We start from the raw sequence: 71848 nt of genomic DNA, 5'->3' as shown, positions 1-71848 counted from the left end.
ATATGTAACATTTATAGAATGAATTAATACCACGTATTTTAATTAATATTTACTACATAGGTATTAAGGAAAATGTGTCAAACGATGCATTTATTTTTTCCTCGTACAAAACAACAAGAACATTGCTGTCGCAACGTATACGTGCATAATTATATCGATAAGTTAGTATCGAGCAGAGGTCAACACTCTTGTGGTGTGCTTCACGCGGCTGGCATACTATAAAAGTGCATTGTACACCTCTTGGAAATCATAGTACGTCATCTGAACATATTTACATACAGGCTGTAACTGCATCGTTATTTATATTTATTGTAAGAAGCTGATATCATAAAATACGAACTTCGTCGCCGACGTGGTTATGTAATTCTACGACAGTATTAACAGTTAAATGAAAGATCGTTAAAGTTTTATAATAAGCGGATACTGAAGTTATGCTTATGTACAATACAAACAAGCAGCCTCTCCCTGTGTGGCGAGTAATCACTAAAGCTTTAGTGCTGGAAATGATTTATTCGATTCATTTCTAAGCTGACGTTCGAATCACTGCACTCTGAATAGGGACGACAAAATATATCTTTATTGCGAGCAAATGCATCAAAGAATCTAGGGTTTATGCAAACAGAAAATGTTGGTTCTGAAAGGAATACTGAATAATGACTAGAAGTCGCTTTAAATGTACCTACACGTGGAGGATCTGTGTAAAAAGCAAGATCATTATATTTATAGCATTTAGAGCAAAAAGCCTTGGTAGCTTTTAGCGTCGTGCAAAAAGTAAAATTTTGGGAAGCGAAAAAATTAACAGCGCTTCTTCATCAATACTTAACTTAAATAAAAACCATCTTAGACACATTTATAACTACTTATCTTTAAATTTTGACAAAAAAAGTTAAGCAGAACCATACGGACGTGTGTTCAGAAATCATATGTATGAGAAGTTTTTGTGTCAAACCTCGTTTTGGATGCAAGACCCAACTAATCGGGTTTGGTTCGCAGAAACGTGATAGAGGTAGGACATAACTTCCATTAAAAATATGATTCTTGAAGACTTGACGAGGACTCGCGATCCTAGTTTGGACAGAATAATACAAGTATTACAGCATTACAACATCCATTAGATAAAATCAAACGGCGAAGTGGACAAAGCGCTGTAATAGCGACATAACTTGGAACTTTAAAGTGGGTAACCTTCGTGTTACTTAAACATTGCAGCATTATATTTACATAAACTTTGAAATAAGTTACACTAAATAATATGACGAGTAAGTAAATAAAATATTGAAATTCACTTCAGTGTTATTTACATAGCGAAAAGATGGAGAGAGGAAGAGAAAATTAGCGAAGATAAGCCATACTTCTGTAGGTACCAATAGTTGGCTATCCGTTCTTTCTAAAGACTATTTAGTAAATGCAACGATTTGCATAAGGAAGATTTGTTAATTGCAATTTAATGTAAGCCTTATGTGTAGAGGATTGCTAGTTAATCGCTAGTCATCTCATGTTTAATATACGAGTAGAGGCGGCGCGGGCGCATTGTCAACAGCCACACCCTTAACTACATAACGCGGTCATTCTAATATGCTACTTTCGCATGGATCTTTCTTGTAACGAATAGAAGAATCAAAGAAAAGTGCATTTAAAAAATATCAAAACTAAAACCCATCTATACTAAAAGCTACATGCACCTAATTATGTAATGATACTAGAAAGAGTTTTTCTATCTAACATCTTTAGACGCCTAAATAATTTTATTGCGTAGCTAACTTTAGTAAAGTGGTAATGTAAAAAGTTTTGCCATTTTCATGCTAGATCTGTGAAATGTGGGAAATGATTGACAGTCCGTAGTGTCCGTAGTATAAGAGGACATAAAAATCCTGAAAGTCATGCAAAAAAAAAATACATTTTCAGCAATCGAAGAATCTTTGAATGATTCTTGGTGGATTTTATAATTCAGTAGTAGTTTACTAATCCCATCTTAACGAGACAAATTAGAGAGGTGTGTCTTTACGAGTTGCTATTATTGGCACCGATTGAAAGTCGTATTTTAATCAGATATTCTATTGCAATTAATATAATAAACATGTAACAGATAAGGTTACATATAATGTTTACGATTATTATTTCAATTAGCGTTAATTTTATTCATCTATAAATAGTAATAGTATTCATTTATTCATATTATAAGGAAATAAATGAGGTGGGGATCCTGTGAGTGACGTCATGCGGGTGTCATCGTATTTCACCAACAGGATATGGCTTTAAGTACTAATCCCTAACAATTAAAGTCGTGCGACTTACTGAGAGTTTTTTGTATGAAGTAAGTACTTTACAATGGTTTTCTTTTATGTTCCCAGTACGGCAAACCACTTTGTAACGTTTCTCAAATGGATGAGACTATTTACACTTGATTGGGATCACCGAACTAGGGGCCATGTACACACAACTGACGCTCAAGGTTACAGAAATATCCGCAAAGGTAAAGAAAACTTAATTTGCTATTTTCCTCCGCACCCTTCTCAAATCTTCTCGATAAGTTAACTTACTCCACACATGACAGTAACATCGTTATGACATTGCGAAAACCAAGCTTCAACACAAATCCATAGCCCTTAATCCACACTTAAGCTCAAACCAGTCCTTATTACGTGTATGTGAAATTGTCGGCCGACCGGCACAATTTCCTCGTGTTGAAATATTCTTGCCAAATACTTTTCCGTTGGTTTACATGGCTCATTTCATTTCGACAGAGAACCAAGCCACGTACGGGCGTAATCAAAGAGATCCGTTTGTGTTTACGTGAGCGAATTCGCAAAGGTTTTATTTGATCGCTTTGCTATATGATTTTACCTGTTAACTGATCTTTATTTAATGGTTGCGGTGTAGGTATTGTAAATGTATGTCTGTGTAATAAATAACGAGTTGCTTTGAACCGGTATTTGCAAAAACAAGTAAGTTATTTAAAAAATATAACATAATTTGGATGCAAGGCAGCTTAGTATTCAAAGCTTAAGCACATAATTTGCTGCAGCTGATCAGGAAAATCAAGAACAAATGCGTTACTAGTAAATTTATGTCCAATAAAGCATTCTCAACATGCGAGGAGTCTGGCAATCAAGTCGAGACAACGCAGGCAATAACAAAACGCAACCAATAGAATAAAAACCCAAGTTACTTATTACGTAGTCACTGCACGCATAACTTTTATATAATACTTACTTTCTTATTCAATATTTTTACATCGTTACCAACTAAAAGTACACGACGATAAGAAAATATATTTTAACAGGTAGACAGTTTTGGCGAGTACCCCGAGTGTCGGTGTTTAAATATTCACTCAGACACCTGACACATCTCGACGTGTTCCCGTGAAACAATACTTACGAGTTACCTAACTTTGTATTCAGTCTCTACTAAGTTATAAATATAGATATATAAGAATAAAAAATAATTTATTATGCGCCCTATCTTGGGAAGTCTATAATTAATATGTGCACATTGTAATTACCAAATCAAAACTACCTGAATTGACGGGACAGGAAAGGACGTAGAAATTCACAAAAACATCATGGCAAAAGCAATTTACGTTGTCAAGTGTAAATTTATTATAAACCACACTGCTATATTTACGACCTATTAGTAATAGTCCTCCAACCAGGGTCCTTAAGGGTGAGAAATTCAATAACAAAGTTCTTCAAAACTCGTCCTTATGAAGGGTCGTAGAAAAATTTCCGTTGTCACCATAGCGAAGCTGTATTTTTTGTAGCACCCGTCAACCCCACTCACTTTGAACACAAAACATTTTAGTGATGGGCTCGACCTCGATCACAATTCATGATATCGACAATTCAGCTCTGTTTGTATGCAAAAAGTTTTTGAGTCATGCCAGTGTTACATTACCTACATAAACAAGTAAATTATCATTGCAGATTCGAGCACATGGTAATATATTGTATTACAAGCAGTTGATTCAAGCAACTCCATTTTACTACTTCTAGTCATGCTTTGTAATATAATAAATAGGTACGAGAGCTGCATAACAAAACATGTTGTGAACAAATACACGCGATAATTAACAGAGATATCTATCTTAATACGGATTATACATAATTACGCCGACAAAGTTTTAATATCTATAAATTGTTATCGGCCATTGAGTCGCGCGATACATAAACAGACATCGAGTCGATAAATCTGTGTCGTAAGTCGTAGATGACATCACTAGCATGTCGGCGGGAGTCAAACTTACAAGTGCAGGGTTGGGTTAGGTCAGGTGACACACTCCACTGCACATGCAGACGACAGAGACGCCACACACTAATACAAATCATGCTTTGTTTAGCTTTGATTTTTTGCTCGTTACGAAACGCTTTCAAGTGGAGTGGCCCTGTACGATGCTTTAATCAAACACCCACTTAAACGTTACACGTGGTAACAGTTTGTTTTGTAACTAATGTAATCGACTTTAATTACTTTTTGATAGGAATTAAATTGAAAATAATCTAGTGATAATTATTTTCTTTGTATAGCAAGATTAATTGAAGTGGACGGAGCTGATAGAGATCCGTCAAAATATCCTGTTGTAACGATTTTGTTAAATTCTTAGAAAGATAATTAGTAATTGTAGGACAAGTTTTCACTACCTACGTTTTAAAAGTTCTAGAATATTTGTCTAAAAAAAAAGTTATCTGGGAGCGATGGCAGGTTAAGTTTAGAAAAAGAAAATACTAAAAAAGTCAAGTGTGAGTCGAGAATCCAAAAATAGAGTTGTTTTGTTCCGTATTTGTTGTATTTACTGAAATAACTTGGAACTTAATCACATCTCTACTCGCCGTGTGGTCTCACATCTTGGCTGGTTACAAAAATATACAAAGCTTTATTGCTGACTAGCTTCAAACAGTTTCCAAAATATTTAATTATACGTTCTTATTTTGGAGAATTGATCTTCACGAAACTGTATAAGTACTTAAATATGCAGAATAGAATATAATAAAATAGATAAGAATATAATAGATTTTAATAAACACAAGAAAGTTAGGTAAAGAAGCTACTTAATTGCAGAATAACTGTAACCATGACAATTTTCTAGTAAATGTAAAAGCATGATAGAATCTGACATGTATCATATTGCAGCAGGTGTGATGATAGCAATCAGTACGAAGCCATATAAATAAGTCGAGATTTTCAAGACTCGACATCTGCGAAATTGTAAACCTAGATTTTAAGTGGAAAGAGGATGTATGCTTCAATTTTACTTACTTACGCTTCGACATTTTTTTATAATTACTTTTTCTAGACACTGTTCATAATATTACCTCTAACCACATCAGCTTTTATTTTCCATTCTGTGTATAAATTAGGAAAAGCTGTAAAGTTTGAGCTCGCATTTTTATAGGCCCTTTGAAGCTTAGTTCGATCAAAAACACCTACATACACAAACATTTAACTTAACGCAATCTTTCGAGTACACTTCAAAATAATATCTCAGACACAATAATAGGACAGCAATTCGCCAAACAAACAGCAAATAAAATAAATTATGTTAATTACAAGCATTCCATGTGGCTACACGAGACGGAAACGTTATTTCTGCGAAGCTCTCCACACAAAGCCTGATAATCTTGACTAATAAACATTTGTCGTAAGAATGCGTTAAGAGTACCCCTACACTAAAGACTAAACAGTCGGCCGACAGTTGACCCATTGGTTAGCAACTTTTTTATTAAAAAAATCTTCATTCCAGTTAAAGTTTTCAGTCGGTCTGATGCCGGCTAAATAACTAATCATTCTATATAAATAAACTAGCTTCTGCCAGCGGTTTCACCTGCATCTTGTGGGAACCTCTGCACGAACCCGGATAAAAAGCCTATAGTCTTTCTCGATAAATGGGCTATCCAACACTGAAAGAATTTTTCAAATCGGACCAGTAGTTCCTGAGGTTAGCGCGTTCAAGCAAAACAAATAAACAAACTCTTCAGCTTTATAATATTAGTATAAATAACTAATATTAATCTTTATTCTGATGTATAAGCGAAAACAATCGACCGACTAAAAGTTTGTAGTGTGCCTAATCTAAGTCCCATCTGGCAAAGTACAGTGTACCTACGAACAGCTCTTTTAAGTAAGTCTCGTTATTAAAATGAAGCGTTCGTGTGTTTAACACAATGCATTATCGTTGAGTACGTAAAACTAATCTATCAACCGCACGTCACTTGTTTCTATAACATTTTTTTTTGTAGCAAAAGCATGAGCAAAACGTTTCGAAATGAGTTAGGGCTGCGTAGCTACGAGCTACGAACTGTAGCTTTGACGCTACGTTGGTAAATACATCTCTAATTGAATTTTAAATTGTGCTTCTATTATTAAAGTGTATAAAAATCTACTCTATGTACTGATTTGTTTCTTCGAGAACTTTGTCTGGAGATCCAGTTACCTATTTTCTATGTACTTCACAAGTAATCTGCACATGTGTCTTACTATTTTTTTTTTACAAAATTGTAAAATTGTCGGTATTTAAAATCAGCGAAGTCTACTACTAAGCAGGATGCATTACGCGGTCGCTTTCTTATTTCATTAATCAATTACCCATCGATCAATTAGCGAAAAGAACCGTCAGTCCTGAAACCCTAGGCGTGAACATGCTACACGAACCCGGGAGGTAGACAATCACCAGGGTAAGGTGACCTCCATCATCCCAAACAATAACACATCGCTCTAATTTAATTTATAAGGGGACGGTTCACATTACAATGGTCGGCAACACATGGTGCGGAGCGCGGGGCGCGGGCGTGAGGGGGTGCGAGCCGTGGGAACGTCGCAAGCGCACATATGGACCGCAGCTTTATCTTACACCATGCATATTACGTGACGTTTATAATAATAAAAACTAACACGATCTATGTCGACCTCGTAATGACTGAACACTTGCACATTTAGATAATAAACTACGCATAACTAGTTAATGTTATATGCCAGCACTGGAGACCTGATAATGTCGTGTTAGTCTCTAATGTACCTATGTACATTTATAATTAAATTGTAATTTGATTAACGACATAAACAAGGTAGATATGATTTATGGTTTTAGCAACTTGCTACGCTTGCATACATTACAGACATTCCAGATTAAACTATGTGTATATCACAGTACATAATGGTTGTTGGTATTAATCAGACGCGAGCCCTCAACGAGACCATTTATTTTAGTTTCGTGAAGCTGTCTGAACGTTTACGCAATAATTAGTCATATGGGGCAAGTCAGACGACATAAGACATATTTCTTAATGTCAATTATGTCACGTAAAGTTGATCAGACAGAGAAGACAGGAGAATTGGGTTCCTGGCACCTGACAGGTCGCGAATGACGCCATACTCCCGTCCCGTCAAGTTCAAGGCAGGGTATTTCAGATGATCAGTAAAACTGGCCGATATCCAAAATTATGTGGAAATTTTTAAACAGACATGGGCTTTCCCTCGTTCGGAGGCCCTTGAACATTTCGTAATATTATGGTAGTGTGAATACTATTACATATGTATATAAAAAGGTAAAATATAAGTATGATATTCATGTAAAAAAGAGTCACCAGTGTCTTTAGAATATTCGTACAAAACACCGAGGTTTAATATACTTAGAGCTTCCATTAGTGAAGGAATTTCTGGAGTCAGTCCAGTAGTTCCAGAAAATACAAGTTACAAACTGCAGCTCATTACATTAATTAAGATAATAATCATAATATGTAAATAACCATAAAGCCCACCCCGGTCTACCTGCTTTAAGCTTTTAATTATTATTTTCAAAAAAAGATAAATGATATATCAGATTAAGGTAAACAGTGCGTAAATAATACTACACTAGCTTCTGCCAGCGACTTCGTCCGCGTTAGAGTCGGACTTTGTGCAAAGAGAGGAAGAAATAATAAACACCAGCCCCTCCAATTATCTAAATCTATGCGTACCTACTGCTTCTTTAAGTAATAAAATGTAAACTATTAATATTTTGTAATTTGAACGAATATTTAAACACAAAAATAACTAATAGGTACCAACCTATTTTATAAAATAACAACAAAAGAAAGTTAAAAATAAATTATTTAAAACCTAAAAGTCGCGCAATAAGGTTGAACGCTCTGAATTCGCATCAATCGCACCAACAGCCAAATATTGTATGAAGCTCGCGCAGCCACCGCGCCGCGAGTCGCGTCGAGCGCGGCGACCGTTGCACAAAAATGATCCTTATAGCGTACGTGATTCAGTATTCGTGCGCGGTGGCTTATTACCGTTTTTCATGTATATCTTTGGAGTTTCTTTACCGATTTAAATCATTTTATTTAAATTAATAGATAATACTGTTAACTATGTTTAATTAGTGTGAGTGAGAGTGTTATAAACGAAATAGTAGACAAATATAATCAGAAAGCTCCGAACTGCTAAGCTACCGAGAGTTTTACGTGTTATTGTGAGTGAACCATAAAAGATAGACATATGCTGCCATGGGATACTTTTTACATAATTTTATGAAGAATATTTCCGTCGTACATGGTTTCTGTGTAGCTGTAACCATTCAAAGTCAAAATCGTTTATTGAAAATAGGCTAGATTCTAGCACTTTTTCACGTCAAAAAATACAAAATGACAGCACCCCCAAAACGCCCCCCTTTCACCACTTCCTAGTGTTATGGCTGGGAAGAAGAAGTGGTGAAGAACAAACTTCCCAGCAACACAGCTGTCTATTACAATTTAATTATAATTAAATTACAATTATACAATTCAGTATTAGTCACAAAAAATATATATATATATAAAACACTTGTTGTCCACTTCAGAGCTGCCGTCTGCGTGTATCTGTGAAATAATCATTAATGTTATAATAAGCCTTTTTAATCAGAATATCCTTAATTTTGATTTTAAAAGAACTGTCCGTTAGTTCTAGCAAATGAACTGGGATTCTATTATAAATGCGTATACAAAGGCCCACAAACGAACCGTGCACTTTATGCAATCGATAGTTAGATGCGGTTAATTTATGTTTATTTCTAGTGTTGAAATTGTGCACGTCACTCTTTTTACTAAATAACTCTATGTTTTGCCTTACATATATTATATTGGCATAAATATATTGAGACGCCACAGTCAGAACACCAATATCTTTAAACCTTTCCCTTAGGGAGACTCTAGTACCTAGTACTTACATTTTGTACTTAGTTTAAGATTTTTTTTTTTTTTAGAAAGTTTTATCCTTTTTGAAGATAGATTTTTTTCTACTCTGTATTTGATATTTACTTTGTAATAATGAACATAAGTTTGAACCTGCACTCTCAGGCACGAGAGGTGTATCTTTTAATCACTAAGCCATTAGGTACAAAGCCAGTAGTACTGAGACAAACATGCGCTTATCGCACAACCCGTCAAGCATCTTGTTTCAAAGTTGTTATTGTATAAATGTATACTGTAAGCAAATTTTTGTCGAGACTGTAATTTAATAATATTGTTTGTGAACATTGTAAGCACTTCTTGGATTATATAGTAACTGGATAAGAATATATTTTTTTGTAAAAAAATCTTTTGTCAAAAATTTTTTTTTAAAAAAAGGGGAGGAATGATGTAGCGGGACCTACACTAATTGTTGACGCATCAATATTGTTCATACTGTACTTGCATTGTGTTCGCCTCCTCAGTTGTCCCGTATATCGCACTACCAACGCACGCTACTAAATATTGTGACCGTACCAAATCCCATGTAACCTAATTGGAGTCAGAAAAATAAAAGTGTATTAATTAGTATTCGGTTTATTTACTTATCTCTGAACACGACACCCCACCATCTAAAGGTATATAGCACGGATAGCACGCTTCTGTAACACGAAGACATTTTCTATGTCGGCAGCATTGCCCCACATAAGAATTCCGTAGGACATAACACTGTGGAAATAACTGAAGTATACTAAACGCGCCGTGGCTACATCGGTGAGAGCTCTTACCTTTCTGACAGCGTACGCAGCAGAGCTTAGTCTATTCGTGAGGCCAGTTATATGCTCACCCCATTGAATTTTGGAGTCTACAGTTATTCCTAGAAAAGTGGTAGCTTGGACCGTTTCAATTTCCTCATTATTTAAAACTACACTGGGGCCGAGATTACATTAAGGCTTCACACGCGACGGAAGCTTAAAAAATGGAGTAACTTCTCCCGTTTTCCCAACATTTACCTTCACTACTCTGCTCCTATTGATCGTAGCGTGATGGAAAGTATTCTATAACCTGCCCAGGAGTATGAAGAATATTTGTGCCAAGTTTCATTAAAATCCGTCCAGTAGTTTTTGTTTCCATAACGAACATACAGACAGACAGACAGACAGACAGACAGACAGACAGACAGACAGACAGACAGACAGACAAAAATTTTACTGATTGCATTTTTGGCATCAGTATCGATCACTAATCACCCTCTAATAGTTATTTTGGAAATATATTCAATGTACAGAATTGACCTCTCTACAGATTTATTATAAGTATAGATTATGTTAATTTTAACATTAAAAACAAAATCAAAGTTTTTTACTTGCATCATTTTTGATTAACATAACATTGACGTACACTCGTTGAATTAAATAATTCCTGTAACTAACTAAGAAAAAATCTAAGTTTAATCATAGACAATTTTATGAAAATAAAACTGATTTATCATACTACTAAGCTTTGCAGTCTGCAATTTGCAATACGTGTATCAAGTTTATCAAACAGGATAAAGCGATATCCTTTCATGAACCTTATACACTAACCGCTAACGTCGGCATAATAACTGTATCTACTAAACATAGCCAAGATCGGACAATGCACTTGCACTTTCAATCTCACGTGTAGATACGCCCATAGATCACATGTGTGGAGTTCATCGGCCTGAACCTATGCCAATGCCAACACTCCTGGCTGCCAATACTCGATCCACTGTTAGAATAACCCAACTTGCTGACAGTTATAAAACTTATGGAATTATTCTTCTATAACACCAATCGTGTCTTTGAGGACGATCCCCACGCCGCGATATCGACCTACTTAATTTTAATTACATTTTATAGTTACCATATTGCAGTGTGACACATTTAAAATCTTCTATAACTGGAGCAACTGATCCCTTTCATTTTTTACCACAGCGCTCTACAGCTTTTATTTATTCTTTTTACAGTGAATTGTCATTCTGTATTCAACAAGTACATTGTGTTATTGCAATTATTGCAAGACGAAAAGGTGTATGAATCAGCATTTTCTGGAATCACTAAACGGTTCCTGAAAATAGCCGTCTCAACAGTTTGCGCAGAATGATGATTTGCTAACGATGCGGAAGGGTCCGGGTTTTGGCGAGCTGCCACCGGGCCGCTGTTCAGCGAATATATCGTGGCATTGGGCCAGCCAGGGTCAGGAGCGGCCGATGCACCCAACACCGTCACGCTGACAAACATTACTGACACCTATTGACGCAGCCCAAAACAAAACACTCCCTGAACACCGATTCGAATCCCTCACGGTAAGAAACACTTTATCACAGAAACCCTTTCGTAATTAAAACTTTAGGGTACTGTCGAGATAATTATCAATTCAAATGCCTTATCCGAAATGAAAAGCGTTTTTATGCAAGATTGGGTCTAAAATATTATCTCAGTCAGCCTCTTGGGGATAAGATAACCGAAAGAGGACTTATCTTTAGGCTCGGGATCGAAAGACGAAACAATATTTAGAAAGCCCTCGCTAAAAAAAGTATAATAAAAACCTTTGGTGCCGTTTACAACGCAGCAGGTAGTAAAGTAACTTATAGTTTCTCCCTCCGAAATTGTTTTGTAAGTGGATGAAAGAGCAATATTGGTGTGGCAATAAATAGAGTTTTTACGACGAAGGAGTTTTGCTGGAGCGCTCGCCAGCGGCCGCCCGTCGCTCGCCCGCCAGCATTAGCGACCAAACACGTGTTCGTGAAAATGTTTATTTAGGCAAACCTCGTAAAACCCGCTGACAGGATGTGCTTTGAACCCTCAAGGTTGTGGAGGTTACTTTAAATAACTACGTTATTACTTCTAAATGTAATATTATGTTCAACCATATTCTAATTAACGTAAAGATTTATTGGCTTTAATATATCGTTAACGAAACCTGTTATTACATACTACCTAACGTTTTTCCTTTATTATTTTTGTGCATTTGATGTAACGAATTACTTCAAACTACGTAATCCACAGGTCTACTGACTTAATTAATTATGTAGACGATTAACAATACGGAAGTTTACACGCTGAAGTACTAATGCAAGTGCAGTGCAAGTGTTCGGTTTGCTCTCGTCACTCGGCGTGTAGTTCGCCGTGAAGCCATATTTCGAGTCGATAGCTTCCTACAGGGCATTACTAAATTTGTCGAAATCGTCCCGAAGAGAGCGCAGCATGCGTTTGTCATGTACGTTTATTTACGCGATGCCCCGCAGCGCTGGCCGGCTTCCAGCGGCTTACGAAAATAGCTGCTTTGTCGATGTCATTGTACTAGAGCAAACGACGCCCTAATGCAACCCGTGCTAGAGTCCAGCGTTGTAGTGCACTCCTCGCACATCCCATTGATACTCCTCCAGTAATACGCTCAGTATCATACATATTTGATATAAAAGACTCTAATAATATTATTCTCTTTTACACGCGACTGCGTAAAAATAATGTTGAGTTTCAGTATTACCGACTAGTGTGTGTAAAACGTCGTTCTATATAGAGTATGTCAGCAGCCACTGGCCACAAAATGAATGAGATTACACACGAATGAAATGGGCCATCATCGCACGTGGTCAATATGGTGCCAACTCAACTAATATTGTTACACAACATTTGGTAATTCGTTATAAGCTTACCACATTTTATCAACTGTAACTTGTGCAAACACATCATGAAGGCTTATTTCTATCTTTTTATGTAAACAGATATGGTCTACCGCCCCGGTGTCGTCAATGCTTTTGTAACACCTGAGCATTGCTGAAACTGGGTTTGCAAGGCAGCAGCTGATTAGAACGATATTTGGCAAAGTCACATTTAAATGTCAACGAAATAAATGTAGCTTAGTGCTATATCAAGTACTAATCTTTAGTAAATACTGTCGCCAGCGGGAATAGATAGGGTGTGTAAATGACCAAAGTAAATATTAGAACTGATAGGAAAAGCTTTACGAAAGATACGGTGATGTAAGAATTTCAATTTCGACGTCGAATCTAAATATCTGATTAAACTGTTTACCAAATTTTTTACATTGAGTTACCCAAATATCAATATCTGGTTATCAATCAAAGTCTAAAGAGCAGGGAAGGTTCCTTTCAAAAAATATTATGCAAGTTATAGCTGACGCAAATTGAAATACAAAGATACTTTTCCTCATCTTTATTAAGAAATATGTATGTGAGCACGTGTAATACCTAACTTTGCATAATACCTAGCATCATGAAAGTAATAACTGCCAATAATAATGCTAATTTAAGATAACCAGTGACCATAAATCCAGTAGGTAGGTAGGTACCGATTTTCTATAAAACTCTTGAGAATTAACGAAGTGTAAAGATAGGTAATAATACTTAGATATAGCAGCCTTCGCCTTTAAAAAACACTTAATGGAGTACCTTCACCTAACTCGACACTTCCACACAAAAATCTAAGTAGAAAAAGTTTTTAGAGTGAGCCAACAAAAAAGGAGAGACGATTCGTCCGTCCAACCCTTTTATTCGGTTTGGACGTTCTCTTTTTACTTTTATTCTTAAAATATAGCATTCACGAACCAATTTCGAAAGGAAACGTGATTCTGTTCAAGGTCAAGTGAATTAGTATTCGTATGGTGTGTTCGCTGTTTGACCGGCTGCAAAAACATGTTAATATAATCGTTGTACACTTTTTTCTAAGCTTTAATTAGAGATGGTTGCCAGCCGGTTTTGTTTTAACTACTATGATAAAGATCGAGGGATGGCGAGATTACTGAGCGTCATTGCTTTCTTGTGGAAGATAACAATTAATCTTCTGGAGCTTGCAGTCTCGGCGGATTTACTGGTTACCTTTGTTGTGAGATTAAATGGTAAGAGAAAAGATAATTAGGTATTTTCTAGTTAAACTTCAAATACCTACGTTGATATTTAAAAAATATAAAAAGGCTGAAACATTGCTTCCCAAAACTGCTGACATAAGATTCGAAGTTCAGTATTTAATTTTTTTTGTTAAATTTTCATAAATAACATCACGCTCATATTTCGCACAGATAATTAGGTAAGCCCTGGTGGACCAGGAAATCTTAGCAATGACTTAAATTTTTGACAATCTCCTATTTGGAGCTATATAGAATTTAGCGTCTACTCGTCAACGTGCATCTACTCGTGAAGATCCATTTGCATTAAAACTAACTTTTACTAATATTAAGCTGTTTCTCTGTGTAGTTTGTCCCCGAACCTCAAAGTGTAGTATCATCCGAAAATCGGCAGCCTCCTCCAGAAACCGATGTCAAACCCGCCGTATTCATGCTGGTATGATAAATTATCCGTCATTGCATCTGATCAATGCATGCAAAAAATAAAATGGATGGAAGTTGCCCGAAACTGAATCATGCACTTGTTACTGGAAAAAAGCTACCTACCATCGTGACTCATAATTTTATCAGAGGGCTGCAATTTGGAGCCTGTTAAAATGGCACAAAAAATACTACGAGCAAAACCAAAGACTCAGCATTCATTTCGACCGTAGGTATAACAAATCAAGTTTAACTTCTACGCTAGATTAACTCAGCAGGCTGTTGGTACTGGCTTTCGATTACATTAGCGAAGTGGACCCGAAATAAATTTTCCGTTTCATTCAGCAGCAAAAATTGTGTTCGCTTCAAAATCTGCCTCATTCTTTCGCAGATGTTGAAAAGTCCCTGACGCTGTTTCTCGCTAATGAGACGAGATAGATAGGCACCTACTTAAAGAGTTGGTAATGTTATTGTTATTGTCGTGCGGCGTGATGTAAAATAGAAGCCGGCTTCTAAGTCATATAACCTCAAAAGCTCGGGGGGTTGAGCCGCCGCGGATAGGGGAGCGCGCAGCCGCTCAATGTTGTGGCGCGTGCGCGCTGCGCCCTGCCAGCGCCGAGCCGGCAACGCTGCACAAAGCGCGAGTGGCCGCGATGTCTCGCACCGACTCTTCACGTTGATGACTCGCCAAACTGAGAAACGCGACCACCGCGGATCCATCTCAGCACTGTGAAAATACGAGCATGTGATAAGATTTAGTGTGAATAGAAAACGTTACGTAGTGTTTCCTTTTGTGATAACTAAGTAGGAGCAACAGCAAAATGTACAAGACAGTGAGGCACGGCGAGAACAGCCTCCAGTACACTATCCTTCCGCAGACCGAGGAAGTGCTGAGCAACAGCGGCCTGAAGGGCAAGGGCCGAGACTACAGCCCTTCCATACATGTGCGACGGTCTCGCAGGAAATCAGATTTAAAATATGCTTTATGGATAATATCCAGTATGGCAGCAACCCTGGTTCTAACTCTTGTTCCACTATATATCATTGATGCAAGGAATCAACAAGGCCAACATGAAATCATTACCCCTGCACCAATGGCATCCGCCGCACGTGATATGGTGAAATCTAGGAAAAAAGAACTCAAGATGTCCCCAGAAATCGTGTTGACCCTCGGTGAAAAATCTGAAACAAGCACCACTTCAACTTCACCTACTACAACCCCTTCCACTGCTGCAACGACAGTCACGAGTGAGAAGGGGACTACTCCTCCATGGACTATGCCAGCGTTACGCTCATGGAAGAGCTCAACGTCCTCTACAGTGATTCCGCCTATCCCAACAGAAGACAATGTGATTCCCCTCATTGGGACTGCCTCTAGTAATAGTCATGAGCCAACTCACGACACATCAGTCAAATGGGAGAAAGATATTATAATCAGAGCTACCGTCACTCCCGAACCAATCACTTTACGTAGTGTACTGAGGTACTACTCACGAACACAAGTCCCTTCGGAGAAATCAGTATTCGCCACGAAAGGATTCGACGACGTTTTGATAACTACTAAGGCTACTACCACAAGAACTCCGGTGACCACAGAGTTCACTACTACTAGTGAAAACTCGAAACTGAGAGATTTGAAGGACACCATGCTGTCGGTAGATGATGACGATGAATTCAAGGAGTCACTCGAAGTGGATGAAGTGTTTTCTTTGCCACCGTTGAAGCCTGATTACGCGGCCCCGGGAACAGATTCAGATGAAGTAACGGTGTCCAAGGCCGGCGACGCGGGATGGTATGGAGCACGCTGGCCATTCGTGGACACGTCATCTTACTTCCAATGGACGGTATGTAAAATGTAACTTGCCTGACTTTGTAATATTTACCGAGCTAGTTACTAAAACGTAACGCAAATGCGTGCTCAATAAGCCTTATCATAACAATTCTACGGTAATATCTGATTTAATGAAAGCGGACATGGAAAATGTAGTAGATTTATGAAATCGGATTATTGCGGGTTGTGTACTTATGTAATGTGATTCTGATAACCTGCAATAAGTAGATAGGTTTTTACGAAGCATAACGCAACGTGGAAATTGATTTACTGTAATCGATCATTTAAGAAAGTAGAGTCTCTGGTCGAGTAGGCAGGGTGTTCTGTAAAAAGGTTTTAGTCAATGATTTATTCGCTCATATAACAACTATGATTTACTTCATGACGTCATGATCATCTGCTCATAAACAAATAAGTAAGTACCTATTACAGAAACGTGTTTTGTTTTCTGAAGTTTTGGCCTACAATGTTTAAGTCTATATTTTTTAGGTATTCTTTTGTGGTAGTAAAAGAGAAAGAAAAAGCCTCGTTAAAAATTAAACAATGCATTTTTCGTCATTTTCGTTAACGGCGAGTAAATTGTATCGCGGCTTCGTCGTAAGATAGGTACGACGATCGAATCAGCGAATCGTCTACATCGAGGGCTTGAACTTATTGATCCTGGTTCACTACACTCTAAATAGGTGGCAAAACCCATCAGTCTATCAAAATTCTACTCCATGTTCGTAAAGACCTTCGTTTCTACTAGTGATTTGATTACTTATTAGCTCACACACTCAGTTCAGTTTGCAAACTTACGTTTGGTGCCTCTTTCACTAATACTAACACATATTATATAGTTGGTGCTGATTTTTAACACATATAATGATGTTTGTACCTACGAAAGAATAATTAGCTCACTTTTCATTGAGAGCCAAGGCAAAAATTACAATTATTTTTGCCTTTGTCGCCATATTGTGAGAGTGAACAGCAGTACATAACTGCTCAACACATGTGTACTTGCCTCTGTGTAAATACAATCCGCATGGCCTAATAAGAATGACATTAATGACAAATAAATTATTACGATATTATTTGAAACAAATGGATGTCATTACAGTTATTGTAGGACCGGGAAAATTGGCAAAACGATTTAGGGAGCTTTGAACTCCGTTGGGGTTTTATTCTTATTTATAGTATCGTAAACGTTAATAATTTGTATACATCTAATCAATAAATTAATTAGTATTTCTTTCTCATAATCAATTACATGAATGTTGTATAGTTACAATGTGCTTTAAACAAAGACTGGTGTCTAATGTAGGTTAAGTAATTCTGCATATCGGAACGCCAAACTTAAATCTTACAGGGATTTATTAACAGCTGTCCAATATGAGACCCAGCTTATTGTAATACATAACAACCCAACCCATTACTATGCACTTATTACTCTATGGTATTGTATTCGGTGAAAGAGCTAATTGTGAATGGCCCGCTCTACATACAGTAAAACTTTCAACGTCGAAAATAGACGTTACTGAATTGTGTTATTGTTCTCTAATGTAACTTAGGTTTGACATTAGTTATGTAACAGTTGATATGAAAGTCTCGTAATGATTACCTATACGGTTCTTTACATCACATGTAGGAAACCGTTACAATAGTGACAGAATATTCAGTCAGAGCGTAATTTTCGTCAATGGTCAGAGCTTTCGTAATTTTATTTATAGATAGGGATCACACTGTGTCTACCTATGTTCATTCATTTTCAAAATAAAACGTTTGAGAGTGAACTTGGGACTTGGGATGTCGATATACCTACGTGAAAATTGAAACTAGTGAAAGGAAATAAGATAGTTTCATCTGGGTGCGGGAAGCATTTTCCTCAGGATGTGAGGAAATCGCGGAAACCGGTGATGGCTGATATCGTCGTGTACGATCTTACACTATGTAGGTAGGCACTATCTAGGCTACCTAACATGTAGACAATGTACCTAGTTACTAAACGCGACATACCGAAGAGATTTACACTTATAATCTGTAAGAAAGCCCGCTAATCTAATGTAGTGCTTGTTGTTTTTTTCCATATTTTGTGATTCGAATTAGCTTCCAATCTGACCCGGCAAAGCTGTATAAATTACCAGTGCTTAGTTAACAACATGAATATTGTGCCCAGGGCTACTCTCCGGGTGACAACTTGCTGTTGCCGTTGCTGGTAGCAGCGCTGTCATCCATTGCGTTAGTTCTGCTGCTGGCACTAGCCGTGCGTCGGCGCAAGCGTTCGCAGATCGCCTCCTCCAAGCTTGGGGTACGTACTCTTACTATCTAACAAGATAAGTATATAACCTTTAGAGGAAAATACAGCTACCTATTTGGTACTTTATGAGATAGGTACCAGAGAATATGTTGTCGTTGTTGAGGTACGTAATCGGCGCACTTGTTCCAGAAGTTAACCGCCGACCTTCAAGCTGATGACAACACCAACCTGCTGACAGCCGAGAACGCCGAAGACGGCGACGGCGACGAGTGAGCGCCTCCCCCCCCCACTCGCTTCCAGCTTGTTACCACCGGCAGGATGCCTCGTGTACAACTCTGGTACATATCCTACACTCGATTACTAAGTCTACTTCTATATGCCAATAATGGATCTAACTTTTATTTAAATAATAATAGAGTATATATTTGTACGTGTAATGGACTATTAGTAAACGCTATTCGCTAAATGCTAGGCGTCAAGTGTGGAGCAACAGCGAGGGCATCGCGGCAACTCACCCATTCATAAACACAAGCCACCATTAGGTCAAGTTGTGGCACCTGTCACAACTATTGAAACTGTTGTAAGCGACTGCTTGACGTGCATGACTAATGACCTATTGTGTTTATATTTAACAGATTTTTAACTAAATTATAATGAATATAAATTGTATAACTTAAATGTTGCACCTAAGAATACTCAATTATGCTTGTGTGTATGACTAATAGACATTTTCTTGGATACGAACAATGATTATATCGGCAACACTGTATTAAGGTGCACGCGTCCTTGTCACCTCAATTGTACATCAGGCATTCCACGCACCTTGTGATGATTTAGCCGCAATAGTGTAGTTTCTCGAAGTCACATTAGAAGACCTGTCTGTGTTCGTCTTCTTACACACCGATCATATTTCAAAATTTCAGTGCCTATTGTTTGTAATATAATGTACGATTCTGTTGGTCTCGTACCGACCGGGAGGTGATTCCATGTTCAGAGATACGATATAATATGTAAGTATATTTTGTAATCGCACTAGATATTCGAATGTAAATTAGGGACGTATGTGTCAAATGCCAAAATTGCTAAAAATATTTTTGTTACAAATAAATAACAACGTAGAAATGTTCGTTACAGGAAAATGGGGAAAACTCAGCTATTTCATTATTCAGTTACTGGCCCAAACATAACATACCTACCTAATACAAAAATAAATTGGTTTTCATGTCAGTCTGCTTACATGGTCATGTCTCTATGGACGACATCTACTCAAATAATCATGAAGCTACTCGGTAGCTTTGTATTGTTATGTTATAACAGATTTTTCCATTTCCCTGCAACTTGTGAAATGTCATTCGGCATCGTAAAGGAACATGAAAATTAGATATTGATAGTGTACTTATGAGCTTGCTAGAACCTAACTATAATGTGGTGGCATTCGGAGCTTCTGTTCATTCATTATTAATAAATGTAGATACGATGTAACGGTCGCGCGGGCACAGGCGACTCAATGTTATCCACGCTATCAGAATGTTTATCGAGCGAGTGCCGCCGACTGCACAGCACAGCTATTGTGGAGCTGCGAGCCGCGCTACTCGCGGTGTCTATGTATATCATATCTCTGAAAGTTGCGATTGTATGACTCGTCAGTATTAACTAAACCTGTGGTACTTATAAATCTACATGATAAGCATACTCATTTATTTTTCGTGTAGCCTGTTAGGATAAGACGGAATTATATCAATCTTGGTGTAACATTATATCTGTGTTTTAACGTCGCTATTTTATTACTATACATTTTCAATTATCTAACTTACATCTCAATTAAGTATTTATATAATTTAAAAACATAGTTATAAGACTGATATATGATTGATTTTTAGGATTAGTATATTTTATTTAAATGACGTGTAATCGGTTACAAAATTATTTTATAACGGCACTATTGTTTTCAATTTATGTGTAACTTTGTGTGCTAAGAATATATAAGCACTATCTACGCGTATTATGTAATTCAATGTTAGGTATGTAATATGGCTGTACAATCATCGTATGTGAGAGGAGAGGGAAGAAGTGTTAGTTAGAAATTAAAATGTGATACCTCCGTAGTATCTTTGAATATTATCGTTTCCCTGTAGAAGGAATTGTTAGTCTCTTGCGGAGATGCGATTTGTATTTACGAAATCGTGTCTAGCGCAAGAAGTCGTGTTAAGACAAAGTTTGGATATTATTAATTACCTCTATATTAAAATGTGAATCGTTGTAATTCATGCTAACATTTTGTATCATGCAAAGTAACACCGCACACTAACGTACCAATAGGATTTATGTTCAATTAGCTTTTGTGTTAGAATTGGTTTTGAATGCCTCGAGCTGTGTGATTATTTTGTATTTGCTGAGAACACACACCATGTACATAAGTAATAAAATAAATTATGTTTTCCCACCCGATTCTAGTGCTTTATTGATCCTTGTTTCGAGAAATTGCGTCGTCGAGAGTTCTGATACACGTGTCTGCTCAATTAGCACTTCATGTGTTTCACAAGAAACTATTGTTTATCAAATCATTCACGGTTTACAATTAAACTATTACAAAAGCGTAAATGTTTGTTATCCATTGTGACTGTGACGTCAATTTTCCGTCCGTTAATAATCAATGATTGCGCCTGATGGTGTCCTAATGTTGCGATACATGGTTGCTACTCGATTGAAAAAGAAAAACGAAGTAAAGAAGCTAACTACACGGTTGACTGAACTCTTAATTAAAAACACAAATTCATATTTATACATATTTTAATTTATTTATCTAACAGTGAAAAACTGTGCAATACGAACCTAATATTTAATATTAAAAACTATAACATACAGTTGAAATTGCCTTTAAAATACTATAAACAAGTTTTACTCGTGAGAGCAATTGACTTATATGTCACAATAATTATATAAAGGGGGTCAGACCCATTATCGTCGTCTTAGAATGAAAACCTCGGAAATGCATTTTTTCTCAATATTTTTTTATTGCATTTCTTGGAAGATAATCGTAAAAAATATGGAATACTAATCCTTATCCTGAAAAATGCATTTTTTCTCAATATTTTTTTATTGCATTTCTTGGAAGATAATCGTAAAAAATATGGAATACTAATCCTTATCCTGAAAAATGCATTTTTTCTCAATATTTTTTTATTGCATTTCTTGGAAGATAATCGTAAAAAATATCGAATAGCAATCCTTATCCTGAAAAGTTATCTCTTGCACTTACGAGGTTTTCACTCTAAGGCGTCGTTATGTACAAGAGAACAGTAACATAAACAACAGATTAAATAAAAAATATACATTGCAATCAAGATCTTTTAACATAATTATGTATACGTATTTAATTATAAATGGCTCTGGTGTTACATACATTAGTTACCCAATATCATAATTAGGGTATCTATAGCTTAGCTAAGAATTTATAGCTATTTCGGCACTATTTCATGCCAGTAAATGTGTGTTCTCTATATACAAATAATAAATTAACATAATCATAACAAGAATATACTCAAATAATTAGTGTTCCCCTTTAACACCTAATTAGTAATTGCTTTTTATTTACATTTAATATTAATCTACCATCATGACACGAATTCTGTCCAAATAAGAAACGTCAATACTTTTCTTTCAGTTCATAAATTAATAAACGAAATAATTTAACTTGTTAAATTATAAAAAAAATTTCGAATTCAACAAGCCATTGATTTTTAAATCATAATTACTTTGTACAATACATATTGCCTTTATAAGGGAAATAAAGATAAACTAAAATTTGTTTCTAATTTAAAATCATATTCAAGTGAATAATTCTCTATGTTAGCTATAGCTATACAGTTGACAAATAATATCGAGGGGAGTATTTTTAATGCTATTGCTTCACCTGCGTTAACTTGACCACACGACGAATAACTCATCTGTTAAACGTTGGCTACATATCTCAACAAGTAATTTGAGGTCGACATATTTATTTCAAGACAGCATAGCAAAGGATTTTGCCACTTGTCAGCACACACTAGTTTGTGGATCTCTTGCGTAATTTGAATCGTATGCGCAGGCCCCTCTTCTCCACTGGGCACTATGGGCAAGTGCCCTGGGCCCCGCGATCGAATGGGGCCACCTAGTTCCTGCCAGATTAGATAGAGAGTCCTTAAAATATCAATAAAAAAAATCACTTTACAGTGAATATTTCTAAGCTATTTAGGCGTTATTTGTAAGCGGAGGTGGAGGACTTTTGCGTCCCAAATGTCAAAAAATGTTGAGCTCGCTACGCTCGCAGCTGCTTCACTTTCTGGTCGCTTTTTTGTTTGAGTACTTTTGTGTTCCAAAACTCAAAAATGTAAATCTAGAAGCACCCTTCTAGATTTAAGACGATTTCAAGGTACCACCGTACCTTTGCAATCAATATAGAGTTAATCTAAGGATTTTATGCTAAGCGAGTTACTTTTGTAGATTATTTTTTACTAGCTGGTGCCCGCGACTTCGTCTGCGCAGGTTTAGTATTTCGAACAATATGTTTACAAATTGTAGCCTATGTGTTATTCTGATGTATAAGCTATATTATTGTAAAGTTTCATTAAAATCCATTCAGTAGTTTTTGCGTGAAAGAGTAACAAACATCCATACATCCATACATACAAACTTTCGCGTTTATAATATTAGTAGGATATATCCTATTTTTTTAAAGTTAGTAACTGAATAAAAATAAATTTAGAACCTTGTTTGTCTATTTTCTTTATATATTATCACTAAATAGTGTTTTCTCAAGGTCACAGGGGCCCCATAATCCTAATGTGCCCAGGGCCTCAAATAGTTTAAAGACGGCCCTGCGTATGCGTAGATAAGCCTGAATATCTTTTGATTATACTAATATCCTAGTAATATCAAAATTGCGAAAGTGCGAAAATGCGATCCCTTCTTTCAAACTACCGTATTTATTTTATTAACTGTTAAAAAATAATCCTCAACAGTAACTACGGGCTGGTATATGTTGACATCTAACACGCAAGATCCCATTTGGCAGTCATCAGTTGTCAGCTTCGAAAAATTTCTGATTGTACGGACGCATGAAGCAACAAATCGGTTAAAGTGGACGTTAAGTTACAGGTGCAGCAAGAACATTATATTATGTACATATTTACAAGCAAATCCGGACCTAAACTAGCTCCATTGTCAGGTTTGCGCCCCTGCCGGCAAGTTCAGCTCAAATTCAACTCATCACAACGCAACTTAGTACATAGTAAGTCTGGTCACAGGATTTAATTGGGTAACGATCTTTTATAGTTGTCAAAAAGTAGCCTTGTGGTAAATGTTTTTTCTCCCCACAATAAAAATATGGATCCAGGGCTGCTTACAAGGACATGGTAGGTTATTGGGGCGGGTGAGCGGGCCGCAGTATTCGCGCGAGTACGTGTCTGCCGCCGACCAATTTCAGTTGCTGCCCGTCCATTAGTACGCTGCGAACGCCGCTAGATGTCGGCGTCGACGCACTCGTCACGGCCTGAAATGTGACCAAATACAAATTAAATTAAATGGCTGATTTGGTTTGTATTTTACTTGTTTTTTTTATGTACACTATGATTGCTTAAAAGTAAGAATTACTGTTATTTAAGTAAGTTTTTTTGACTTAGTATTTTTGCATTTGTTTCACCAGAGACAACAATACTCTGTCTTAAATTTTCTGGTATCAAAAGGAATATAAATATTTTTAAAGCTGACTACAGAAAGAGAGAGAGAGAAAAGGAAAATAGTCAAAAGAAGATAAGTGAATCTTTTAAAAACAAAACAAAGATAGCGGTGAGTAGAAATGGTATAACAGATAAGTAGAGGTTAAAAATTAACGAAGTTGTAAAATAGCATGGAAAAATATTAGGTATACATGTTTGGTATATCATTTGTTTGGGTAAGTAATTAATTTTATTTCAATTCTCTGTACCTACTTACTGCCACCTTACAATCTACTTAGTAATCTAAAGTTCAATTAAGAAGTGCTTATTACTTAAGGAAAGCCAAATTGGTATCAGTGAGGAAAATAAAATGTTAATGTATGTTACAAGTAGAACCCTCTCGTTTCCGATCACACATGCAATCTCTCGTGTAAACAGACCAGTTGCAAACCAACCACAAAATGCATTTTGGATACAATTTGGAGTCAAAGCAAACTGCATTGTAGTTGCAAAACCTCGTATAAAATTTAGATATCGTATAAGGTGAAAATCGTGGCACATTCGATCAAAACTGCACAAAACAGAATGCTACCAAAACTTTTCCCCTTAAAATTAGTACATGCTATTATAGTTCGGCCATTCAGAGAATGCGTTCCTGACACGTCGCGATTGAACTGACGACGTAACTACATTCATTGATTATTGATATAATAATGTTGTTTTAATGCTCCTCAATTGTTAAAACGGTAAACAACCAGCAAAAATATTTTTATCGTAACTGCAACGCCATTGCAAAGTTACGTCGTCAGTTCAATCGCGACGTGTCAGGAACGCATTCTCTGAATGGCCGAACTATAATGGCTCGTATCTGCAACACCATGCAGCCCACATTTTTGACAACTGGTCCAAACTACATTTTGTGATTCAACCGTCTGTACCCAGTATTATATTTTCATGCAAAACTTCATGAACTACATTACTCAGTTCGCGACTGAAGCGTTATTGAAAACCATGCAAACTGTCAAAATTCACCTGTTGAATTTTAATTCCCTGCGCGAGTTTAACCTGTTGTATTGAGTTCACCTAAAATAATGATAAACATTTTATGACACTAACTTATTCTGGATGGTGTAAAAATAAATTAAAATGTGTGAAATGATTAGATTTGGGATTCGTTTAGAAGTTGTACTTACCTGTTGTAGTTTTAATACTGGCGCTGATGTTGTCGACGTTGACACAGTTTGTGCACCTATTAGAACGAGAAATATAAAATTAACATTATGAAAACTACAGATTTACAAATTATACTGGTCGAGGTGTGCTTACCTATATTACTTAAAACTAAAGTCTGTGATGATGGCGTAGCTGCACTCGATGGCACTCTTACCGTGTTACCATCACTTTGCTGAAACAATAGTTAACACTGATATAATATTGATATGCAACAAAGTGTGAACATATAACACTTGAATTATGATGAAACTGAAAGCAAGTATGTTTATCAGTAGAAGGTACCTAATTTAAAGAAAAACTATGATATTCTGTCCATTAACAGTCTGGCCATCATAAAGCCTGGGACACAATGGCAACATATTCGAAGAAAAATGATGCTTGTTATAACTATAACAATTAAATAAAATATTCTGTTTTTGTCCTAATGACCTTTAATATTTAAACTTCATTGCCATTAAGTTATAATTTTTGTTTATCACCAAGGCTAACAACAGTTACAAAAATATTATTATCGTTTTACTATTCATGTTCAGCCTACCTGTAATATAATATTATGCAGCGGCTTAGCAGACGTCAGCAGCAACGGCCGCGACAGCCTCGTGGCGGGCGACAGCACCCGCACTGCGCCGCGCGGCCTGACGCCCGACATGCCCGACACCTGCAGCGTCCGCGCGTCCAGCGACACCATCTGTGGCTGGTATACAACACGGAATTAAGTAACCCTGTACCAGTGTTTGTATAGTGGAAAGGTGCAGAATAAAGACTTGCGATCATTGGGACAGGGTGGCAAATAATTTTGTGAGCGGTAAGCCAGTGATTACTCACTGTATTATGTATTCTGGCAGAATATATTCTGCATGGAAAAGAACCTTGTATACCTTATTGGAAAGTAATTTTGCTGAAATATTATAAAGAAGATTATTAATAAATACGTAACCGATATAGATATATCTTTTTTTTTAACGACGTCAGAAATCATCAAATGGTCAAAAATCATCGCAGCGGAGAGGGAGTGTCAGACTCTTACTGACTAAAAACCGTCGTGTTCCGTCGTAGGCCTTTTTATGTGCCAGGGCCGCGGTATCTCTTTCGAACAACCCGCAGTGATATAGATATATCTGAAAGCGAGGTAAAAATTGTGTCTAATGATAAAATCACTCACCTGGGCGTTTGTCAATAATTTCGCCACTATTGGTTGGCCAGCAGTTGTCTTGTCGCCAGCCGACTGACTCCGCACCACTTGCGCTAACGACTTCGGTGTTTGGTTTGCGAGCTGAACAGTCTGCCCGCTGGCCAACTGCAATGTCTGCCCACTTGACAACTGAACAGTTTGACCACTAGACAACTGCAACGTTTGTCCACTAGGCAACTGAACTGCCTGCCCAGCTAGCTGCACCGTCTGACCACCTAATTGCACCGTTTGTGATCCTAATTGCACAGTCTGACCACTCGGCATTTGAACACTTTGACTTGACAATTGAACATTAGATCCGCTAAGCACAGTTTGCATATTCCCACTCGCTAATTGGACGGTTTGACCACTGGGTAGTTGAACACTTTGCGACGGCAATACACTTTGACTTGCTACTTGAACACTTTGTCCACTGGGTAATTTGACTGTGTGGCCAGTTAACTGTACACTTTGTCCGGTGAGCTGTACACTCTGTCCGCCGATCTGGACGGTTTGTCCGGAGAGCTGGACAGTGGAGGCGGGTATGTGCGTGGGCGGGGCGGGGCGGGGCGGGCGCGGCGGCAGACGCACGGGCGCCGCGAGCTGCACGGTGTGTCCGCTGGGCAGGCGCACGGGCAGCTGCAGCGAGGACAGCTGCAGCGTGTGGCCGGCGCCCAGCTGCACGGCCTGCCCCGCCAGCTGCACGTGCTGCCCCGCGAGCTGCACATGCTGACCCGCTAACTGCACGGTGCGGGTGCCCGCCAGCGGCACAGCTCGCGGCGCTGACGTCACCGCGCTGCTTACTACTGACGTAGCACCCAGCGTGCTCTGCAACACCAAAATAAGTAAAATCATTTATCGTTGAGCGCGTGGGCGCGGATTTTTTGTTTTCAGAAGTTCAAAACAAGTACATGCACTAATAAACTCTTCTGTATGACATAACGAAAAGGTACCACCATTTCTATCAACAAATACATAGTAGTTAAGCTTCCCTGACGTCGCGAGTGAATCGCGCGAATCGAATGGAAGGCACGTACCTGCGCTACAGTTGTAACCGCCGTAGCATTTGGCACTGTGGGCCTCTTCTTAGCCGCGGGTGTACCTATAAAATTTATTCATAATTAATCGTCGTATTAATCTTTACAAAGGTCATATCTTTTAACAATGAATATTCTTGCCTTGTTGCATTAACGCTCGCGGCGATATTAGCGACTTTCCTGATGCTGGAGTGGCCGGACTTAGTACTCTGACAACACCACGCCTCGTCGTCGGTGTTACCTAGTTGACATAAATAAAACTGATATACAAACTTCTTCAAATTATGGTTTTATAATAGTTTATGGCGGCAGTAATATACCTGAGTAGTTGGTGTGGACACTACGGCCGTGACAGTAGTTTGTACCGGACTTGGTCGTATCAAGAGTGACCGCGTTCCTTGTGTCACCTGAAAAACACACATTCATTATTTGGATAAAGATCAGTTGTAGGAAATTAATTAATTTTGTTGCAAAATATAGAGTATACATACAACATGTACGTATATTCTACATAGTATAGTTCTTACCTTATTTTGTAATACTTGAACAGTAGTTGTACTAGTTGGTTGAATCACAGTGGTGGTTTGTAAACTAGGCTGACTTGCAACTGTACTCGTTATTACCTAAAAATAAAAAGTATGTAATTAGTCAGAATATATGTATAGTAAAGATTAGGAATAAAGTGAAATATTTTGATAACTTCATTTACCTGAGATTGTGACCCTTCCACTTTCTGTAACGGCCGTTGTTTTATAAGTGGAGATTTATGTGGAGTTGCTACCACTGAAGGTAAAGATTTCGACAACTGTCCCGATAGATTACCAGCCTGGTTGACAATGATCTGTTTAGTTTGTTGCTGTTGCGTTTGTTTCGGCGACTGAGCAGCTGGCTGCATCTGACTGACTTGTTTAGTACTTGTAGCTTGCTTCACTATATTCGGTTTAATAACTTGGGATATGACCGTCGTTTGCTTAGCTTGAGGAACATTGGCAGGTTTAGGTGGTTGAGGGGCGACTGTCGTTTGTTTAGGGGACTGAGGGAGGGGAGGTTTCGGCGGTTGTATGACTGTGGTCTGCTTCGCTTGGTTCACAGTACTCTGTCTAACAGCCTGAGCGAGTAGATTCGCTTGCTTAGCTGATTGGGCCATTAGTGTAGATTGCTTTGCGGGTTGTTTGACTGTTGGGGCAGTTTTCGGCGGGGCGTTGACCTTTGCTTTCGGAGGGGGCGTGGCGACAAGCTTCCCTTTCGGTTTGGGCGGTAACGCGACTTGTTTGCCTTGTGAAGCTTGTGTAGCTTGCATTAGTAGTTGGGCCGAGGAAAGGTGAGGGACGGAGGAGGTTTGTCCACTGTCGTCGACGTCTACGTCACTATCGGATGCATTTTCGACGACTTCTTCTACACTACCGACTTCTAGCTCCATCTGTGGAAGAATATGTCGATATGGGCAACATTTTACGATACGGTATTGTCGGTATTAAGTGTGAAGAAGTTATACTTCATTTAATGTATAAGTCTGCTTAAATACCTCAATTTTAACAATAAATAACATTATAACGTGGTTTTTGTAATGAAGGTTTTTGTAATGAGTGTAAAGCTGAACAACTTGAGGAAAAAAAATACACAATACTTGAACTCTTCGTGCTGGTAAAACATGTCCACGTAAGCAAAGGTCGGCTGTCTGAAGTTGGCTACGGCAAGCTATGACAGTGACACACGTTATGGTGTTTTCAGAGAGGCACAGTAATATGAAGCTCGCAGTATTACCTGTGTGAGGGCATGTGGCGACGTGTGTCGCGGCTCGCGCGGCGGCCCGGGCGGGGCGGGCGGCGCGGGCGGGCCGGGCTTGCCTTGCGGCGGCGTGGGCGACAGCAGCATGCTGCCCACCTTACTGCTGCGACCGCGACCGCTCGATATCTTCAGCCAGTCTTCTTCGCTCCTGTTTTACGACCATTTCTTTGTAAATTAAATTAAAAAGTTCGAAGAAGAATATTTCCATGTTTTTGTAATGTTTAACCGATATCCCAAAAAGGAGTTTGTCTTTTTAACGACATATTTGCATAGTACAATTAAAAAGTTTTTGCTTTTTGAATTCCAGAATTAGACCGCGTTTTAGGAGATTTTAAAAGTTAGTAAATAATGTTTATAGAGCCTATGCGAAAGCTCCCTGCTTTTTAATATTAACCATGTTTTTTCGTGAAATTAAAGGCCAAGTGTTGCAGAAAATAAGCTATATGCCTATTGAAATGAATATTCAGTCCTACACACTTACCTATGCCTATGTAGATAAGTCCACACAGCCGTTCTCTGGTCATATTTCACGACAGGGTCTCGCTTGGCGGATAGAAGTCTGTCTAATACTGAAGATACCGCGCTCAGCAGAGTTTGATCACTGCAGTTAGCTACCCATTGTGACATTCTGTGGAAAAAAATATACATAATAAACCAAGTTCTGTACACATGTGAGCCCAGGAAGTATGATTGAGGTATTTAATGCAACTTGGAATTTTTCAACAATGACTGGAAAACCTAGAGAGTTAGTGGATTTGTTAAAGAGAAGACAGTTAATGTTATGAACTATAATACTATGTTTTTTATTATACTATATTAAGCCTTTATTGCCAACATAAATGTGTACAATTCATTAATACGTTTTTAGCAGGCAACTAAATTCATTAACATTGTAAGTATTTATTTCATAATTTCATTAAATGGCATGTTTGCAAAAGACTAAATGGAAGGAGTATGAAGGCTTGAGAAATTGGTGAGTGATATAAGTTTTTATTATTGTGGAAGTGACGGAAAAAGGACTGGGGTGGGTATTTTAGTCGGTATGTAGAATTTGTGTCAAACTAAATAGTGACTCGGAATATCGCACAAGTCACAGTTTTAGACAGCAGCAGCTCGACATGAGCACAGAAGTGAGCAGCAAGCCGCCACAAAGTTATTTATTATTACAATCAAGTTTTCATTTTAACCACTTCACTGTCCACAAAGCAGACTTTAAGTATTGTGTCTGCTTTGTGGACAGTGTGTATCACAATGTCCACCAAGCACAACAAACAACAATCGGTGTGTATCACATATGGCTCATGGGACAGGAAAGTTATCTTTGCTCTTGTAAGCGAGTATACCTGAGCAGCGTGACGACGTGGTGGCGGGTGCCCTCTCCGTTGGGCAACCTCGCGAGCGCGTCGCGCACGAGCGCGGGCAGCGCGGCGTGGCGCGGGCGCGCGGCCTGCAGCACGGCGCCGCCGCCGCCCCAGCCGCGCGCGCACGGGCCCACCACCGAGCGGTAGCTGAGATATAACATGTCATTCAGAAATTGAATTCAAAACGATCACTTACATCATCTTCCGAGCCTTTTCCCACCATGCTGGAGTAGGTTTCCAGTCTAACTGCATTCAGCTGAGTACCAGTGTTAACAAAACGATCCGTAACATTAACACATAATTCTTCCTAAGTTAAAGAAACAGACCTATCAATATAGTCACATGCTGACTGACACCCAAACTCCATCAGAGCAGAAGTTTTTAAGTAACCAATACAATTTTTCCGCTCAGATATTACTGAGTGGACGGAGATGTTTGAATAGAGAAATTATACATATTTTTTAAATAGAGAACTAAATAAAATAATAATACATATTTATATGAATAATACATATTTTCTAAATAGGTAATACTGCGAAATAACTAGGTTGATGAAGATTGAGCTCAAGCAGACAGTACCACGAGGCGAGTCCTTAGCCAGTCAGAACATGACCTCAGAATAAAAAATGCACGGGCTGCTATGCTATCAATATGCAGCTATTATAAAAATGCATTCTAACGAATTAACTGATGGTAGCTCGCAAGAAACGAATTTGCAAACTTATATTGTAAAAAATATTTTTCAACTTACCCATGCTGCACATAAGTGAAGGGTTTGGCTGCCGTTGAAAATCTCCGCCTCTCTTGAGCTCGGAAATCAACCAATTCTGCTTCGGTTGCAGGGCGGACTGACCAAGTTGTTGGATACCTAATGAAACAATATATGTATTATTTTGTACTAATGCTATGATTTAAAGAGAGGCAACTATGGAAAAGGTGAGGGGACTGAAAAAAATTTTACTTGTGACATAACTTCAGATAGATAAATATGGAAAAAGATATGTGTTACAACTCCGAATGAAATTCAGATAAAGGCAAGAGACGATAATTTTACATATATCAAAATTTTTCAATGCAAACCTCAGATGATACATGAATAATGTTAGTGAGATTGCATAACTGATTATTATATTGTAATTGATAATTTTTTTTTACATTACTGTTAGTGCATCTTCATAAAATTAAAAGGAGGTTTAGGCTGCGTCTACACGGTGCATGTAGCTGGGGCAAGTTAACATGCACAAGTGACAATAGCACCCGGGTGGGTATTTTGCTTTGGTACATGTGCGAGTCGCTGGAACCGCACATTGAAAATGCATTTAACCTGCGTATGTGCCTCAACATGCGCGAGCTACTTGCACCGTGTCATGTACCCATATTATAGGTTGGAGGTTTCTTACCTAGGAGGCGGCGGTTCACTGGCGGGCGGCGGCGGCGACGCAGCCCGGAGCCAGCGCTCACAGAGCCGGCCTAAGATAGCGTCGCAGTCACGGCCCGCGCCGATCCATTGATACATCTGAGTGATGAATATTATAGATATACTTGTAATTCACTAACATCATCCTCCGAGCCTGCTAGCCCAACTATGTTGGGGTCGGCTTCCAGTCTAACTGGATTCATCTGAATACCAGTGCTCTACAAGGAGGTCTATCTGGCCACCTCAACCCAGTATCCCGGGCAACCCAATACCCCTTGGTTAGACTGGTGTCAGACTTACTGGCTTCTGACTACCCGTAACGACTGTCAAGGATGTTCAATGACAGCCGGGACCTACAGTTTAACGTACCATCCGAAACACAGTCATCGGTGTCTAAATACACTTAGAAAGTACATACAAACTTAGAAAGGTTGTATTGGTACTTGCCTGACCTGGAATCGAACCCGCGCCTTCATACTTAGTGAGGTTGGTTCTTTTCCTACTAGGCTACCACGACTAACATAACAATTGTAATTCAACTAACTTATCGATTTAAAAGAGCTTTTATAAAATTGAGTTTGAGTATACATCAAAGACATAAAAAAAAGTAAATGATCTTTTTATGTTTATTGTCAGAAATATTGTATAAAAGAAATTGTATGACTGTGACATTGTATGACTTATTACATTTCCAAGTTTTCAACTGTTCGATTCAGATAACTTAAAAATTATGGTATAGGTAAATATTGACAAACTGTACCTGTGATTCCGGCAAAAATTGTAGGTATGGAACGTAGTCATCTGGATGTTGTCCTCTCTCCCCCGCAAGGAAGTCTAAAGCTGAATCTAATTCTCCACACCAATCATCAGATACTGGAAAATATATGAAGATTCTATAAATATAGACCTCTTGTTACAAACATTTTGTAGTTAGTTATAGTTTTTTTTTTTTTTTTTATATATGGAAAAAAGCAGCAGGAGCTAAAATAGAATATGGTTCACACTATTACTTACTGTCAAATACTGCGTATGTTGTAAGAATGGGTAAATTGACCGATTTGGCTGAAAATTAGAGGAAGGAAGTAACTTAGACCCGGGAGAAGGCTTTAGGATAGTTTTTGTCACCATCCGACTACAGGACGCGGGTGAAACCGCGGGCGAAAGATGATATAAAAATTCAAAAACACGATATTCTTAAGATTCCAAGATTTTCTCACATGCATAGTTTACAAGTGAAGCTAATATAAGCGTGTTAAAAATTACTTGAATAGAAGTCTACTTACAATTATACCAAGTATTGAGCGGCGCTATAGGCGACCGCATGACCGCCGCACATCGCGCGTGCAACTGCTGCTTCGACGCGCGATGTGCAGCCCGCGCGGGGAACAACGCACGTACGAGCGACAAGAAGTTCGCGTGAGTCGTCTCCGTCAGAGACTCGTCAGGGTCCACAGGTGATTCCTCCACTGTCTCCGTAGATGTCTCCACTTGGATCACTTCACCGGAATCGTCTGCTAATTCTACTGGTAATGCCATCATGTCTGAAATAAATATCAGATTTGATTGTAAGCGTAAGGATTTTTTAGAGAAATAGATTATGCTGGTACTGTTTTTGTTTCTAATAGCTAATAATTTAATGATGATTAAAAAATGATATTTGATTGAACAGATTGTATGAGAATTAATTCTTTTTACAAGTGCAGAGTTTAAAGCTTAATGTGGAACTTAAAATAAAATATGCTTAGTAACTTACCAATACCATCCAAGTCTTCCAGTTTGATGGGAACTGCTTGATGTGCAGAGGCTCTTGCAGCAAGATTATCATACTTATTATCAAGTATGTTTGGTAACTTACCAATTCCATCCAAATCCTCCAGTTTAATTGGCACTGCCTGATGTATGGCTGCCCGTGCAGAATTCTGCATTGGCATCATAGTATCTGGAGGCTCTTGTTTAACTATGCTCTCTAACTTTGCATCGTTGTAGTTGAGGCTGTGAATACATCATTACATCAAATTAACACTGTTGTTTTAGACCTTTAGAATATATTAATACAAGATGAACTAATTTAGAACACAAAAATCTGTTAAGATATGAAAATACTCACTTTGACATATTACTAGGGTATTTATCAATAACTTCCTGCTTAATTTCAACTTGGTCAACCTTCTTAGAGGACTTAGGACTAGTAATGGGGTCTACAAATGATGAGCTTTCTGAATCAGACTCTTCTCTTTCACATTTAATCTTTATATTTGGCAGTAAAGGTTTATTTTCAACACTCTCATATGATTCCTCCTTGCCCTTTTTGACTGTTTTGTCAGAGGCTTTACTTTTACTAATACCATCTTTCTTTGGACCTCTCCTTAATTTTTGTAGTGGTGATCCACTCTTTTGGCCTCCGAACATAAGCTTTTTAGCACCATTCACAAGAGCCACTCTCTGCTTGATGTCATCTAATGTTATGCCTGATGTATTTAGTTCTGGATGATTCTAAAAATAACAACCATGCAACATCTGGATTTTATAGCTTTAAGAACCACTTATGTCTCTATGGAAATTATAATTTAAAACACTTAATGAGAAAATGTAACACACTTCATTAAGTGCTGTTTGTTTTGTTATAAGCACATCTAGATAAGATATAACTGACCATGTTTATATAATATAAAACATAAACATTACAATTTACTTATGTTGTTACCTCTCTATATTGCCTTCTTGTCCTATGTGCTGCCAAAACATTCTTTAAACATTCCAAAGACGTTAAGTTAGACTGATCTGAACCACCTAACGTCCCAGATACATTGCCATCAGCCATCTGAAATTAAACATAAGTAGTGAAGTCCTCGTTTTACACAAATAATGTTTATCTGAAAGGGTGTTATTACTTGGCCAGGGGTCACTTGTTTTCTTTTCCTCATAGACTGCTCTGGTGGACCTTCCGGATAGTTCTCATCTTCAGATTCATCTCCTCCCACTTCACCCCGGATAGCTGCCAACTCTTCAAAATATCTCTGTTTAGCTCTCAAATATAATGGTTTGAAGTTATTCTTGGATGAAGGTTTTGGCGGCAATAAAGGAAGGCGTGGTATTGGTCCTGGGGGAGCCGCTTTGGCAGCTGCTAGTAATCTCTCACGGGATATTAATACTTCTGGTAATATTTTGGCATAATATGACTTCATCTGAAATAACAAATTACTAGTTTACCAACCAAGCATAGCTACTCTAACTTATCTTAATTTACTCTGTTAGCAATACTTTTAGAAGTATGCGTTGTAACTACATGTGTAAGTTTATAGTCACCTTATGCTTCTGTTGTTTAGCTCTTGCTTTCATTAAAAACTTTCTCATTTTAGCTATATCTGGTCTGTAGTTACCCTGTCTTAAATTGTTATAAAAATCACCAAGAGGTGATGTGAAATGAAAAGGCTCATGGTTAAAAAGCATTTTTATAGTTTTCTCCTTTTCTTCTTCCTCATTTTCAGTGAATTTGGGCAGGAGTTTACTTAGTTCTTCCTTGTGTTTATCTTCCAAAGCATCCCAAGTCTTCATAGAAAAAAACTCTTTGAATACAGAGTAGTCTTCGCAGAGCTCTTGTGGGAGCTCCAAGGACTGGCCCATGATGCGCACCGGCTCCATCACCTCATCATCTCCCTCCGAACTGCCGCTTGATGATTCGGAAGAGCTGCTGCTCTCCCCACTGTAACTGTGTTCACTCTCCATCTTTTCTTCCATTGAGTACCGTGATGTAGTTCAACGTTTAGGCGGTCTTGATGAAATGCCTAGGTTTTTCACTAGATACAATAACGATTTTCCACCCACTTCATTGAAATTTCACGTTGTTTTGTTCGTGTTGTTTACGAAAAACCTAAGCAATGGTATAACAAAATCGAACAAAGAGCCATGAAGTTTTTTTAAACAGCCGTCAAGTCTTGTCTAAAATAAAATAGAACGCACACGCCAAACCACGGCGTTTCATACATACTATGCGCCAGAACGGAACATTACGATGAGAAAATAGCTTGACAATCAAGAACAGCGACATTTTGCCCGCAAAATAGAATTTAAAAATAAAAAAGTATTGTCTATGAATTTTCCTACGGGAATGTCTATGATCTCTGTATGTGACACATGAAAAAGGTCTGTACATAGAGAAAAAAAATATCTCGCGCCCTACATATACAACAAACAAATGGCAAATAACAAGTGGCTTCTCGTTATAAAGTGCTTAATTTAAGTATTTACGATACAAAAATGTAGCAAAATATTGTCTATGGTGAAGTTTAGCCTCTGCAAGCGAAGCACTTCAAGCCGTTCAAGCGCTTTTCAAAACATAAACAGAAATGTTCTCAATGCTAAAACGGAACGTACGTTAAGGATTCAGCGAGGATTTATGTTTTTAAAAATTACGAAATATCATACCGTTTTGCTAGTTTTCAAAACATGATATATTTTGTTTGATTTTTTAAACTGTACGTTCTACGTAAGTTTTGTTTCTGTTATACAAGATTGTTTCTTAACTTATTAATGTTTTTAACAAAGTGTAAAAATCCAGCCAGTCCTTCTATAAAATACGTGTAAAATATGTATTATCTGCACACAAAATGTGTATTTTATCATTGATCACGTGAAGAATCTATTTAATCATATCATATTATAATCTTTACACATTTTGCGTAGAATGGAACGTTGAACTTAAAAAACCAAAAACAAGCAGTTTGCAGTGGTGGTGTCGCAAGATTTGACTTTTTGACGTAAATTATTCGTGTAGTAAATATGGCTGACGAACTCAATGTTGACAGTCTAATTCACAGACTTTTAGAAGGTAAAGATACTTTTAATTCATTTCATAATGTGTATTTCGAATTTCTGACTCTGAAAGTTATGTTTTAACATGATGGTTCCTCGCTCAGTGTGCTCTTGTTGCGTAATTATCATCGAGTATGTAGGTATAGAAACGTCAAACTCATAAATAAATCGATTATCCCCAATTCTTATCTGGTTCTGCATTTGATGTTAGATATTTAGATGAGTCGCTGGCAACTATTTCCGTGTTAGAAATAGAGCAGACACTGTAAATAGTTAAATTATAGTTACAATATAGATAATCACACTACTAACAATGATGTCAGATTCCATAGCATGGAACACTTCCATGGGCCTATTGTTGAGCTTTTATTCGCTTTCTGTATCACTTTATATGATTTAAACATGTTTATTTCACTTTATTATGCTGCTTTTTGGTGGGTTACCGCAGTATACAGACTGCAGCAGGAAACAGCAAGGCGAAAAGGGAAATTGAAAGACATCTTTTCAGGAGAATGTATGGTTATATCCAGAATTCTTGCAAAAGTATTAAGCTAGATTCTTTATTTTCTTCCTTTAGTGACCAATTCCTTAAAAATGTTCCCATTTAAATTAATTTACTGTTATTTTGTATTATTTTGTTAGTCCTCATAGGTCCTAAAAATAGCCTACTTCATAAAGAGAAGCTATTGGTATTGGAAGGCCATATTTTATACCTTTTCCTAAAGTTACACAGTCATACCACAACCAACATACCACAGTATGTGTATAAACATTTTATATACAAGAATTTGTGAAATCTACATAAATAATTTGTGACATCATTTGTTATTTTCTTATATTTTATAATGTAACATTTATTTCATATTTTAGATGTTGGAGATTTTTTGGTCTGTTTGTTTATTTTCTTAATACTCTCTACTTTTTTTAAATATCTCAATATACAGGCATGAATGTAAGTTATGAAAAAGGTTCATCTGGTATTGTTTCATTTTGTGTATTTTTTTCTGATTTGATCAGCAATTTTATCCCTATACTATGGTCCAAAATTAAAAAAAAATGTTTTAAGGCTACAAAGTTTTGGTTTAAAAATTGCATGTTTAAATTCAAATTGGAATCAGTTGGGTTTATTTTCTTGTATGATAAATGTATTATACTTATAGTTCTATGTGTATTGTACAGTGTTTATAGTAATTGTCATCAGAAATTATTTCATTGTCCTAACATTACTTCATTCATGCATATTTGTGAGTGCTTGAAGACTTGCATTATTTTCTTCAATACGTTGTTTCATAATTTTGTAGTCATTCTCATTACATACAGTATTTAGTCATACACAGGGTTGCCATCTGTTATGATTGACTTGTAGTCTTCCTGGAGTCTGTTTCCATTTCAGTAAGTAGGTTCACAGATATCAAGACAAAACCCTGATTAAAAAAGAGTGTTTTCAGGCTAGTAGTTTATGTGACTTGGTTTTTCTGGTGTAAAGGCACTGTAAAATTAAATTGAATTCCAATTACAGATGGTAGCCCAAATCCTGTGTATTCATGTAAAAGCTTCTGTATTCAATGTATTCCGCAATATCGCATAATGTTATTGGTGGGCCTGTATGTTAGGAATATTGGCTATGACAAATTGAACTTCAAAGAAATGTTTTCACAGTTCGAGGATGCAGGCCTGGAAAGACGGTACAGATGTCGGAGTCAGAGGTGCGGGGCCTTTGCACCAAGTCCAGAGAGATATTCCTGCAACAGCCGATACTACTGGAATTGGAAGCACCGCTCAAAATTTGTGGTAAGTGATAAAGAATATTATTCTATTCATTTGTGATTTAAAAAAATCAGGACAATTTTCTGCAATTAGGATTATTTGTACTGTCGTGTGATACTATTTAGTGTGGGTAGCACATGCCTCTGGGATAAAGCTATTACTGATTAAACTGTTGGTGAATTATGCATGTGTGTGTAAATGTATTACAGGAATATTACAAGCTTATAAAATACAAAAGTAATTAGCTATAATGTGGATCACTTTCAGCAATGTTCATATAAAAGATCAATTTCCTTTGTTTTTCTATATGTCTGAAATAATTTGATGTTGCATGTAACTAACAATTGTAGATATACAATGACTTCAGAACAAAACAATGTTGAGACACAATTTTAATCTACCAGATATGCTATATCAGTCAATGATCTCCATCTTACACGGTTATAAGCTGCTGCATACATCAACATGACATGATAAAATGCTCTCACAAGTATAACAATTTAGTCCCAAACATATAATTCTACTTATGGTGTAATAAAATAATTTTTGTTTTGTTTTTATGCTACAGAATTCTCTTGTCTGTCAAAAAATATCAGATAATAAGATAAATAATTTAAATCTAGACGGCATCACATCATCTTAAGCATTTCTGTAACATCTGAATCCAATTGAATCAATTTCAGGTGATATACATGGTCAGTACACGGATTTACTACGTCTGTTCGAATATGGCGGCTTCCCCCCTGAAGCTAACTATCTATTCCTGGGAGATTACGTGGATCGCGGCAAGCAGTCCCTTGAGACCATTTGCCTTCTGCTCGCTTATAAAATCAAGTATCCTGAGAACTTCTTCCTTCTCAGAGGCAATCACGAATGTGCTAGCATAAATCGCATTTATGGTAAGTTGGTATTACTAAACTTCTTACGGATTTCTCAACAAGATTCTTTCCATCTATATTGATAAGCCAAATGTACATATTGTACTAGCTGAAGCGAAGAGTTTGGAAATACCCTTAATTTATAAACTCGAATCTGTGCCAAGTATAATTAAAATTGGACGAAATGCCGTCACTAAAACATAATGGACAGATATTCACTAGAATAATTTATGTTATGGAACTCATGCGTAAAGCCCGACTTGGTATTGGTCATTAAAACTTTAAATTGAATTTATACTTGACCTCAGTTATTATGACTCTGTCAAGGCTAACATGGTATAGATTGGAATCTTTATTAGATGGATGATTAATGACTGCAATTCAACACGCTATGCGTTTCCATCAGGTTTCTACGACGAGTGCAAACGCCGATACAATATCAAGCTGTGGAAGACATTCACGGACTGCTTCAATTGCTTGCCAATAGCTGCTATCATTGATGAGAAGATTTTCTGCTGCCATGGCGGTCTTTCTCCAGATCTACAGGGCATGGAGCAGATCAGGCGAATAATGCGACCCACTGATGTGCCTGACACAGGTATACCCGATAAGCAACTAGAGTATATGTAGACATGATGTGACTAATTGATGAATCATATTTGTTCAACCATGTGACTAAGCCAACGATTTGCTTCCGTCCTTGACATGTTCCGTATCATTGTGTTCCATGTGCAGATCAGGATGATTAGCAGAATGCATGAAGTGTCATTTTATATATGTTCATTGGACCTAATCAAATATTTTGATAAATGGAATTTTACAGGAACTTCATACTAAGAGGCTTAATTGAGTGTGATAACTCAGCATGACTTCTGCCTTGTTATAAAAGTAACAACATAATGCAAATGTTTCAGGACTGCTCTGCGACCTACTATGGTCAGATCCAGACAAAGACGTACAGGGTTGGGGAGAGAATGACCGCGGCGTGTCCTTCACATTCGGTCCGGATGTTGTCAGTAAATTCCTCAACAGACATGACTTGGACTTGATTTGTCGGGCTCACCAGGTTTGTACTATTTGAAGTAACTGCTAATAAAGTTAATTATTTTACTTTTTCTTTGAGTGTGTACTCAAACTTATTGGAATATGAACAACTCAGTAAAGACACCCTTAGTTCGGCCAATTTAGCACTTATTCACAGATTATTATTAAACCTAAATAATAAAATTTCAGCTTTGAGGCTCCTAATATTAAATTTCTAGCTAAGTTCACAAGGTAACGACAATTGTGTTTCTAGGTAGTGGAAGATGGATACGAGTTCTTTGCAAAGCGACAGCTGGTGACACTGTTTTCTGCGCCAAACTACTGCGGCGAGTTCGATAATGCTGGTGGAATGATGTCTGTAGATGAAACACTCATGTGTTCTTTCCAGGTAAATTTTACTTATTATTATTTTTTTTTACGTATCTTATACACTTTTCACCCTATACTTTTCCACACAATAATAATCCTAGTTGGTCAGTTTTCAAACTTCCGCTCGTAGGGTGAGTTGCACCATTTAACTTACACGTTAACCAGCCGTGTACTTGCCGCCCATTGGCGAAATCGATGATTTGATAACTGATAAAGACGATACCCGAATATCGACGTTATAGTTAAATGGTGCAACCTACCGATAGTGATGCAGATCAAACTTTGCTTACGTCATAAACTGACTACACTCGCATCGCCCACATGCGGTAGTAAAACACAGATTTTCTAAGAACTCACGTTGTAATATTTACTCACTACCCGAATATGGCTAAGCCCAAATTGGAGTGCAGGATTTTTATGAGGTATCCATGGCCATTGGTACAGTTGTTCTTCATCATCCATGTAATACTAACGACATCATGCACTAGCCCAGGGTTAGTTTGCCAACACAGTGAAAGGTCCCATAGACTAATACTACATTTATTTCTTCAGATACTAAAGCCATCTGAGAAGAAGGCAAAATACCAGTACAATGCTGCCCTGTCATGACAATACAATGTATATCGGATACAGTTTTTTTTGGAAAAACGCCAATATAACTTTTTGAGGTTTTTCGTCAGTATGTCCATTATTTTGAACTTTATGTATTAACTAATTTTGTAGGAATATCGGTAATTACATATTCAAAATGACCGTATATTTTTTTACCTTACTTTGTAAAAACGGATTTTAAAGCGGTTATGCTATATTTTGTGACCAAGTACGAAGTAATTAGTACTAGAATGTTTTGCTTACTTACTACTGTAACGGTTGATACGATTTGTTAGATTAATAACGTGTTTGAGAGCGAAGCAAACACTTATTTTATTTTTATTGTTTTGTAGAATATTATTGACTGGAATTTTAGTAAGACGACTAGGTATATCTTGAGCGTCAGGATGGCGGATGCACTGTTCAGTGGAGAATATAATTATGTTGAATTAATGTACTTTAAATGTATTTTTATTATCTGTTATAATTTGAATGTAACTAGTTACAAAGCATGAGATCACGAAATGAAAGTGGGCTGCCATCCTGACGTTAGGATGGCGGGTGCATCCTTAAGACATAAGTATATTTTAATACATTTATCAATGTCCATCAACTGTATCTTTATGTGTCACAAAATAAACAAAGTTCGTTTAATGGTTAATAAAATTGACGTGGTTTGCTATATTATATCTAATAGTCAATAAACACTCATGCATTTTCGGCGTGAAATTGAATTATATTATTTTTTTATTTGTTTTTAGTTATCTATTTTAAGGCCACTAAAGTAATTATTTTTTACCATAAAACTAACTAAAATTGAGACCTACATCACAATCCGTATTCATTATTTACACGTATGACATTAAACACTACACTTCACAAGCATGTTCTATCTCTATTGTTTTCGTAGTTGGTAAGACCTAAGAGGATGTCTAGCTTTTTGGAACACACGGGCATAGTTCTAATACAACGACCTTGCCCTTGTTTTATTTATGGCAGTTGAAATGCACGGCAGGACAGTAAGATGAAGCAGCAACATGTTCCGCACATTTTACTTTTCAGGTCATCTACTACACAGGAGTGAGACCATTACACAATTGATTTATAAGGCGTATAGACCACTTACTCTTGATATCTCATGCGTTATTTCTGTACTGACTTGTGGCAGATACTTGCCAAATGCAGTAAAATACACTTCAGTTCTGCCATCTCTGTCTCCTGCTGCTGCTATTAAAATAATTTCAGAGATCGATGCCACCTGTGAGCCATGGTCTGTTTTGAACTAGTGATGACAGTATATTTTAAAATGCCCATGAGTCCTAATATTACAAATAAGCAAACTTATTCTAATCATTTTCTATAGCCTTACAAACTTCCGTGGAGTATGAAGTTGCTTATGTTGAGGTTATATAACAAATAAATATTTTGAGGTTGCTAATAGCATACCAGTCTTCAGGTATATTGAAAATCTGTTTTATTTCATTTTAATATTTTTTATAATTTCGAATACTCTTATTTATTTTTGTGATAATGCCCAGGATTTGGTTCTGTCGCCATTCCTAGAGTCGAGTTTCAGACTAAATTCTAGTCTTCATGAAACTACAGTCAAGCCTACCTTTGAAGTACAATGAGTGAAGTAAATATTGACGCATTATGATTTTTGTCGACGTGTACAAGTGTAGATAGATAGTATTGTAGACGTATTTCTACATGATACCATAATTAGTTACTATCATTAGTATGCAATGACACCAGAGTATAAGATAAAGTTCAATTTTTGTTTGTTTTCCGTGCAGATTCTAAAACCATCTGAGAAGAAGGCAAAATACCAGTACAACGGCATAAACAGTGGGAGGCCAGCCACACCTCAACGATCACCACCCAAGAAGAAATAACTGACGTTTGGGATCCAGTGTGCTGCACAGTGAGAGGAATGCTACAAATAATTAATTATATCATGTATTATAATTATTATGTTTAGTATGGTCATTAGACATAGCCGAATAATATGTCGCGTATTGTTAAAATTTATTTATCGATTTGCTTGTGCCTTCTTATTTTTAATTTTTATTATTAATGTGAGTGATATTAATTTATGAATTTAGTTCTACAGATTGTATTGAGCTGACATTATCTATTCGGCGATGCCTTGGTGACTATTGCTTTTTCGATCCCTGATTATAAGGCAGCCCTTGAAGTGGTATTGTACCCTGTTGTGTTATTGTCACATGTTGATGTTGTAGTAAATCGTTTCGTTAATTTTACAAATGTTTGAGGTGGCAAGCGATCTTAAAGATGCGGGCATTGGAGACGAAAGCGTCATTACATTTCATATTACCTATTTATTAAGTTGTAGTGGATCGAAAGCACATTCGCTTGGTTTATTCTGTAACTAATGTGCCTATAAATGTAAATTATATATAGGTCTCGAGTAAGTGACGATAATTGGTTAACACTTTCGCTGCCCAGCTCACCTATGCAATTCCTATCCACATGCCCAAAAATATTTTGCATAATTACATAACAACCCGGTATTCGAGTCCAACAGCGCAATTGTATCGGAACGGGACCCTTATGCCCGAAAACCCGGCGTCCGGGTTCACTTAAGCCCCGCCCACCGAGCGTAGGGCTACCCAAAATAATTTACTAGACTATAATTATTGTGCATTTTTGATCAGAATAAAGAAAATAAATCCCGTCTTGTTATTTAATTTATTATGTTGTTAAAGAGACTATTTTTTTAATTTTAACGTACATTATGTTAGAACAGATTTCCTTGATATGATTTATCTACATGTTTCTGTAAGCTTTTTTTTTAATCAATACAACGCCGACGTGCTTTGTTTTAACACCTGCATAGGATAACAAAGAAAATAAGTATCTAGTTTTTAGTTTAAATACTCGTAATCTCAAAAAACATGCCGACGCGCTTTGTTTGTCATTTTACGGGCCAGAGATAAAGAACCATAAATCTCGTTATTGCACAAAAGGCGATAGATGCACTTTTGTTTTAATACAATACTGGAATGAAGCAATAACTGGATGGAATAATACCAATTTACGTTTTCTAATCCGTTATAAACTAAAGCGATGTTTTTTCAATTGATTTCATTTATTTACTTTTGACGACCCTTACAGCTTACTTAGCTATGGACTCGCTATTCGGGTCCTGGGCATGAGCACATGCATCTATAGCTACACATAGCGACGACTCGGTATTCGGGTTGCGGGCATAAGGAATGAACTATGGTTCGACTCGAATCCCGGGTGCTGGGCATCGAAAGTGTTAATTTGAAATTTCTAGTTTATTGGATTAGGCAAAATTATATGAATGATCGTCCATGGAACTTCATCCTTCATTTTTTTTTTGTTATTGTAGTGTTTTTTTCTGTAATCCTATTGTGGAGCTGGCCTAAGACATGATATTAACCTTCACCTTGTCATAGCAATAAGTGTTTTTCTGTTCTAGGACTCCATTGCAATCATTAATGTGAAGGGAGTGAAGTACCCAGTGAAATTAATGTTATTTTGCACTCAGTATTATTCTTACCGATTAAGTAGATGTTTCAAAATTCGATGAATGTTCAACATGATCTCCCTACTGAGGCTTCCCCACAAAGTTAACTGTTAAGTCTCAAATGAATTGATATAATTTATAAAATGTGGTAGAAGCAGTGTAGTCCTCGCAACAATAGTGCAATTGCTGTATTATTACTGTTATATTATAAAATTATATGCAGGTTTTGCATTGTACAATTTTATTTTTTAGCTATGTATGATTTTCATTAATAAATATCACTATTTAAACTAAGAGGTTTATTTTTATTTTCATTTTGGTTTGCATTTACAAAATGTATTTTTGTTTAAAACTAACACTTTATGTATCTACTAAGTAAATGTGACTTAATCTATTTCATACTTTTACATCACTAGATGCTTTATTAAATTTGTTGTTAATAGAAGATAATTATGTTGCTCTAAAGTAAATCTGTTCTTATTTTAACTATACTGATTACTGTATAATAATTAGCTGGTACAGATAGCAGCAACATTAGAAATTATGTAATTTACTGTCAATGTCACTTAATATTTAATGTTTCATTCTATTTTCATCTACACTCTTAGAGAAAGATAATTTTTTAAAGCAATTGAGTTTCAAATTATATAACTTATTATAAATTTTGTTGTACTTTTTCTCAAGTGTGTACAATTTTCTGAAATATAAATTTTATTCAAATAATTTTACTTTATTTAATTAAATTCTAAATCCTTGTCTTTCCAGTCAGTCTCGATATCAAATCTATCATCTGATTTAATCAAATTTTGATGATGTTCCAATTTGTCATTGATTTTCAAAACAAGATCTTCATTTCTCCTTTGGTACTTTTGAATATCCAACTGCAGGGCTTTTAGGTATCCTCTCTTAGCAGTTAGTATTTTCTTGAGCTTATTAACTCTAGCTTCATATTCTTTAGCTGTGGCTTCAAGTAGAACTTTTTGCTTTTTCAAGTTGTCTACATCACTTGCTTTTAACTGTGCGTTTACATCTGCTAGTTGTGGTCGCCTAAAAACATAAAATATAGGTAATCAATAGACTAATATCACTAAATAACTGTAACAAATAATTATTTGTTACAAGTTTTTAAATTGGACATTACACCTTCACTGTCTTAAGACAACAATTATCATAAGTCCAATAGTGCTTTATATATGTCACCGGAAAATAACAAGACTCAGTTGATAAATTTTCTAGGTAGTTGATCAACTCTTGGAAAATAATAAACGGCAGTTGAAATGTCTTCTTCTTCAATTTAAGAGCCCAGCTCTTGTCGGTGCAGTCCTTCCATTTACGCCTATTTAGCGCTTAGTTGAAATGTACTATGCACGGACGTGCATTACATTGCATGGAGTAACTCATCAGTGCATTACATTGCATTAGATCTATTTAACTATTTACTAGATTATTAGAAGCCTTCTCACAATAACAGAACAGTGTTTATTCTGTATGTATTGTTGGTAAGCAAAATATTCTCAATTGGACAGCAATAACATGTTCCACCATGTTCAGTAAAAATGAAAATAGTGCATTATATCAAGTACTAACTAGGTGTTTGGATATCTTACCACAAAACTTTGTCAGTTTCCATGTCCATGAATTTTTCTTTCTGCTTATCAAGAATTTCTAGTTTTAGTGGCATGTTCTCGTACTCCCACATGGCACTTAGTTCTTGAACCATTTCGTCGAGAATGCCCTGTTTCAAACAGTTGAACATGGGCATCCATTTCACACGTCTTAGTTTCGCTTTGGGGACTATTTCCAGAAAATCTTCATTCCTTTAATAAGTTAATAACACATTTTATACTTTTCTTCTGCACTTACAGCAGACTGTAATTTATTATTAATAACATTTATTTACTTGAGATAAAGTTCATAATAATCATTGAAACGTACAAAACAACGAACTTACCTTACTAGATTTACAATATTACCGAATTCTTTTAGGATGGTTAAATTGTCGAAATTTATTTCGGAACTGTTCATTTCCAGGTTCTCAACGTTTTCTCCCATTATTATTCTATATTGTTAGTACACTATAAAGCTTGACCAAAAAATTTGTCGAAAGGTAAACAAACAAATCCGAGAACCTATTTTAAATTTTTAAATCTACTACGAGTTAAACGTTCGTTACCTGTCAAGTTCAAATATTGACAGTTTGCCGTTTAGCTTTTAAATCTCTACTTTGTCGATGGTCAGCTGCTAGGGTGGTCGGGATAAAAATATTAATATTTCTTTTTGTAGTTAAAAAGTTACTTTATTAATGTTATGTAACTTCTTAATTGGTATTTCGATATTATTGGTATTTCTTTAACTAAGTAACATTCATCCTAAGTGGTAATATTAATCTGATGTAAATTACGAAAACGAAAAATTTCTCCTCTGGCTAAACCGCTGAATAGATTTAAAGAATTGTAAAAAAAATAACCTTATTTTTTTGTGTACTCTGTTATGTTTTTTATGTACTCTCCTACGTACTTTCTTTTGGTTTCTCTTATGAACTCTCCTACGTAGTTTCTTATATTCTCTCTAATATACTCTCTTATGTACTCATCTTATGTTCTACTCTTATGTAGTCCTCTTAAGTGTTCCTTTTAAGTTCTCTCTTATATACTCTCCATGTGTACTCCTCTTATGTTTACTCCTTATGAACTCTCTTATGTACTCTCCTATGTACCAAAATCTTCAAACGTTTCCTAAGTCCCCATGCAATGGAGGGAAGGGATGTCTTCAATCAAGTACTTTATTGTTTTTTCAAAATTAAATGAATTATAAATTTCCTGAAATTATAAAGTTTTTAACGTAAACGACACATAGTTATTACATTAATTTTTTCAAGCGAAGTGAAGTTAGTTGCGACGGTGCTGCTCACTCGCGGTGCGGTTGCACGATGTTTACGCCGTGGGTAGTTTAGCTTCCGCTATTTTCCACTAGATGGCAGTGTAACAATATTGGTCATGCTGGCCGCCTTGGAAGCACCCTGGATGTAGTCTTCCAACATGAAGTAGCAGTTGTCGCTGAAGCCTCTTGATTATTGTGGATGTAAGGGGCAGATCTTAGCGAACGATCGCCGTATGATACCGTGCGCTGTACGGATTTCAGCTACACGAGAAATTCCATCCGCTCCCGGAAAGACTTGCGTGACCCGACCCAGCTTCCATTTGAGTGGTGGAACATTCTCCTCCTTTTATAAGAACTAAGCTGTCTGGTGTTATGACCTCACTGTTGACCTTCCTCTTTATGCGGGTTTCGAGCTCCGAAACATATTCCTTTGACCATCGTTGGCAAAAGTGTTGTCTGAGTTGCTGCACACGGTCGTAGCGTCCAGATGGGCGCAGTCAGAAGTTGGCCGATCAGGAAATGTGCTGGAGTGTGTGGAAGGAAATCGTTCGAGTCTGAAGACAGAGGGGACGAGGGGCAGGAGTTCAGAACGGCTTAAATTACTGACAATTACGACGCTTCAATTACGTAAGGCTGCCTTTTAAGTTCTGTCGTTTGCTAACTTCCCGCGATTATAAAAAAATATATATATATGCCACTTTCATCTTCTTGAATTTAGAATTCGAAAACAAAAGAATATTTTTAAATTGGTCGAATAGTTTTATTGTATCGTCCATTCCAACGTGGCAGGTCGGTTGTAAAAATGGAAATGTCTAAGGAAAGCGTGCGAAAATTTTCTAGAACTTTAAAAGTGAGTTGTCGCGACTTTAGTGCTTTGAAGGGATTAGTTCTGTATTAAGTGATGTAGCACCGTGCCTTAGGACCGTAGAACGCTTATATTTAAGATTTCAACGTGAGCACTCTAGCCTCAGTGACAAGCCACGTGAAGGTCGGCCAAAAAACGCCATGACGGAAAATAACATCGACGCCGTACGGCAGCTACTTAATTCTCGCAGACCGATATGTAACATACTGCGAAATAGAGGCATCCGTGGGCATATCAGGGACCACTATCCAAAAAAATCTGCACGAAGAACTTGACGTAAAAAAGTTGATCTCTCGTTGGATACCTACCCCATTTGCTTAGCGACGACAACAAACAGCCCGTGTAAGTTGGTGTCTCAAAACTCCGCAGCGATTTAACGGAGGAGAGTCAAAGCATGTCTTTGATATAGTCAGAGGTGACGAGTCTTGGATGTATGCTTGCGATCCATATTCCAAGCAGCAGTCAACTGTCTGGGTCTTCCAAGACGAGCCAAAACCGACCGGAGTCGTTCGTTCAAGAATAACTTTAAAAAAAAATGGTTGCCTCGTTTGTGGCAAAGGGTGGCCACCTCGCCACTATTGTACGAGAATATTGCAAAACGGTTACCGCTGACTAGTATACCACTATTTGTTTGCCACAAGTCATCACCGAATTTAGAAAAAATAATTCAAGACGTCGAAAGATCCTGCACCATGAGAGTGCAAGTTCGCACACCGTCCGCCAAACAAATACGTTTTTTAATTCCCAAAATGTTGAAATTTTGGATCATCCACCTGACAGCTGACTTAAGTTTCTAACTATATATTTTATTACATTCCCCAAAATTAAGCAAATTCTTCGTGGTCTACCTTTCAGCACACCTGAAGAAGCTGTTGGCGCTTGCAAATAGGCCGTTTTGACTACCCCCACTTTGGAATGGAATAAATATTTCAAAAACTGGTTTGAACGTATGCAAAAGTACCTAAACTAAATATCCCTGAGTATTCTTAAAAAAACAATATACAGTAATAACCTATTGGATTGTTTATACTTATTTCAAACGACACAACTTAAAAGGCAGCCCTCGTACTAACAACTCTTTTTCAGCACCAACGGATTTTTTTCCGCTGTCTGAAAATATTTGATATGGCTTGCCACGACGTGCTATGAAACGTTTTAATGATAAAATATAATCTTGTGTGCTTAAATTGCCTACCAATTCTAAGTGTATGGCTCTCTCTAGTGGTAAACTAAACAAATATAGGTATGCTTTAATAAGCTTGGCACCTCAGCCTCACGGTTCACTATATTCAGTGGTCTATAGTCTACTTCCACACTGCATGAAAGGAAAACTTGGCTCTAATCTTTCAGAAGGTAAATACTAAAGCTACCCAATGATTCTATCTGCATCCCAATAACTAAAGCATTAGGTAAAACTGTTGCCTTTCGGACAGAGTTTTTTTTTTTTAAGGAATTATTACAATTATAAATTCTGGATTAAGGATCTGCACCTACGTGCAAGATTCTTTGTCTAAAAGTTACTTCATACTTTTGATAGGTAGATAGGTACAGTAGCTGTCCACAGGTGAAATATGGGTATTTATAAGAGGTGTACTTTGTACATAGAGGGTGTTTTTTACTATAAGATATTGTTTCATGCTAACTTCGGTATTGTAAGTGTTTAGTTCGGAAAGCACATTTTTGCCTTAGATTTTCAGTCATACTTATCCATCATGTTCAGGTTTAAACGCAACAAAAAATAAAAAAGCGTTGAGTTTTTATAGATTTTATTGATTTTTTTAATTTATGGAATAAATAAAAATATTTAGGTAATAAAAACAAAACTTTTGTAACAAGTTCATATTCGTGGCAGTGACTATGTTATTGCAGTCTTTGAGATCTTGCGTGATCACTGATCAAAAAATATTAAGTATTCGTAATTTATTTTGTAGCTTACTTAGTTTAAATTTTATTGTTAAATAATTGTTTTAACATAGTCAATGTATAACAGAAAAGTTTATAAAATATAAATTAAGTTCTTATAATATCGTGGGTTCGGTGTCTCGCCCCTTAGAAAGCAGCAGCTGAAAAAGAAAACAAAAGTAAAGAACCTAGTTCTTACTTCAATAATCATAAGTACCCGAGTTTTTTTTTTATATAAATATATATCTTTTTTTATCTTTATAATTTATTATTTCTTTATATTTAATTTATGTTTTCATGATCTTTTTTTAAATTTGAGCACAAGTTCAGATTTAATAACTAAGGCCACTTTTCTCTAACTCTTCACAACAATCAGAGGCAAAGAAAACACTGTGAAGTTTAAATGTATTAAAAACAAGATGCGAATTTTTTTTATGAAACTTGGGTATATTATTGGGTACATATTTTTAAATAAAACAAAATGGCACTTTAGAACAAGTAAACATGTGAAGGAACTTTATGTACTTAACAATAATGGTTTTATGTACAGTTTGATGAGGTGTATAGTTTTAATAAATGGTATTTGGTGCTTCCTGATGTCCTTTTGGAGTGCGTATATAATAATGAAGATGATAGGTATAGTTATGTCGTTTTATAATGCAATGTTACTGTTGACATATGTAGGTATTTCAGGTGACACGATGAGTTGCTGCAACATCGATACTATTGAATTGCATTCGTAATGAAAATAATAATGTAATGAGCACAAACGAACGATGTACCTAAATGAGAATTAAATATTTTCTTCGATATTATGGGAGGGTTCAAGTGCTAATTAAATGTGCATAAATAGAATCTAATGACATAAGGTTTTTTTTATATAAAATTCAGTTGCTATAATGGTGAACAAAGATCGGTGAGCTACGTCTATCAACCGTGTAACTACCACAGATGAGTAGGAACAACACGTGAACAAGACAATAGGACTTCAAACTACATTCACTTGCACCACGAACAGATACCTTAATATTGCTTGTTTTATAGACTACGCATAAATGGTAAAGTCTTGCTTAGATCGTCCACGGTCAACCGGTCTGCCACCATTAAATCTGCCGTAATTAGACATATGTTAGTAAAATTAATCTGAAAAATCTGTAAACGGTCTATGACGCCGATAGATCATCAAAAAGTTAGGAGCAACGCATTTTCTGCAAACGTCGTCGCTCATTCAAATGAAAGTAACCAACCGCAATAGCTCAGTCTTAAACAGTTGAAATGCTAATTCCAAAGTTAATTAATGGCGGTGGCAATCCATGTCGATGATATAGTAGTTCAAATCAAAGGCTATTTTATACAGCTCAGAAGACGTCAATAAAGCTGCAGAGTGACGTTTTGCGTATTTACAGCAACCCACTAACCTAACGGCCTGATCGGGTGCTTGTCCCAAAGGAAGGTGCGTTTGACAGGCGACAGGTACGAGTCACGGATGTAGGAGGGGCTGCGGTCCCATCTGGCAATGGGCTTCAGCTCCGGCCAGTCGTACCAGAAGGGGTCCCGAGTGATCGCCGAAATCGGTAGAGAGGGGCTCGGGTTGAAAATGTCAGCCCAAGGCCTTCTTCGGAGTCCGCCAGCGTTGTACAGCGGTGCACCTATACGCCATAACTATAACGTTTAATGCCGGGACAACAGACATACTACAGCTGCACTTCGTCATCGCCCGCCCATACAGTGTTAAGTAAGCAAGCGTTCAACACAGCTGCGTGACACTGCCACAGTACTACAACGTTATTTACGAGTCCCACGGAATGCTATCATGCTAGTGGATTTATACAGAATGTATAAATGGTGTCAACAAGTACGTTGTGGAACTTTCCTTCCTTACGGATCACATAAAAATTTTGAAGATTTCCCATAGTCATTTTGAAAACTTTATGGATGGTAAAATTTTTACACAGAATTGTCAGATGTAATGAAATATTACAGAATAAGTTGTCCACATTGATTCTGTAATGAATAACGAAGGACTCTTAAATAAACAGTATTAATAGTGTTATTATTGCCAAACTAATGAACTTAAATATTATTAATATGATATTGTTTTGTTTATGCTTGTATGTCATGCGATAGTTTAACAAAAATGATTATTTTTTCATGTAAAAGAACACGTACACTCACTGAACAGGACTCGACAGAACTAGTAATTGTTATTTGTATATTATCTTAATTATTCATCAGAAAAGATTTTGTGAATAAAAATGTCCTGTTTAATTATTCACTTGAAAATTTAAATCGACATAAATTAGAGGTCAAAGGAAGTTTAGAGGTTACTAACTACAGACACTAGTCTCACACAGCTCTGAAAAATTAGATGCTTCTACACTGTACTGGGGCTTCGGACGTGAACAGTTTTGTTTGACTTAGAAGATTCCAATAACCCAGATAGAAGAGTGGGTCATGACGAAGATACAGGGTGTAAGGGTTGGGTCTGTTGCCCTTACCGTCGGCATCGTATGCGACCTCGCAGTCGCGCGGTGGGCTAATCCTCGGCTTCACGGGCGTCGGGGACCTCCCTCGGAGTGAGCGGTCAAAGTCTGCCCATTTTTCGGCTTCAGCGAAAAAAGGGTCGCTTTTGAACACGTCCGATATCCTCGCCGGCCACGCTCCTTCATGGCAAGTCTCATAATCAATACCATTCACAGTAACACACGTCGGGGATTGGAGACAGAGTCCATTTACCACGTCGACAGAAACATTAGACCGAATAGAGAGATCACCTTCTTCTATTTATGAGTATTGTAGAGTGTAGTGTTCTTGTATGCCGAGCATGAATACCGAATACATTCCGGAGCGAATGTTGCTTTGCTCATATTTACAATGCAGCTCATGCAAACATGTTCATTTCAAAATATTGATGTATGAATATTTCATCTCTATTTCAGAGACTGGCGCACATTTCTAGACTTGTGTGTTAAAATACGTGTTTGTATTACTGATGGTTTATGGCAGAAATGTGTGGAAGTCTCGAGTGCCTACATTTTTAAGTAAGAATGTTAATAAATTTTGTGCCAAATCATAGAAAGTATTCCTTAGCTAATCATATAATTTAAATTACAGCGGAGAGGTACTAAACTACTAAATCAAAACACGGGTTGGTCTTTTATGTTTTAATATAAAATATATCGTAGTGTTAGTTAATGTTCTTAAATCTTTGTACTATTCAACAAGTTATGGGAAAGTATAAAATTATTTCTACATATCGTAACAAATACAATTTAAAATTTCACTCAGTAAGAAAATATAGATTTTATGTCATTTTTACAAATAGGATGTCAAAAATTTATATGGCAGATGTTAATGCATCAATTTATATTGCATGAAGCTCTGTTTATGTACAATTTTGAATTTTGAATGATTATTTTATTACAATGTACTAGGTAAAGTATGTACGGATTGAGATTCGTTTGGTATCAGTTGATTTAGTTGGATACCAATATACCTAATCAGATTTTACTCACTTTAACTCAATAGGATGTTGTTATAGCTTCTTGTATTTCTCTGGACATCGTCATACCACACGTATTAGATTCAACTGTGATTGAATCTTACAGGTGAATGGAGTCCCAATAAGATCTTACAATAACTGAATCCACGTTAAGTGCTATGTTCGGCTATCCCAACTAGAACTAGTCTTATTAGATAGAAATGTATGTTTAGCGCAATGCTGGTATTCCGTGCATAGCCTACGACATGGATCAGCAATCAGCCGGGATTCGCCTGTACTTTATTTACAATAACAATCAGTCTATCTCAGACACGAAAGACGACTACAAGTAAGTTGTAGAAGTAAAGTTTGTACAGATAAACCGCGGCGTGGTTATCCTAGCTTAGCCTAAGTTGTTCGTGCATAAAGTTGTTAGTATTTACCTGTTCCCCAGTGGGGCTTGCTGTCAGGCTCATATTCGATGCCTTTTAGGCTCTTGGGCTCCAAGGGTGCGGAAATGGGAGCGCTAAGGTCGGTGATGGGGTATGCCCGGTCCTTCAGGTAGAGACCGTAGCGAGAGGGGTACAGCCTGTCGATGGCTGCCAGTCTGTCAAGATGTTCCTGCCACGCCTTGTGGGCATCGAAGGGGTCGACGCCTCGTCGGATGCGCCTCGGTACGTGATATACTGTCAGCAGAAACGGGAAATCGGTTAAACAAGCCTCATAGAAAACTCATTAAAAATCCCTTAAAATATTACACCCAAAAATGCCAATGAATTGGTTGGGAATCATTTTATTATTTATTTGTGTCCTAGAATCCCTTAGTTTTAAGGATTTGTTAAATAAAATCATAATTAAAAATATGACCCAAAGCCAGCGTTCAATGCCATTTCTATCGTTGATAACACGACTGCTCAAACAACGGATTCGTCGATAGAATCATTGCAAACAAAACACAGAGGACATCACAATTCAGTTTTTGTAACCTTTTAGAGAAGATTTTCAATAAAATAAAAATGTAGTCATAAATAAAAATAGAGAAATAGAGTGTACTGAAGAATAGAATATAAACTTGTGTACACCATTCGTATATGGTAGTTTATTGATTCAAGTATTGATACTTGCACCTATTAAAATGATAGGACGTAGGTTTCATCCAAATATGTTAGTCATTGATTAGTTTGCTGAGCCAAGCTTAGGTTTTATGAAAATGTTGGGGAAAATAAAATAACGATGATGAAAGTTATTCATAGAACTCACCTCTACATCAACTTGCCGGGAGGGCGCGATAAGAGAAAATCATTGTGGGCTTATTACGTCACAATATTAATGTTACTTAAGGGGGTAAATAATAATAAATGTATCACCTGACAAATGCTAGAAGATCAACATACAGTATGTACTAGCGAAAATGAAGTCGACATAACATTCATGGTCAAATGTGTGGAGTATATTATGTATAGAGAGGTGACTTCTATCAAATGACGCATGCGCTGTATTAGTACAATAAGTCGTAACTTGCACAAGCAGTAACATAGAATGCCAGCTAGTATACATGAATACAATGAGCTAAATATTAATCATGAAACCCCTACTTAAAAAAAAACTGAAAACGATTACATTAATACGATTTACTGTTATTATATCCCACAAATGACTATCTTTCTCCGTCGGTGTTACTAAAGAATAACTCTAAAAATAAACTGATCTGTGATTGTATGTTTTCCATGTAATGTTAAATCGAATCATCCAATTTCAATCTTCGAGCTGATGGCAGGTTGTACATCGTCGTAATATAATTTTTAAATTTCTTTATTTATAATATAAAACTTTATTACATAGTAAAATATAGACAGCAGAATAGCCCGCAATAACTTGGTATAAAAGTATTAAAAAACTGCATTGTTAACTTTCAGAAAAATTACAATCATTTTTGAAAATGATATGATGTTTCACAATGCGACTATACATTCATTATGTAGTATTCGTTATTTAAGAAGTCCTGAATTAATCTACACTCTCCCGGAGACCTTTTCTGCTGAAACAAAACGTTGATACAGTTCTAGAACTGAAGCGAAAACTAAACAACCAGGTTGAAGTATTTGTGTTCCATTTCAACACAACAGTGGCTATGTATGAAGCACTTTTGTGTTAAAATATGTAACGGTTATTTAGTCTTTCCACTATATACAAATTACTATACATAGTCGAACTAAATGTAATATTTACAATGAACATTTTAGCATTGGTTTCTGACATCTAATTGTTATTACACTTTTTGTTTGTAATTCTAGAAAGACTAATTCGATCGGTCTCTGTGACCGACTTCGATTGTCTTTGATTGCCAAATTGAAGTATCGGTGTGAGTGATGTACTTGCCAATCGATTACTTATTGAACCACTACCAACAGGTGATCTATCAACATAATCTATTTTTGTTTTCTAATTAATTGTTTGTGTTCTTATTTAATTAGCGACTATCATGAAAAACAATTTTGGTGACCGATTGGCAAGTTGGTTAGTGTAGCGTGTGTGCATATGTGGCGATGTGTGCGTGTTTGAGTTCGGTACTAACCTGGCCTGTACGAGTCAAGGGAGCGCGGGTAGTTGTGGGCATAGATGGGGCGTGGGGAGTATCCGTAAACCTCACGGTGGACGGGCAGGTAGCGGTATCCGGGGACGGTGATCCTCTCAGCGGCGGCGATGGGGTCGTCGTAGATAGACTTGCTGTAGGGGTAGCTGGTGCTCAAGAGCTCGGGGAACACGCTACGGCGGCTGGGCCTGTACCTCTCCTCGGCTCTGATGTCTTCCGATCCTGATTAAAATATTATAGCAATCTTCAATACTTAAACTTCCTTCCGTATCACAATGTTTCTAATGTTTACTAATATGAATGCTTGTGATCTTGTCCTTGGTCTCGAGCTTACCTTTTAGAGATCGCACGAAGGATTGCCAAAATCTGGCTTTCTTCGACGGCGTCTCATTTCTGCCAATCATTTCTAAATGACTTTTAAACATTTTGGCAGTTTATGTCGTGCTCGTGTTCTGTAACAAAATGTATTTCTGTAAAAAAATTAGTTGTTATAAATCTTAGAATTGAGTCAAAGTTATGTGGAATGCGCGCCTAGCATGTGTTGTCAGTATGTCAAAAGTTAACCTTGAGTTCGGCAATATATGTCTTTTAAAAATATGTCCAGGTGACATAATTGAGTACAATAGCGTGCTCGTGGCTCGTAAATAGAGCAGTGACGTACGCGAGAGTTAGCAGCAGAGCCGCAAATAGCCGTCTCGGTGGCTGGCTCGTGTCGAATGGCCCGTGGTCTTGGACACTCGCCAATCTAACTGGTGTCGAGGAGAAACTTGAAAACAGCCGTTTTTACGAATGTCTACTCATTGCTCTGCTATTTTCGAGTTTGTGACGACCTTGTTGCGAGTTACGATGTGGATAGGTAAGTCAGCGGCCTGCCGCAATTTCTAATTATGTAAGCGTTGAGTTAAGTATGCGAAGACGAATTGATGGGTGTTGTACGACTCAACTTCGGTGTATTTCAAGAGCTCATAATTTTGTCATCGTGGAATACTAGCGCAATATTATTTGAAAATTGCTGTAACAGTTACATTTTAAATCCAATAAATCCCGCCGTTTAGGTTATGGATTTTGTAGATGTTCATTAAAGAAACATAAGTTATTGTCAACATGAATTTATGCGCTGTGACCTAAGACAAATAGTCGTCAACAAAGTCTGAAATCGATCGTACCTACAAATACTTTTTCACAACAGAATGTGGATTTTATTCGGATTATTCATTGACGTGCGTCATTGGTTTAAATTTAGTAAAACAGAAACATCATTCATCAAGAAGCCTTTCAGTTAAGATCGACGTTTGTGTAGATAAGAACATACGCTTCACGGATCTATGGAATGCTGAACATTTTCTATTTTCTCCAGTTCTAAACTATGCTAACGTCATTAATCTAACGTCCGAATTTGAAAATTCTTTTCATGTAGTATGTACCTACCTATTACTTCATTGCCAGCCTTTTTCAAAGAAGTAATCCATCTGTACCTTACTTTCAATTTCAACGCAGGTACAAATTGTTGAAGAAGAAATTATACTCGAAGGTTTTCCTAATCATAATTCAAGTATTATAAATTTTTTGTTTGTCTCCTGAACCGTGTCCTTTACTCTCCTGATATGTTTGGAGTTGGGTAACATTATCATCATACTATTAGAAAAAAAAATGGACTTGTCAGAACTAAATACCTACAAATAAGCTCATGAAATTCAAGCAGTTATTTTTTTATCAATTATAATAAAGAATAAATTTAAGAATTAGGTATGTAATTAGGACCAAAAAAAAGCCGCTTCTGTTTATAAATCTAGTTAGGTTGTTTTAACTTTTGTTTGTTTGAAATATTTGCATTTGCAAGAGGCAGTCGATGTAATTGATCCACGATTGTTTTGCTTTTCAGTTTTACGATTAGATGTTATTAAATAACTGCAGCAAATATGTAGTAATTTAGAATATCGCTGAATACTAATCAATTAAATCTGCAACATCATATTCAAACTAAAAAACTGATTAAATCTTTTCAATGCACTTTTTCAATATCTTTGATCGAACGCCAATTGATTCCTGTGATCTGGATTGATGTTAACACCTATTATTACAAATTAGGTCAAGACTTAAGGCCAATGTCAAATATGTTTTGCTACATCCATTTCCATACTCCATTCCATAGTACTACGATTGCATAGTGCCATTGGTATCCGTAAAAAAATCCATGGTATCTAGATCAGACACAAATTGAAGGTTAGGTATGTAGGCACGAAGTGGATTGGCCGTTAAAAAAAAGCTAGTCGATTGTGAAACGGTTACAAAAATACATGGAGGCGCGTCGATTTGGCGGGATTGCAAATTTGGCGCGGGATGAGTGAGGCTGAAAATAGGCGCGCGCGGCCGGATCGGATTCACAGCATTCCCGGATCCGGCGCATTGTCGCACAGGTGTGCCGCGCCCTCTGCTCTATGATCTATGCACGAACTCACGTAACATCAGCGGTTACACATACAGAATTTCAAGTTATTTTTTATGTTCATTTTAAGTAGGGTTCAGATTATTGGATTGGATGTTTGAAAAATTGAGCTTACATAGCATTTTCTATACTTTTTTGAAGAACAGTTTCAGCTAATCTTGGCTAAGCTGTTTAATTGTTTTTTGTTTGATATTTAAATTGAAAACAAATCAATTTTGTTATTGAAGCTGGAACCTGTTCGTATGTATACACCATGGCTGCAAATTAGGACACTACAAATATTTCTTCAATTAATGGAAACCTAATTTAAAACAAACATCACATTGATTCAAAAAAATATTTAAAATAAAATGCTTTGGTATTGAACACAGTGTTTACTAATATTCCTGACAATTGCTGATTTGATTTTTGTTTTATAAATATTTTCACCTGTATTATTATCGTCACTGTCGAACAACGTGTGAGTAACTTACGTGCTGCTGAACAAATGTTACCCGGTTATCTCCGCTTATCTCGACTAATCACCCGCGAGAATACAAACTAGATTTAAGTCGAAGTCGCGAACCGACAGAGACGAAGTTGCAATTGCGCAACTTTAGAGCGAGACGGCGCTACGCACTTGGGGGTGAGATGTGCGCGAACACCCCGCGCGGGGTTCACTCGGCCCAGCCCTTGCGGACTTGACGACTCAACACTGGGCAGTTTCTTACCGATTAAATAATGGTCGTTAAATAACACAGTTGTCTGGTTTCGTTGACGAGCCGACGTCGAGTGTCGGACCTGGGCGGGCGCGCACTGGCCGCGTCGGGCGCGAGCCGCACTTGCGCCCGCCCGCCCCGCTCCCGCCGCCCGCCCGCCCAGACCATTCAATAAACATTTTATTTTGCCCGTATTTTACTACTTATGAGCTTACATTCGTTCCCGGATGCAAACTTTTCTGGTAGCAGATTTTCTTATTATCATAACAGTTACTCATGAAAATTACATTAACTGTTAATTACATTATACTTACAATCATTTAACGATTGTGGAAAAGAAGAATTTTCCTCAAATGCTTACTTATCTGCTTTTATTTTTGTTAAATTTACTAGATTACTTTTCTACGAGAATAAGTCAGTCTATTAGCATTCTTTAGATTGAGTCGGTCTGCCTGCTTTGAGATTTCAGTTTTCATAACAAACTTTAGTATTTGTTTAATAACTTCTTTTGGTGTAGAATATTCTGGGGAGACGATTAAAACCTCCCACATGGTATGTGCTATTATACATAGTTGATGTAAGTGCGTATATATCGCATCGCCCGTGAAAGTACTGAAATAGCAACGATACGGCGTCCACCTGAGATTATAACTTTGTGGGTGATTCAACTTTACATTCCACGTTAATGAGTCCTCTTTGTTTATAGACAAATATAGCCTCTTCAGTGTAATATTACCAAAATGTTTGTCTAAATATTATGAGACAAGATATGATGATAAATAATAAGTATTAATGTGCTTCTGTGGTACGAAAGTGATACGATTGAATGAATATACTGAAAAGATTCCTATGTTGAAAGTTTTAACTAAGTAGGTAGGTACTCGATTTTGATGCGCCTCATCTGCGTAAACATCATTTAGTGCTTTGCATTCGCATAAGGAACACTTTAAATATGCCCTAGTATAATCAATAAGTTTTTCTAAAAAACAACAAAATAGCAGACACCTGAAGTTCACCTGTTTATATAAAGAACGTTTATGTGCAATAGAATTTCGGGTATTCAGACACACGAATAACCAGGTATTCTATAAACTATGGTATAAGAGATATTTTTAAATAGTTTAGGGTACAAAAAGTTATGTTTAGGCATCAATGATTTTTCAAGATCATTGAAATAAAAAATCCGCCTTTTTGTACTACCTATAAACAAAAACGTCATTATCATAATCATAACAGGATGTTTATAGTATTATGTACGGTTTAATTTATTAGGTACTAGTTATAAAATATGTTTGATGTGATTTAGAATATTTTATTTTCGTGAAAAAAATTTACAAGGTCGGCGCCATCGGCGACAGGTGACCTCGTATTGATACACTAATATTTTTCTTCTTGAGTGTATTTTAAGATATTTCGGTGATACCGTTTGTAGAAAACTTATAGATATTTAACTACACTAACCTGGCTCATAAATAACTTTGAGACTGTCTTATACTTAACTTAATTTATCTTAATATGATCTTAATTGACCACAGTGCTTAGCCTAATAACTTATTAAGCATTGCTATTAGAAGTAAAAAGTTATTTATTCAAAGTAGGCTGAAAATCAGCACTTTTTTCAGGTCAAATTTGCAAAAGACAACCCCCAAAACAGCCGCCCTCCACCCCTTCCTATGTGTTCCTTTCTATGCGTATTTATAAAAAGCGAGAACTGTCTACACTATTGAACTGACAACTAGCATTATACTGTTTCAGGATCGACCGAGATTATATCAATAATTACGACGCTTTAGGTACTCGTGAAAAGCAGTTAGCATTGAAAATCTTTCAGTTATGACTCAAATATTTCTGTCACCTGTCGTCTTCGATAGAGACTGTCAGTAGGTAGGTACATCTACACTCTACTGAACGGTCAGCATTAGCACTAAGGTTGCCTACAAAATGTTTTAATGTTTTCCTCGACATTTTCAGGACAAGGTTGCCATTTTATTATTGTTTTAAATTTGAACTAAACTATATCTACTAAGGGTTGATGGTTTTCTCTAGATATGAGGTTTTAGTAAGACAAAATAAATGCAAGTTAAATAGGATGTAAAGCGAGCGCTTTTCCTGAAATGGAGTAGATGCAAAAATATGAAGCAACAAAAAATAACGTAAGTATCTTTAAATCAGGCTTATAAGAAAGTGCCTTTAAAACAACCCGTTTTTAAGTATTTTGTGTTATATTTTAATACCAACCAAAACCTAGACGCTTGAAAACAATTTTTCACGACTAATCTCTTGAGAATTTTCTGTTTAATTTTCTAGTCTTGAAAGACGTATTTTTTGTCACGTTTTACACGTGTATTTAGCAGGGTTGTAACACTTCCAACACTGGAAGTATTTTCTGTTTTAGATCTTTTAATTCTATGATCTCTGAAAGACGAATCGGTCACCTTGTTTCATGAGTGACCTGCGATCCTGACGCACGAAAGCACTAGTACGTCATACACTGGAACATTTCATTCACAGAAACCTGTTCCATTTCCTTTTTACGATTGTTATGTTATGAGTGTGTCGACTGTTTACATTGGATAACCCTACTTATTTAGGTATGTGTGTTGTCTGGTTGTATGCCGTCATGCGTCCCACGTGCATCACCCTGAAACATCACGTTTTATCGAATTTTGGCCCGCATTCAACTGGTCTATAAATAGATTTGCTATAAACAACTGAAGATCGGACAACTTCCGATGGTAGGCATATTCTATTTCCTTTGTTGTCACGACACGTCGTGTTCGTGTTTTTTTCAGTTGTAAGGTGCACACGTAGCTGGCTAGACTATGCTTGTGAAGTAATGTAACTTTTTTAGAACATTTTTGAATCATTATTATGTGATCGAGGAAAGTAGAAGTGCTGTGAGGTCTTTGCCCTTCGAGAGGCTAACACGAGCTAATAATAATGTGGTGCCGTGTTCCAGGTTGACCTTGCTGGGTTCGTTTGGGACAAATTTGTCATATGTGACCGTCCTAAAAGCTGACGAAGGGATTATATCGGGAGGTGAAAATGTTGTCACGGTCTCGTGTTTACTAACACCTTAGCGAAACTTTAACGTACTGTAACTTTGTTTACGTCAATAAAAATATTCAAATACATCTCCGTCCAGATTACTTACAGTATTCTTATATAATTTTGGGTTATTAATCATGTTTGAGCTAACGCTTGTTTAATATTGAGATTCGTGAGATATTGAGAAAAAAACAATGAAACTCTGAAAATAACAATGATCGCAGGAATTTAGCACCTAGATATAAAAGTATCGTAAAATATTTTCTGTAGATACCTTTTGTTATTGCCAAGCACAATTATAAAGTCTGGCCTAAAATTACTACGAGCTGTTTAAACATACACACTATTATACTCAACCTATAGATATTATTAGAATGTTGGGAACTTCGGAAAACTCGGGAATGAGGGTCTAGTTGTTGTTTTTCAATCGAAATAATATCTTTAAGGACTTCGAAAATATTATTATTATGAACTAAGTATATATTTATTTGCATAGATAATTACATCACAAAAAAAACTATCCTAGTAAAATAAAAACAATGTACTAAGTTAATTAATTTATGAACAACCAATAGTTTTCAGCAGTTTTTTGAAAAATAATCACTTCAGCAAGTGCGGGAAATAAAGTACTTTTGTAAACACAAATGAAACTGTTATTTGAGCGTAACATAGGAAAATTAAGGTAAACCTATCTTTCCTTTCAGAAGATTCAATCCAGGGTTAACAGTAGATGAAAATTAAGACTTGGTATCTACTGGGTGTCAAAGTTGTTAATGAATAGAGCTTCATGCATTAATATAATAAGATTTATTGTAATTTATCTTCTTGTGTTTTCTGAAAATCAACTGTTTAACATTATTTTCACTGCTCATTATTTTGTGTCCGAAGTTCATGTTTACAAAATTAGTTGAAACTAAAAACAGTATCTACCATTTGTCATCTCAACAAAAATATTTTAATGCCAAAGACAAATGGAGCTTTCGTCCTTTCATGACGGTTTAACTCATTTGCTACATTTCGAACGTCAAATGGGGGTGTAAAGGGTGAAAATGTCTTTTGTCAGTTTGTCAGACAGTGTTAAGGTACGTTTTCAATGCCAGCTGCCGACTGCAACTGCCGACCTCGTCTGCTGTAACTGCAGGAAATCCGCTGCCGCTGCACTACTGGCATGTATTTCATGATACCGTTTTGGATCGAAGTGGCGGCAGCACGTACTCAGCCTCAGCTATCGACCGATGTCTTGCTGTCGCTGCAAGTGCGGTCGGCAGTTGCAGTCGACAGTTAGCTTTAAAAACGCCCCATTACAATCAGTGACAGCGACACCTCACCTACGAAGCAAGCTTTACCAATGCGATGACGACACTCATTTGTTTTATTTATACCACCTACGAGTACATATTTCTATCACCTTAGATTCTCAGCAGCAAGCGAACCAGCCAAAACATTTAAGATATAAATGATGCAAGTTGCGAGTAGATAAAATAGTAATTAATACACGTATATAATTATATAGGCTGTAATTTATTTTTGTCTGTGACTATTTGTCTAAACATCTATGTATCTTTAATAATTGAAACGCTAATCGTCTCATTATTTTATTGTTCAATAGCGTTTAATTGTCAGCTTTGTTATGACTAATTAAACATTCGTTAAGATTTAAATGGGGCGAGGTGATAGGGCTTTGAGATTGTAAGCTTTCGCCCATTTATTATTTGAAACATAACTATAACCAGTGTAACGCCCCTGTCAATTGTCATGTGTAAAATTGAGGTAAAGTAGGAAAAAAGCGAGATCTTGTGCTGTAAGGAGCAACCCAGATGTTCGACTGACCAAAACGATAGACCTACCGTTTCTCTAGATCTTCATTGTCGAAGAGAAGTAATAATGTGATTGTTGTAATAAATGATTTTTCATTGCCCTAAACAAATACACGTACGTATTTACATCGTACTTACTCGTAATCATTGAATTTTTGTTATGATCAGCGACTGTCTTATTAAAACTGTTTGTATCAGTATGTTGATACGTTTATGGGATGCAACCCATCAATTTTTATGATACGCTTTACATAGTTTCAGTCGTGACATAACATTTTGGCAAGTTAGCAATATCTGAATGACTGACGATTCGCATTTGTCGTCGTAAATGAAAACGACCGAATCGTTTTAAAAACAAAAGGTATCTTAGAATATCTGTGGTATTTCGAAAAAAAATAAAAAATTAGCCGTTTTCCTGTGCTTTCATCCGCGTCTCATGGGAACTACTGCCCGAATCGGAATAAAATATAGCATGAGTTACTCGGGGATAGTATAGTTTTATAACAGTTCAGTAGTTTCAGAGCCTTTTAAGGGTACAAACAAACAAAACAATGTTTCGTCTTTAATATATATTATTAGTATAGATTATGCTATCTTTTCTACTTACACTCTGAAGAAGACGTGTTCTGATGTAATAGTATAAATAGATTGAACAGCAAATAAACTATAAGTAGCTTGTTTCGGTACAGAAATAATGATACTAAACAGATGCAGATAGCTCGGTTACAAAGATATACTATCTGTTGACACACGAACAGACAACTTTATAGCAAACTCGATCGCCACCTTGTCTTATTTATAGGATTAGAAAGAGATGGCACGAAGAGAATTTGTTTATTTTTCTTCGGAAATTTCCAATAAAGGAATGTGAAATTGGCTCTTGCATCGTAAGTGCGCATGATGTAAATCATCAATCCTACCTTTTATGGTATCTTAATTGTTTGGTGGTCACCTTGAATAATTTGTTGATATGAAATGAAAGGATAAAGCATTATAAAAAATATAGGGAACGAGACGCAAATTATGTAGCTCTTTATCCACAATATTTAGGATAAGTTTAACGACACTAATTTGAGCAAAAAAATACCGTAAATTATAACTAGTAGACACCTATCGTCCGGATTGGTGGACACGGTCGAAAGATCGGGAAGGGTGGAAGATAGATGGGGAGGCCTTTGCCCAGCAGTGGGACACTACAGGCTAGATATAATATAATAACTAGTAGATCTTTTGATACGACTTAAGCGCATAAAATGGTTCCCTCCCTAATAATTTAACAAGCTATTTTCATTAAACTAATCGAACTCTATAAAAAACCTACTTTCCATGAGAAAACCTTTCAAAAGTCATTGCTATGAATTCTACACATTTCCTGAAAGCTACCATGTTTAATAACTTCCATGACATTGTCAAGTAAAAACGGTTGCCTACACCCGCGGCTACACCGTTCATTTTACTATCAATAAACGTCGCACAAAATCTGTTTAAACAATAAATCATCTGCGCAATGCGGAACGTAACACCAGCAACTAGAAATGTTTCAGGAACCTAATCGATGCTAATTATATGGCGTGCGGTACACCACAACAAGCTCTGCACATGTTTATCTAGAAATTTCTAAGAACTGCTAACGTTGAGTACCACTTACCAAAGCGTGATTAAATTCGTCTAATTTGGAGTTATGGCCGACAATCTCTCTTGCGAATCGAGCGTGTCTTTTGCTATAAAAGCAATTGGAGTGTTGAAATACGACTTAATTATGGATGATGTTGTTAGTTTTCTCTGAATTAGTTTAGGTTTACTGTCATCACAAATAGAAAGATGCTTCCTGGGTTCTAGCTTTGGTCCTAGCGATTTTTGATAATTGAAATCCCGTTTGGAGGTGTGAGACTTGCTTCTTTGTAACATGGGTCTTGAATTAAAATGATTATTGTCTAAATAGAAGTTAAAGTCAAATTTCTAAATAGCGTGAGACGTAATCGTGTTACTTATGTGTGTAGTATGTACACCTAGGGCAGAACATGTGATTCTTCATACTTCGGTCGTAAACCTTGGCAATGAAAGTATTGGGAGTGGACAACAGCACCTAATGTCTAACAAACCATTAATTACCATCGGTAATTTTGAGAGATACATGTGTTATACAGATAAATACAGTATTATTTAATGGCACAAGTGTACTAACAATAAATCAGGTTATTATTAGACACATTGTCTACTTCAAAACTGCAATTAGTATGTTCGTAGCACGTAGCCGCTACGACGCTATGTAAATTACAATAAATATCTCGTGTAGATATTTAAGTCGAGCTTTAATGTTTATGATTTTAGAGTTTTATTCCAATATTTTATTTTATATGGGCTGTTATTTAAATAAACATTAGAATATTACTTGCAGGCCTTGCACTATCTTTCATCACTGCAAACATTAACAACGTTGATTATCTACAAATAAAATTCTTACTTCTACTAATGTACTCACCTTTTGTCTCAAAAAATAGATAGTGAAAATGTAACGCTAGCAAAATATATATTAACAGACATTAAACTATCCTAGTAACTTTTTATTACATTCACCTTGCGTTCTCTTTAAATTAGTCAAGAATGCGAGGCCACGTGACGGACATAGTAGTTTCCTTATTTTTCTACGTTCTATACGAACGAGGAAATTCTAAACAGATTAACTACCAAGTTCCCCAGGAAGAATCAAGTGTATAGTTAAAAGGAAGTAGGTACATATGCGCACAATTGACAGGAACGAACGATGTAGACAAACTGGGCTCTTAAAGTAGAGTACTAAAATAGAATACAGGCAGGTACTTACTAGCATTTTGGCCGTATCCTATGAAATCTATATATATACCTACGTCATGTACCAGATAAATAAGTTGCCTTCTTCTACAAATGGACTATCTAGCACTGAAAGAATTTTCAAATCTCGTATAAACAACAACAAACTCTTTGAGCATAGGAAATGACAGTTTCACTATAGAAACACAATAAATTAGACCAATTTAATCAGTTGCGCAGAAAGACTTGACCTCGGGTATAAAGACACGGGATAAAAAGTTTGATTAGGCATAAAAGCAAAGTGCGCACTATTCGAATGATGTATTCAAGTACCCAAATAGCTTGGCTTCTAGTTCGAATGCTTTTGATCTGTTACGTCTATTGATGCTTGGAATATCCACTAATTAGATTATCTGAACATTTTTACTGTCATACCAAGGTTACGTAAGTATTTCACGCTCAATATGTAATGAGGGATTTGCATTTGAGCTGCCAATTACTATTAGTCTGAGCGAATAGTAGTGTCATTATTGGTTGACCAAGAGTGAGTGACGAAATCATATTGACAGCATGAGTCTTTTAGGGTAGAATGACCACACAGAAACTGTTCTCCATGCGTAATACTCACGAAAGCCTTTTGTATGTCTTTTTATTAGACAATGCTTGTTGCATTCTAGACAAGCTATACATATTGAAAATAAGCAATCGAGAGATATTTTTCCAGAGTCTGCTGTAAATGAACTAGCATTTACGCTCCCTCTTCTTCTGCCCCACAATATCAACTAAACTGTTTATTAACAAGCTATAATTATATACTAGTAAACAAGACCCGTGCGTCACTGTATACAGCAACACTAAATAACACGATTTATTTAAACACAAACTGTCAATGTATTCGGAAGCTGTCGTTGTCGTTCACCATCAATGAGAGACACCATGTGTGAGAGTGTTAACGTCCATTTTGGCAACTGAGGAGTCACGTGTTATTCAGAATAGCGATGACGGGTCCTGTGTTCATCAGATACAGAGTATTAACACCATGATTTACGTCGAACTAACAAGGGAGCCAACAGTTTGTAGTCTGTGTTGCACTTACATTATAATATTTAATGATGGCACTATAGGAGTTATTGTTGTTTCAAAGATTTATGTACCTATTTTAGTGTTGCAAAATGATACATTGTAATTTATATCTTTTAGGGTTCCTATTTTGACTAAAACTGGTAAGGTTCAGTTGAAACTATCGATGCCTGAAAACCAATAAGTCTCATCTACAAAGAAAAAAACAAAGAAATGTTTTCAGATAAGTATCCAAATGGAAAATCATATTTTTTCCATGAAACCACGTATTTTCCAGCATCCAAACACAACGATGACGTTATAATATATGACGTGTTGTTTTTATAGCTTTCAGTTTTGATAGTGCCGCGTCCCATTACTTAGACATCGTACAAAGTCGCTAACAGGCGTCTGTTTATGCCACGCGAGTGACGCGGGAGTCGATAGGCGTGGGCAGGCTACACAGCAATGGCGATCACTATATACAACCAGGTAATGTAGACCTCCCTTACCCCCCTCACTTTCCTGTCACACAGACTTGCAAGAGGAGTGTTAGTGAGGTAGTAGGGGTCTACCTAAACTGGTTGTGCTACGCTGAAATATAATATCGCCTGACCTTGCTACGAATAGTGGCCGCCTACGGATGATGCGTTCGGTTCTACGCTTCACTGATCAGTATTTCGAATACATACAGTTAATACATATTTATTTTATTTAACAGCAGATGAATCCATTAGTTTAAATTGTTTCCTGTTATTTTGTTTTATTTATTTTAGACACTATTATGTCATAATTTAGAGAATCGTTTATTAATTGCGATCTTGCATCTCGTGCCAGAATTAATGTTTTGTCAACTTTATTTGTCATGTATACAAACTCGTGAAAAGTCACGAGTATCGTAATTACCCATAGGGCTAATTAAAACAGAATCTTGCAAATAATACCTTTGATCGCCAATTTCTCTATTCTATACCACCTGTTTCAGGAGTACAGACATAATATTTGCTTGAATACAATTTTGCCAATAATGGCTACTAAAAACGATGATTTATGTTACACGTGTACCAATCTTCATTAAAATATGAGATGAATCAGTAGCAAGTGGGCATCAGAACAGCATTTCATCATTTGGCGCTATTCGTGACTTGAGGACCACCCCTTATCCAGTACTGTGAAGCGTATTCAATGATTAATATCTGCAGACATATTATATTTACAGTGAAGGTATGTGGAATTATATTTTGAATCATACAAGTGGGTAAATTGGGTCATACGGTGTTTACGCGCCGGCGACCATGGCCTGAACATTTTCAAGTGTTTAGCGCTACCACATAATTATCTGTCTGTTACTCATGTTATGATATCCTACCTACGCTTTTCATTCGGCTATACTAGAGGTTAGTTAATTAAAATCTGAAAATAGACCTAGGTACTGGCCACACATTTTTCCTCGGAAAAAAGCTGCGTCTTAGAGATTCGATTTCCAAATAGAATAATAAATCTTTCATCGAGAACGGAATTAGTAAAAAGACTCTCAAAGGAACTAAGATATCCCCTCGTGAGTTGACAGCTCGAGACTTTTTGAAGAGAAGCCGGAAACACGTCAGTGGTACGGACAGTGGTAGATGGCGCCACAATAGCGAAGTTGTCCGAGAGACGCGCGCGCTCCGGCGCTTCCGGCCGGGAGATCTGCGCATAGAAATGGCAACATTACACATTGTTACACAAAACTTTTCTAGCGTAATGCCCTCTACGGCGGCGTACTTCACCCCGTAATTCTTCAGACGCTTCCTCTTGCACAAGTTGTTCGATAAACAGAAAACTTCCCCAACTATCTTTTAAACTCCATTTTATTATAAGTATCTGATCGTTGGAAAGATCTGTCTGCTACACAAGTTTTACAAGACCTGATTATTTGTACAATCGTCCAAAATACCTCTAGATTGGACTAAATTCTGATAGAACACTTATTAATAATGTACTTGTATAATTTATAAGTGTCAATAAAAAATCTTTCAGAATTCTATGTCTACAAAACAAAATTCCGGTAATCTAGTTCAAGATCGCGTTGACTATTCTATTCCGGTTGGCAAATTGACAGAAACTATAAATTTAATCATATAGCGTGCATTCAGATAATGCAATTTCACTCGAGCTAACATTTGATGGTTTTGAATTTACTGCACCACTGACACGTAAACAGAAACACAAGTGTCTGTTGTAAATCCAAGTTATTTGCATATATTTTAACTTTTCCGATTGTCTTGCACCACAATATCACTATTTTATGCTCATTAGTGTAAAACTTATTTACGATTTGGTCACCCTTAATTTTAGCAAATTATTATTTAGTATTAATAGCAAGGAAGGAAGAGAATGAGTGATTATTGCTGATGTCATATGTGATTAGTCTATCTTGTTACAGAAATCTTACAACTGTTGAATTTCAGATAAGTTCCCAGCATTTGTTTCGCAATTCGATTACATAAATTCTTGTTTTCCTTAGTTTATCGAAGCAGGCAATAGCCAGTTAGTAAGTCATTGGGAACATGGATATACTAACAAACAGCGATGGAGCACACACGGGGAGTGGCCGCGCAAATGTTTGCCGACGAGGCTCGCCGTCACGCCGCCTCCGTTTGACGTTCTCACATCGTGTTTGCTTTATTTGTTACCGTAATGGACAATTTAATTGCTTTCCATAAGGTCAAATGTTGTTTGAATTTGAAACGTGTGAAATGTATGTGTAATTGTGCGAGGTTTGATGGTGCTTGCTGTATGTATCTTTTGGTCGTACTGTGTCAGATTGAATTCATTGCTTAATTTAAGTTTATTAGGTCAATTTATTTAGGATCAGGTTTGGAAAGGTATGAACATTAAGGAATCCTTGTAAATAGAGTTATGTTTTTTCTTCATTTCACTTTTACATAATTGCATTTTACATTTTTTCATGCAATTTTACATAAACAAACACTTTATACCTAGCTAGTAGGTGATCATTATTTTTAAAAGCATCCTATATGACGAAC

The 71848-nt window shown here is 36.7% G+C and overlaps 5 protein-coding genes and 1 long non-coding RNA gene across 17 annotated transcripts; 3 read left to right on the top strand and 3 right to left on the bottom strand.

The window, feature by feature from the left end:
• The first annotated feature begins 15031 nt into the window (after positions 1–15031).
• On the top strand, positions 15032–21007 carry LOC124636486 (mucin-17). 2 transcript variants are annotated; one of them, XM_047172593.1, is made up of 3 exons: positions 15032–16336; positions 18479–18610; positions 18749–21007. In XM_047172593.1, the coding sequence occupies exons 1-3, from the start codon at positions 15314–15316 to the stop codon at positions 18830–18832; spliced, it is 1239 nt and encodes a 412-aa protein (XP_047028549.1). In that variant the 5' UTR covers positions 15032–15313; the 3' UTR covers positions 18833–21007. The 2 variants fall into 2 exon arrangements, with proteins under 2 accessions (XP_047028549.1, XP_047028550.1); XM_047172594.1 differs by having other exon boundaries at positions 15039–16336; positions 18752–21007.
• Positions 21008–23957: 2950 nt separating this feature from the next.
• Positions 23958–36328, bottom strand: LOC124636484 (nuclear factor related to kappa-B-binding protein). Of its 3 annotated transcripts, none has more exons than XM_047172592.1 (23): positions 35569–36328; positions 35154–35447; positions 34967–35083; positions 34370–34755; positions 34118–34254; positions 33546–33803; positions 33023–33135; positions 32246–32361; positions 31597–31713; positions 30828–30992; positions 29966–30112; positions 29461–29632; positions 28406–29116; positions 28224–28319; positions 28017–28103; positions 27838–27937; positions 27697–27761; positions 26651–27487; positions 26027–26182; positions 25582–25660; positions 25449–25504; positions 25288–25338; positions 23958–24089 (listed from the first exon to the last, which is right to left on the bottom strand). In XM_047172592.1, exons 1-23 carry the CDS (start codon positions 35998–36000, stop codon positions 23958–23960), a joined length of 4824 nt encoding a protein of 1607 aa, XP_047028548.1. In that variant the 5' UTR covers positions 36001–36328. The 3 variants fall into 3 exon arrangements, with proteins under 3 accessions (XP_047028548.1, XP_047028546.1, XP_047028547.1); XM_047172590.1 differs by having other exon boundaries at positions 34016–34254; positions 35569–36327; XM_047172591.1 differs by lacking the exon at positions 25288–25338 and having other exon boundaries at positions 34016–34254; positions 35569–36327.
• Positions 24041–29793, top strand: LOC124636489. The gene is made up of 3 exons (XR_006985132.1): positions 24041–24132; positions 24243–24385; positions 29428–29793. It is a non-coding gene; the product is annotated as an uncharacterized LOC124636489 (long non-coding RNA).
• A 622-nt stretch (positions 36329–36950) lies between the features above and the next one.
• LOC124636487 (serine/threonine-protein phosphatase PP1-beta catalytic subunit) lies at positions 36951–45963 on the top strand. The gene is made up of 8 exons (XM_047172596.1): positions 36951–37090; positions 38734–38865; positions 39525–39740; positions 40126–40317; positions 40634–40785; positions 41017–41151; positions 43520–44171; positions 45009–45963. Exons 1-7 carry the CDS (start codon positions 37042–37044, stop codon positions 43616–43618), a joined length of 975 nt encoding a protein of 324 aa, XP_047028552.1. The 5' UTR covers positions 36951–37041; the 3' UTR covers positions 43619–44171; positions 45009–45963.
• Positions 45525–47387, bottom strand: LOC124636488. The gene is made up of 3 exons (XM_047172597.1): positions 47192–47387; positions 46848–47057; positions 45525–46287 (listed from the first exon to the last, which is right to left on the bottom strand). The coding sequence occupies exons 1-3, from the start codon at positions 47290–47292 to the stop codon at positions 45975–45977; spliced, it is 624 nt and encodes a 207-aa protein (XP_047028553.1). The 5' UTR covers positions 47293–47387; the 3' UTR covers positions 45525–45974.
• Positions 47388–50734: 3347 nt separating this feature from the next.
• LOC124636211 lies at positions 50735–65608 on the bottom strand. 9 transcript variants are annotated; one of them, XM_047172157.1, is made up of 8 exons: positions 65578–65608; positions 57296–57413; positions 56944–57183; positions 54812–55054; positions 53386–53550; positions 52306–52536; positions 51910–51996; positions 50735–51048 (listed from the first exon to the last, which is right to left on the bottom strand). In XM_047172157.1, exons 2-7 carry the CDS (start codon positions 57384–57386, stop codon positions 51926–51928), a joined length of 1041 nt encoding a protein of 346 aa, XP_047028113.1. In that variant the 5' UTR covers positions 57387–57413; positions 65578–65608; the 3' UTR covers positions 50735–51048; positions 51910–51925. The 9 variants fall into 9 exon arrangements, with proteins under 9 accessions (XP_047028113.1, XP_047028111.1, XP_047028112.1 ...); XM_047172155.1 differs by lacking the exon at positions 65578–65608 and adding an exon at positions 60118–60260; XM_047172156.1 differs by lacking the exon at positions 65578–65608 and adding an exon at positions 59881–60183.
• Positions 65609–71848: the final 6240 nt, after the last annotated feature.

Source organism: Helicoverpa zea, chromosome 14 (assembly GCF_022581195.2).
Source record: "Helicoverpa zea isolate HzStark_Cry1AcR chromosome 14, ilHelZeax1.1, whole genome shotgun sequence".
Lineage (NCBI taxonomy): Eukaryota > Metazoa > Arthropoda > Insecta > Lepidoptera > Noctuidae > Helicoverpa > Helicoverpa zea.
Note: the sequence above shows the minus strand (reverse complement) of the source record. Positions and strands in the feature narration are given on the sequence as shown.

Bases quoted from the DNA above. Each gene is read 5' to 3' on its own strand.
- LOC124636487 (XM_047172596.1), top strand. From the start codon at position 37,042: ATGGCTGACGAACTCAATGTTGACAGTCTAATTCACAGACTTTTAGAA. The intron at 37,091-38,733 runs GTAAAGATACTT...ATGTTTTCACAG, and splicing joins AATTCACAGACTTTTAGAAG to TTCGAGGATGCAGGCCTGGA. The intron at 39,741-40,125 runs GTAAGTTGGTAT...CGTTTCCATCAG, and splicing joins TAGCATAAATCGCATTTATG to GTTTCTACGACGAGTGCAAA.
- LOC124636211 (XM_047172157.1), bottom strand. From the start codon at position 57,386: ATGTTTAAAAGTCATTTAGAAATGATTGGCAGAAATGAGACGCCGTCG. The intron at 53,551-54,811 runs GTAAATACTAAC...CTTGCCATGAAG, and splicing joins CAAGCCCCACTGGGGAACAG to GAGCGTGGCCGGCGAGGATA. The intron at 52,537-53,385 runs GTAAGGGCAACA...TATGGCGTATAG, and splicing joins GGTCGCATACGATGCCGACG to GTGCACCGCTGTACAACGCT.
- LOC124636486 (XM_047172593.1), top strand. From the start codon at position 15,314: ATGTACAAGACAGTGAGGCACGGCGAGAACAGCCTCCAGTACACTATC. The intron at 16,337-18,478 runs GTATGTAAAATG...TATTGTGCCCAG, and splicing joins CATCTTACTTCCAATGGACG to GGCTACTCTCCGGGTGACAA. The intron at 18,611-18,748 runs GTACGTACTCTT...CACTTGTTCCAG, and splicing joins TCGCCTCCTCCAAGCTTGGG to AAGTTAACCGCCGACCTTCA.
- LOC124636484 (XM_047172590.1), bottom strand. From the start codon at position 36,000: ATGGAAGAAAAGATGGAGAGTGAACACAGTTACAGTGGGGAGAGCAGC. The intron at 29,117-29,460 runs GTAATACTGCGA...ATTCTTCCACAG, and splicing joins CGCCACATGCCCTCACACAG to ATGGAGCTAGAAGTCGGTAG. The intron at 27,762-27,837 runs GCAAGAATATTC...TAAATTTTATAG, and splicing joins GCGAGCGTTAATGCAACAAG to GTACACCCGCGGCTAAGAAG.
- LOC124636488 (XM_047172597.1), bottom strand. From the start codon at position 47,292: ATGGGAGAAAACGTTGAGAACCTGGAAATGAACAGTTCCGAAATAAAT. The intron at 47,058-47,191 runs GTAAGTTCGTTG...AACTTATTAAAG, and splicing joins AATATTGTAAATCTAGTAAG to GAATGAAGATTTTCTGGAAA. The intron at 46,288-46,847 runs GTAAGATATCCA...TTATGTTTTTAG, and splicing joins GAAACTGACAAAGTTTTGTG to GCGACCACAACTAGCAGATG.